The following is a 65320-nucleotide window of genomic DNA, read 5'->3' as shown; positions in this document are numbered from 1 at the left end:
GTGTGTGTGTGTATGTGTATTAGTGTGTGTGTGTACTGTATGTAAGTGTATTTGTGTGTGCGTGTGGTACGTATGTCTGTAAATGAGTGTGTGAAGTGTGTGTGTATGTGTATTAGTGTGTGTGTACTGTATGTATGTGTATTTGTGTGTGCGTGGGGTACGTATGTGTGTAAATGTGAGTGTGTGGAGTGTGTGTGTATGTGATGGGTGACAACACAGCACAGGGACAGAGTGGGTGGGTTTGGGAGAGTCAAACTGACTTAATTTGACATTAGTCAGTTATTGCTCCCTTACTTTCTGTGTGGCCTGGTTTTCAAACCACTCTGTACCACACATTCCTCATTCATAAAACAGGTGTGATAGTATTACGTACCTCCTAGAGTTTCTGTGAAGGATAAATTAGATAACATACGTAAGCACCATAAATATTTGCACCATAAATATTAGCAATAACTGATAGCAATGACTGACATGAATGAACACTTCATATACCAGAACCTGCCCATTTCTCATGTAATCTATACAAAGGGACATGTCATGACACAGAATCTGAAAAATCTGTAAGAGAAGTAGAAAATTTCCAGAGGAGATGCTGATAGTGTTGAGATCATTCAGTTATTCTCCTTATTCTTTCCCCACCCAATGGAATATGTTCTTTGGCAAAGATAAGGTCATTTGCAAAGTCCAGATTTGTTTAAACATTGTCCTCTTTCCTTTCCTCCATTGCAGTCCATCTGCGTTTTGTTTACCTTGATTTATGATCTTTCAAATTAAGGAGCAGAATCACACTCGTGAGAATCGCACAAGGATGAGGAGAGAAGAAAGAAATTTGCATTTAAGGATCATGTACTATGTGCTCTTAGTTTGAGACCTAACCTTCCTGCTTACCCATTACATCAATGCCGTGAGTAAACTATTACAACATCCACTTTGACTTGAAGAAACAGAGGATCAGAGGGGAAATGACTGGACCAAAGGCTGTAGATAGCAAAGCCAAGATTTGAACCCAGGTCTAAGTAGCTCAAAATTATGCTCCTTCCACTACGTGTGTCCCCTTATAGTTGTTGGTGCATAATTAAGGCTAAATGTTTCCTTGATATGTCTCAGGAGTATTCATTAGTGGGTAAATATTTTCCTACCGCTTTTCTTTCAGTTGTCAAATAAAAGTCATTTACCCAAATGATGAGCACTTCCCAGGATAAATTGCACTTTCTTATACAGAGCCAAATAGGAATAAAGAAGACAGTTCACTTCAAGCAAACAATAATTGCAATTAGTCTTGAAAATGTTACTCTTTTCCTCAAGAGGAGGAAAAGACCACCTCCACCTCTGAGACTTCTGTGATACCCTTTCTTTCTCCCTCCTGTATGTCAGTCCTCAAGTTTCAGAGCACTTGGACTTTCCTTGCTGGTACTTTCTTTGTTTATTCTGCCACATATAGGCTAATTGAGATTCAAGTCTAAATCTCAGGGAGATTTGAATTTATTGAGGGCAGTATAATGTCTAATTTATCTTTATATCTTTTACTCTCTAGTGTAATACCATGCACATTGTAGGCTCTGAATAAATGTTTGTTAAATTATAGTTATTAGTATGTCTTCTTTATGACTCTAGGACTTACGTGTTCATTCAATAAATCCTGCAGATATATTAGCATTAGCCCTGAAGACATTATTTCAACCTCTGGCCATTTTTCTTTCTTACTTCATAGTTAGGTAAACCTCCCCTGACCTCTATACCAGATCAGAATTTTAATAGGTAGAAAAGAGAAGAAAGGATTTCCCAGGAGAAAAGAGCCTATATAAGATGATTTTGAGTTTATGTAGGAAACCTAAGGAAGTGAGCTCATTTTCGTATTCATCACCTGTCTCTCTAATTCAAGCCTGCTTTACCTCCAAGAGTGGTACCATTATCCACCCACACCTCGGTGCCTCCACATCTGTTGCTTGAAGACATTTTACGAAAGAACATATTAGAGTGACCCAAATAAGCACAGGGGAAGAAAAAAAGCTCAACATGGTTACTCATCAGGAAAATGCAAATGAAAAGCACCATGAGTTACTACTAAACACCCACTAGAATCACTAACATTTTAAAGAGACTACAAAAATCTAGGTGTTGGTAAGGATACAGGACAACTGAAATGACTCTCATTCCTTGCTGATGAGAATATAAGATGATACAACCATTTTTGGAAAACACTTTGGTGACTTCTTATAAAATTAAACAGATACCTTATGACCCAACAATTCCATTTCTGAGTGTTGAGCCAGGGGAGTAAGAACATGTCTACAAAAGACTTGCACATAAATGTTTATAGCAGCTTTATTCATAATAGCCACAAGTGAAAACAATTCACATGCCCATCAACAGCTGAAACGATAAACCAGTTGTTGTACTTCCATACAAATTAGTGATATACAAAATATGGACAGATCTCAAAAACATCCTGAGCAAGAGATGCTAGATCCATGAGGATATATACTATATGATTCCATTTATGTGATTTTCTAGAACATACAAAACTAATTTACAGTGGCAGAAATCAAATTAGTGACTGTTTAGAGTAGGGAGTGCAAAAGGGTAGGAAGACTGACTACAAAAGGGCAAGAGGGAACTTTGGGGGGCAACAAAAATATTCTTTCTATATATTGATTGAGGTTAGGTTACATTACATATCTATACATTTATCAAACCTCATCAAACTGAATAAACATCCATCCATAGATGAATGGATAAAGAAGATGTGGTACCTATATACAATGGAATATTATGCAGCCATCAAAAGGAATGAGATCTTGCCTTTGCAATGACGTGGATAGAACTGGAGGGTATTATGTTAAGTGAAATAAGTCAGACTGAGAAATACCAATACCACATGATTTCACTTATATGTGGAATCTAAAAAAATGAGTAAACACAGTCTGCTCTTACCACACCATACGAGTGGTAATGTTTTCAGAGCTAGTGAGGAGAGTTTCTGGCTCTTTTGCAAATGACCTCTCCCTTGCTCAGTGAATCCCCACTAAATCTTGTGCCAGGGTAATGCAGAGGGCAGAAGTGATGACAGCAACAATTAAGATATGTGAGAAACTTTATGGCTTCTGGGGAGTTTTTCATTGACATCCCAGTTAATCTGCAGATCCAGTCTATGAGGTAGATCTTCAACCATCTCTCAAGTGAATTTCAAGCATTACCTAACTAGTCCAAAGTCATACATCTGGTAATGATCAGGGCAAAACTTGAACCCAAATCATCCGACCTCAGATTTGGTGTTTTGTGCATCAGGCCACTCATACTTCATAACACACTGAAAAATGAAAAGCTGACCCCTGTAGGCACCAGTGCTCACTTGGCAGCAGAATTTTCACTACCGGTGAAGTTAGGGGCTACTAACTGGCTCAGATATCTCTTCTTAATAATGTCTACTGTTTCTATTAATTCAGAATTTTAAAACAACAATATGATGAACTAAGAATAATTGCACCTATACTTCAGAATGTTCTACGTCCACACTCCTAGTTAACTTAAATGTAGAGACACATAAATAAATTTAAATGCAACATAAAAACACACAAATATAGGTATTGCTATAGTGTGCTTTTGATGTTAATTATCAACCCTAATTTACTTCCTTAGATGTTTTCTATGCTCTGTTTAATTTCCCGAGTGTTATTATCAGTCGTTCTTCAGGGGTAGCAGTGTGGTTAAAAAAACAGTTGTTTTGTTGCCTCACTAAGGTTTGCTGTTTAACTGTTTCATCCCCACATAAGTAGAAGTTATGTTTAAACTGGTCATTTATTTCATTGTCCATTGTTTTTCTCAAAGATTTTTATCTAGGAAACTAGCCTAAGGAGGTAATTCACAATACAGAAAAAAGATCTTAAGCAGAAATTACACTATGTAAAAAGAAAATTTAGAACATACTTAAATACCATTATATTTGGGGGGCACCTGGCTTGGTTAGATGGTTAAGATGGTTAAGCCCCCGACTCTTGATTTTGGCTCAGGTCATGATTTCTGGGTCCTGGGATCAAGCCCCAAGTCGGGTCCACGCTCAGCACGGAATCTGCTTGACTTTTTCTCCCTCTGCCCCTCCCAGCCCCCGTCATAAATAAATAAATCTTTTTAAAAAAATACCATTATATTTGGTTAAAATACTTTTAGGACATATGCTCACATTATTGAATGTTAATTATTTAGAGTTATGTATACAAATAAATTTGTAGCAGATTATGAAATGTTTTCTTTTCTTTTCCTTCTTTTTTTTTTTCTATTTCTGTATTGAGCATATATTACTATTCATTCTAGAAATCTTTATTTCATTTTAAAAAGAAATCCTATCAGCTGATTCAAGATCATAATTGCGAAGTATTTGATTATTCTAGGGTGTAAGTTGTTTGAATCTAGTAATGTGAACTGATTTTTTAAAAAGCAGATACTCTACTTGAACTTCTTACAACTTAGCTGCATTTTAATAGTATCTGTTCCATACTTTCTGGTTTGAAAATCTTTCTCCTTGGTATCCTAGAGTTTGAGAATTACTCTGATTTGATTTTTCCATTTAACACCCCTTGCCTCCTACGGGGTAGTCACCTGGATGCTCTGTGTTTGAGAAGGGTCCTTGGGGTCCAACTGCTTTACATAGCTTTTCAACCTGTTCTCCCATTTTCAGTCCAAACCCTCATTCTCCATCTTCAGAGGTTCTTGGTGCCTCCAACTTCTCAGTGTTTTGAGGTTCTTCAGCATAAAAGATGGGCTTTTCCTTATGCAGGCAGTTAGGTTTCTCCTCTCTGCTAAATCAGTAACCATTCAAACACCTTCCTGCATCTCCTTACCCATTGTCATTCTCTTGTGTTCTTATGCCTTTGGAAAAATTACTGTCATTTTAGTGGAATTTGTGGAAAGAGTAGAAGTAAACATGAATATTCATTTTTTATCATTTTAAACCAGAAGTCCCTGTCAATAGATAGATAGATAGATAGATTTACAGCTTATCCATCTCATGTGATGCTATTATCACCTAAAAAACAGAGACCAATTTACCAGCCAATATTTATTTAGCATCTGGCTAGGAACTTTGAAAAAACTGGATGTCAATTTAAAATGCAGAACAGAGGCATAAGTTGGAAAATCTTTGTTCCTAGGGAAAAAAACCATATCTGGCAAGTAAGGCAAACTGCAAATCAGCTCTTCCCTTTTAAATGGTTGGAGAATGGGCTGTTCTTATCCCCAAATGCAAATCAGAGAGGGAGACAAACCATAAGAGACTCTTAACTCTAGGAAACAAACTGAGTGTTGTTGGAGGAGAGGTGGAGGGGGGATGGGGTAACTGGGTGACGGGCATTAAGGAGGGCACGTGATGTAATGAGCACTGGGTGTTATATGCAACTGATGAATCACTGAACTCTACCTCTGAAACTAATAATACACTATATGTTAATTGATTTTAAATTTAAAAAATAAAAATAATAAAAATAAATAAAATGCAACAAATTGCATCAATATTTGTCCTCTACAAGCCCACTAACTTGTGAGTTATAAAAGAAAACCATGATGGGCACAGGGTGATGTATGGAAGTGTCAAATGACTATATTGTGCACCTGAAACTAATATAATTCTGTATGTTAATTAACTGGAATTAAGATAAAAACTTAAATTAAGTAAAAAAAAAAGAAAAAAATCTTTGAGGTCTGGCTGTGTTTCTCAATAAAATCACATGAAAAAATGTTAATTCAAAGTTCAGGGTCTAATGGATATAGCAGTGCTTCAGGGAGTAGACAGGACTAATTTTTATGCATTAATTTAGCAACTATTCATCATGCCCCCACTTTGTGCCAGGACCTGGGTTGGCTGGACTTTGATGGGAGTATTTCCTGTGGATAAAGTAATAGGGCTCCATGGGGATCCTTCCTTCTCTAAAGCAGCCAATCCAGAAGGGTTGCCAGGGATCACAGGTGCTTGATCTGGGCACAGAGCACTAAAGTTTTTACTTCTATTTGAAGTTTACACCATTCTAAATATGTGATGAGTCTAGGCTTCCAAAAGGGGGGTTCCAAATTAAGAGTTTTTCTGGGATGATAACAGCATGTACTTAACAAACAAATCAAGTTCTTCGAGAAATGCCAGTAGTTTTAATCTAGTAACTCAAATGATGTAGCTAGCTATTCCTCATGGACCAAGACCCAAAATGTTTAAAAGAAATGTGAGTTCTAGTGGGGATGATGCAATTTGAAGTCAATTTTGTCTTTATTTCTTGGAGCCAAATTCCAACTGACCATTTCCCAAGCAGGAGTCCCTCAAAGTCCCACCAGTTGTGGGTAGCAGCTTTAGTTTGGCAACGTTTAGATTGAAGAAAATCTGAATATGGGTATTTCCAAAGGAAGTCTTTTCTGCTGTGAAGGATCCATAATGTCCAGTGTATTTTCAGGATGAGCAGGTAAAATATGCAGATGTGGCAAACTGGAGGCCTGCAGGCTGGACCCAATGCTCTGTGTGCACTCTTGCCTCCACTCGAGCCCCGGACCCATCCTACCTCTCCTGCTCTAGAACATTCTTCCAGTAGTTGTCTCCCCTCCCGCGGGCATCCTTAGCTTTTTCTCTCCGTTGGATCTTTCTAGCAGCAGATACTGTTGTCTCTACCTCCAAATACATCGCAAATCTGACTCTATGTCCGCCTACCAGTCTTGTCATTTCTAGCTAGAGTTACTGCAGTAGTGTGGTCTTGGGTCTCCTCTCTCCTTCCCTGACTGTAGAAGTATGATTTCAACATAGCGAGCACAGAGTCCCTCCTCAGCTCCATCAGACCAGTGGCTCCCCAGCTCACCTAGGATAACTGCCCAGACCCTCACTGTGGCCGTCAAAGACCCAGGAGGATCCTATCGTCCTTACATTTCCCCTCATCTTTCCAGACTCTTCCTCGAGGTCTCATTGCATCTGCTGCACTGGCCTCTTTGAACTCACTGGGCAAAGTACTACCTCGGAGACATTTGTTGTTCTCTTTCACATGAATATGAAAGTAATTATCCAGGTGGGTGGCTCCTTCGCTTCCCTAAGGCTTTTACTCAGACCTTCCTTTCTCAGGAAGGCTTTTTTCTGCTACCCTTTTTAATATTGCAGCCCACTTCAACATTATCCATCCCGCACTCTTGCTTCCTATGTCTTTCGCGCTTGCGTCTCCAACTAACATACTATATATTTTCCTCATTTCCTTTGTTTATTTTATGTGTCTCCATTCTTGAATGTAAACTTCATCCAAACATTCACCCAGACAAAAAGGGATTTTTGCTCCTCTACTCACTGCAAAGTCTGCAGATCCTAGAATAGTGCCTGGCGCATAGGGGGTGCTCAACACATATTGGTGAATAAATGAATTCACGCACAAGGTTTTTTAAATCTGGAAATTTCCCATAAAACACCATGTTTATAGTTCTTCCGGACCTGCCAGAGATTAGGCAGCACGGAGACTGCCTGGAGTGGCACGGGGCTGTTTCCTTTGGATGATACATACTCTTGATCACTCCCATTGTCTTTCATCTGGTGATGAGTGTGTCTTATCTGACTCTGCAGCAGCACCCACTTCTATTCTACTCATGTGATAAGGGAACAATACTTTCTCTTTTTCTTTCTTTCTTTTCAACAAAGACAATTTTCGAAGTAGCAAGAGGAAAATTAAAGGGAAAAAATAATTTCATTTGTGTCTGTTTCATGGATGCTCTAAAGTTCATCTCAGGTCTCTCAGGCTGAGCATCTATGTGCTCTGTGCATTCTGTTGAGGATCTTCTTTCATGGCCTTGAGAACCCACAAACTGCCCTTTATCCCATGTTTTCAGTCTGGACTCTCTCCTGAGTTCCAGACTCGCAGAACCACTACTTACAGAGACCACTGCTGGGAATTTTCAGAATCATCTCAAATCTATCCTGTGAAAGTGTTGTTTGCACCTCCCTCCCTAACCAGCAACTCTCACTTCTTCTTCATCCTGCAACCAAAATTGTGTCTCTTCCAGTGTTTCTAATCATAATTAATGGCCCCCACAGAACACCAAGTAAACATGGGCCAGACTCCTGCAGTCATCATGGAATTCCTGTACTTTTCTCTTAATTTCAATGCACATTTCAGCCACCAAGTCCTAGGAGTTCTACCTTCTAAACGTCTTCTATTCTCCTCTCTCTCTTTTCCTTTCCCACACAAGTGTTTTTTTTGTTTTGTTTTGTTTTTTAATAATCTCTTAACTGATCTTCTGGCCTTGAGTTCTCCCAACCCTCATCCCTACTCTTCTCAGTCCATGTGGCCAGTGTTGCCATCTAAAAAAATTATGTAAAATCTTACATAGCCTTGACTTTCTTTGGATTAGAATCCAAACTCCTTAGCATGGCATTCAAGGCCCTTCCTGATCGGATCCTTCCATACCTTCCCATTGATACAACCTGCTTCTTCCCTCCACATACCCTATGCTAAAGCCCAGCAGAACTCCTGGTTCTTTTCTGTATGCTGTGCTCTTTCTCCACCTCAACTACTAGACCCTTACCTAAGATTTTCTTACTTCAAGATGCAAGCTAACTGTTGTCAGCTTCAGGAAATTCTCCAAGGCCTTCCCATGAAGACATTCATAATGCTTTGTACAATATTCTATCACACCCTTAACAAAGATCTGTAATTATTTCTGCCTCTAGACCATGGCCTCTCAAGGAGAAAGATCAGGAGTTAATCACCTTTATGTCCCTAGCAACTAACTTAACTAGCAGTGCATGATATATAATATATAATCAATAAACATATAAGTGGGTGAATCTGTCAAGGACAGAGATTTGCTTCCATTCTCTCTCCTTTCATTAGAACTTTGTTTCAGGGCTTGTGTACATAGTAGCCATCAACTCTCAGGCTTATAATCATAATATATCAGATTACTGAGCCATAAATGAATGATTTAATGGCTCTCAATCTTTCCTAAGAATTGTGAGTCACAAAGACCTAGGTTTAGTACATTATATATTTCGTCATAATACATTACAGGGCTGTACAAACAAGTAAACCAGTCTACCAGGCACAGAGCAGAACAAGAGAGAGCCTCAAACTAGGGTGAACTCAACAGGCAGAAAACACGACTTAAAGAAAATATACAAGCAAGGGAACCATATCATTTACAAGATGCTAATCCGTTTTCTATTTAAATTTTTCTTCTTAAAGAAAAAGTTAAAAATATCAACCCAACCTCACCAATTCTCTGGTTTCTATTAGTAAATAACATGTTTGTTCCACACTGTAGTTTCAGATAATTTCTCTTCCACCCACACGTGAGAACGTTCCCCTGCCCTGATTCAGATTGTCCCATTTAGCAATGCTGTCCCATGCCTTCTGCTCAATGTCAGCTGCAGACCTCTCTTCACCACAGCTCTTGATTTATTGAAGACTTTGGCATCCTCACAGGCTTCTTCTCCATCCAACATCCACCCATTTTTCTAGATGACATCATATCCATGTTTGAAATTCTGGATATTTATTTCCTTGACATATTCATTTCCAGTGACTTCTTCTATTGCAGGCACCCTTTCCCATAGACACACCCTGGGACTTGTCATCACCTGGAATTGCTCCAGCTGCAAAAACATTTTTTCAGACATCAGACTCTGAACATCAACTTGAATCAATCACTCTCAATCTACAGTTGTTTGTCCTCACTGAGACCTCCAACTCACTGATCCCTCTCCTTTCTACCCCCTCTCAGCTTCTGTCTGTCTTTATTCCTTCCTTTCCTGAGAGATAGTCTCTGGCCCATTACTTCTCCATTTTCTTTCCAACACCCTTAACTTTCGTACCCTGTTGTTCTTCCACTGTACCTGCCTGGCCAAGTACCGAAGCTCCACAGACCCCCTTGTTGCCTGTATCTATCTCTTTGGATGATCTGCTGGAGAAAATAAGACACCCAAAGGACATCAAACCATCCGAACTAAAGAACCAGTACTGTGTTTCTTCATCAACTCCCTGCCATCCTCGACCTCACCTATTTCCTACTTCTTCCACTTTTCTCAAATAGTTATCCTTCTCCCTAACAGGTTGCCCCCTCACTTTCAGTAGAGGATTTTTCCCTTCTAATTAGCAGCTATAAGGCAGGCATCAGCCTCCCCCAACAAACACACCCTCCACAGTTCACTTTGCCAGTGTTTTAGAAAAGGCAAGGCTCTGTCTCTTGAGGCCCTGGAGGCTGCTTCACTGCATTGCTGCTTCTTCTCTTCTCTCCCAACAACACCCAGAGAAAGCGTCTCTTAGCTGATGGTAAGTGCCTGGATCACATAGACACGGCCTCCTCAAAGTCATGCTAGGTTTCAGCAGAGGGGTGAATGTGGGGCAGGCCACACTTTCCTTATTTCTTTCTAAAAAATTTCTCCATCCATTTATTCCCTGCAACATTATCATGTAAAGTTATCCCCATACAGGGGCGCCTGGCTGGCTCAGTGGGTAGAGCATGTGACTCTTGATCTCAGGGTTTTGATTTTGAGCCCCACATTGAGCATGGAGCCTACTTACAAAAAACAAAATATAAAAATGTAGACAAAGCTATCCTGATACATCAAATTTTTATGAAGCGTTGGGGGTACATATAGAGATCCTATGATATAAGAGGAAATTAAAAAGACAAGCAAACACAAAATTAGCAACAACAACAAAAACTCTTGGCTAAACATAACTGTAACTATTGTCCAAGAAAAAAGAAGAAAAAGGTCAAATTATTCATAAGAAGTGCCCTCGTGGATGGACCCCATTGAATAACATTGGCCCCTTGTCCTCGAAAGCTGCAGATCAGTCTTATCCATGAGAGGTCCTGCTTCTTTAAACCTCTGCAGTGTGAATACCCATCCCAATTTAAGGAAACTCCATGCCCTCCCTTTGGGGCTTGATCTGGCGCTGGGACCCAGCCCTCCAACTTCCAGGCAATGCATGTGAGGAAATGACTAGAAAGAGCAATTGTCAGGTCCAGGAGGGAAGAGCCATGTCTGCCTGCTCCTGAAATATAAGACCTACCACAGAGCTTGAACAAGTGTTAAGATTTCAATAAATATTGCAGGTAACAGAGGAGAGAATAGAGGAGGAAGGCAGAAACTATCTTGATGTTGACTTTGCGTAGGTTGTGCATTGTGTATTCTTGTATTTTCTTCTGACAAACACAGGTAATCTTTGACTTCATCTCCTTTTCCTTAGCCTCTCATCTTCGTCTTTGGAGTTTAGGTGGGCCTTCTACAATGTCCATTTATTCTTGGGCCTGAAGCTTTTGGTCCACCTATGACTAGCAGAATTAAGTGCAGATTATATCATGTATCCATCATCCCTGTAGGATGCTATGTTCCTGACACTTACCCATGAGCCTGTATTTAATGGCAAGTTAATACTTATTTTAGCAACAGGAACTAACTTAATGAACCAACTTAATGTTAATATCCCTCATAATTTATGTGGGCCACTCCTTCCCTATTATCATGTAAAAGCACATCCTCATTAAAGAAGCTTACAATACTGAGAGGCAGCAGTTTTTACCCATGTCTTGCCAACAGGTAAGCTGTCAGGGAAAGGAAAGAAGGAATTGGAAAGAAATGAAAATAGAACCCAAACATTTTGACTCCTGACCACCTGTTCTAACTGCAAGACCAGAACCACCCCCCTCCCAACTGTGGCTTGCCAGGACCTATGTGAAAACAAGCAAACAACTTTTTAGCTTAAAGCTAGCTTAGTCCAGCTCTGTAAGAGTCAGAGACATAGAGAATCATTCCCTTTGAAGAGGGATTTCCCTTCAGGACTTTGGACTTTCCAATATCTCTATTTCCTGTTGATATTACTCTCTCCATCCGGTTTGTCTACAGTTTCAGGAACTCTCCTCCAAACTCAAAGACCATTTTTGGCCTCAATTCCACGTGGGGCTCTGTGTGTGCGTGGTAAAACGTATAATAATTGATTTGGCACCATTTTCACGTCATCAACAGGGGGCAGTTTTAATATTTCATATGTAAATATGTAAAACTAACACATAATTTGTGCATGCTCTCATGAAAGTGTGCTATTGGATCTATTGGAGAATGCACACAGTGGCATAACTTGAACCAGGGAGTTTCTTGGGCCAGCGTGTGAGACCTTATATGAGGTGTTACAGTCCTTCAGTTACTAACAGTCTGAACAAGTGGTTTCCGACCCAGTGCTGTAACTCTTTTTGAATGTCAGAGTCTAGATCCTTATATAATAGTGGTTTTACTTTTTAGAATCTTTTGATTAAAAAATATATAATGATAAAAAAGCTACCATGAATTCAGAAATACTTTAAAATTCATTTTAGCTTATTAATTAATAGCATCTGTATACTTTTATAAATATCATTTTATTAATTTGTCAGAAAATGGCTTTACCAAGCACAAAGACCCAAAGACATCCTTACCATATCCACAGCATGTCATCTGGACTCACTTTTTCTTCCTGCCATGCTGGAGCTTTTCTTTTCTTCTTCTTTCTGGCCTGGCTTATCTCTGAGATCCATCCTTCCACCCCAATTACTAATGTACTCTGTCTCTCATTTCTTTTCATTGTGCCCGTCCTTCAGTATGTTCTTTGAAATTCAGTTAGTTCAGATTTAACAAACTTTATTGAGCATTTATTATGTGCAAGGCACTGTGTTAGGCACATGCCTTAATTACATGTAATCTTTACATACGTCTTCTCAATAACACTTTGAAGATGCTATTATTACCACCACTTTACATAGAAGAATATTGATGACTTGGTCAAGTTGCAAAGTTTTTAATTAGAAGATCCCAAATGCATCTCAAGGCCTCTAGTTTTTCTGCTGTATAGTATCTGTTATGATACATATGTCCTGTTGCTCTTAGCATTTATGTGGATGACACGTCATGTAGCATTTGTTCTATACCAATATCTATTTTAGGTGCTCGGTGAAGGCAATAAGAACAGGTTCCACACGTCATCAAATGAGTAAAATAAAGTAACGGATTTTTTCAACATGACTAAGCATACCCAAAAGTAATTTTTTTACCTTGAATGCAAATGTAATTTCTCCATTTAAAAATGTTAGTCAAGTGTATTTCCCCTTCTCCACATAATAAGGATTTACTACATACATCCTTATTAACAGATTCATTGAATAAAAGCAGTCAGAACCAAATTACAGAGATGAGATAGTTATTTCAAATTCAGTGCCTGCTAAACCTTGCCGGGAATATACTGGCCTCTCTGGAAGTCTTTGTAACCAGGCAAACATGACATTGCTATGGCATTGTCTCTTGGAACAAAATAAGGCCCTAAGGGCTTTGGGGAGCTGAGGCCACTTTGGACTTCAGATCAAATTGGACTCTAAAGAAGCCAACCATGAAGTACACCACAGGCAGAGTGTACATTCATACATGTACTTACGCACCCACGAGTATAAATGCTTGGTCTCCTCTGTTACTCTTCTAAGCGTGTGACAGGCTCTTCTGTTGGTGTGCCTATTTTGTCTTTTGACAGAAGAGTAGAACTTCAGCTTTGAATATTTATTTTGGAAAGCAAGATTGACTTCTTTTAATAGAATAAACAACTAAAAAGAAAGGAAATAAGACTAAGAGGTAAAAAGATTTGTGTCTTCTGGCATGGAGGGAAGCTTGCGTGTGGAGAAGTCTGACAGAACTGAGCAAACACCAGAAGCATGTAAGAACTGGGTGTAATTACAACAGAGTGAAAGGACTTTGTTGTTGGAAGTTGGAAATCATTATTTAGGCATGAGCACATTTGGAGACACATTGGTAGGGCCATGGTACTGAGAATTTTTAAGCCCATGTGAAAACGGTGCCGGGAGAAAAGGTTATTTCTGAACAGCTGAAATTTTCATTTTCCTTTGAAGCAAGATTCTCCTAGTTCCCAAGCCCTTCTGGCCTCAGCACAAAGTCTTGGGTTGAGAATCAAGACATGTGAGTTCTAGTATCAAATCTCATAGACGAGTAGGCTTACTTTATGGAAGTCAAAGAATAATGAAATTACAGCCTTGAAAGAAACTTCAGAATTTTCTAAATACATCACTTTATTTTCTAGCAGCTGAAATGGAGCTGGGACCTTTCTGGGCTTTGGTTTTTCCACCCTGTCAAATGCATTCATCATTCTCATATCTCCATCACAGAATTGTGGTGAGAGTCCGATGAGCTAGGTATGAGAGTGGCTCATCCCTGTGATCTCCTCCTTCCCTGGATTCGTTTATTTACTGTGATTCCCATCCTCCCAACCTCTCTCCTCCTTCCCTCCTTCCCTTCTCTCCTTCCTTCTTTTTTCTAATGGTCTTGTCTTATTCCTTACACTATATTTGTCTACCTTTGATCTTACCTTGATTCTGAAGGCAAGGAGTTATATATTAAATAGTAGAGAGCCTGAAACAGATTTGTTGAGCATATACTAACAACTGAAATCCACTACGTGATTACAGTGCACCAGGCACTGGGCTGCTGTACACAACAAATCCTTGGAAGTGGATAGCACTGATCTTCCTTTTCCATCCAAGGAGACTGAGAACTAGAGAGGTTAAGTGGCTGCCCAAGAACACACAATTAGCAAGTAGTGGAGAAGGGACCAGATTCAAATTTCCCTGGCTCCAAAACCCTTATTTCTGTCCATGCAAATAGGCTTGATTAAATTAAACATGATTTTGAAATGTTAGGCATAATTATGATAACCCTTGAATTTCCCTCAGGGACAAGGGAGATAAAGTGCAGGAAAAATCAGGAGGAAGCAAAGAAAAAAAAGATCCTTTTGATGTTATTGAAACCAACAGTCCGAGAACTGGAAAACCATTCATACATCTCATACCCCCAAGGATACTGAACAGGAAATTTCGATCAGCCTCATCTCCTACCCCTTCCTTCAGCCTAGCTACAGGCCTATAATATATGTTCTCTGGCTCTTTTTTTTTTTTTCATACCCAAATGAGGGATGAATTAAAAATTTTTAGATCCTTTAAATTTAATCACTGTCCAAATGTCTTCCATTTTACATTCTTCAGATCCTCTTACCTCTTCTCTCTCTCTGGTGGGGCAGTGCAATGGGCTCAGTCTGGGCACTGTTTTTCAGGCTGGATTCCATAATGAGTGGAAAGCTACAAGCCATGCCCTCAGGGAGCACTTGAACCCTGTTCTCTGCAGCTTCTATGCTTTCATGAGGCACTGGCCACCAAGGATACCTGGCATTAAAAACAGCTGCAGTTTTAAATGGCAAATCCTCCAGGAAAAGACTGTGTTTATCAGATTTTTCTACAATTTTTAACTCTTTTTTAGCCCTTACTCTTTAAATTACACCTTGTTAGAAAAAGGCAAATTTCACCAGAAGAAAACTCTAAAGAACAAATGGTCCGAGTAGGTGAAATATGAACCCCCTCTGTTTTTAATTCATTTAATACGTATTGATTGTCTACTCCCTGCAAAGATTTGTGCAGAGAACTTTGAATTGATAGGAATTCAGGGTCCCAAAGAGATTGCTAGGGCTACAACATCACCTGCACAATTACATCCGGACTTCCCCAAGCTTTCCTTTCTCCCCTTTGCCATTGTTTTTTTTCTTTTACTCTATGTCCTACACAAATACTGACCATTTTTTAAAAATCTGCTTGTCAGAAAGCAGCCCAAGATTCATCACAGGGAGGTATGAAGATGCAAGACTTATGCTGGAAGATGAGGCTTTACATTATGATAAAAATATACCCATCATCTAATCCCATTGTTTTTATTGGCTTTAGTTTTCCTAAGAGGGCTTTTCTTCTATTTATTATTTTACAAAGCCCTTTTTTTTTTTGAGAGAGAGAGAGAGAGAGTACATGTGGGGGGTGGGAGGGAAGAGGAAGAGAGCTAGAGAGAATCTCAGGCAGGTTTCATGTCTAGCCCAGAGCCTGATGCAGGGCTCGATCCCACAACCATGAGATCATGACGTGAGCCAAAAACAAGAATCAGACGCTAACCGACTGGCCACCCAAGCACCCTACAAAACCCATTTAAAAAAAATCAGTATGTATTAACATTGAGATATATTTTTGTGTTAATATTTTTGTCACTATTCAGTTTGGAACTCACTACTGACCATTTCTCACTTATCTGGCCACAAAAGTATTAAGCATTTAAGCCTATTGTTCAAAATCAAGACGCTAGATTAAAACATGGCGAGCCATCTACCTTCCTCTCTCCACAGAAAAGAAACAAACAAGTAAAACACAAAATCTTTGAGTACTTGACTTTCTAGAAGTTTGTTGTCCTAAGTCTCTGTTAGTCAGGATTATCTCTAAAAAAGAGGAAATATTTAATGTCAAATCACATATTACATGCTCATAAATATTTAATATCAATGACATTAAGTAAAATATATAGGATTAAAGGGGGTAAACATCTAAGTGAACCCATCAAAAGTGATTATTCAGTATCTTGGTGAATTCCCCCTTGACTTTTTTTCTTATATTATTTTTACTTAATATTATATTGTGAACATTCCAATATCAATAAAAACTTCTAAAATAGTTTCACAATGGTACATTTATAACTGGTCAGTAATTTATTAATCATTTTCCTATTGTTGAATGCTTAGGTGGTTTGCAGTTTTTCACCATTACAAATAAGGCAGAAATGAAGATCCTCTATATACATTTTCCCAGTATTTAAATTATTTCATTGGTGGACCCTTATACCATACACAAAAATCAACTCAAAATGGATTAAAGAATTAAATGTAAGACCTAAAACCATAAAACTATTGGAAGAAAACACAGGGAAAAACCTCTTGACATTGACCTTGGCAATGATTTTTTCTGGATATGTCACCAAAAGCAAAGGCAACACAAGCAAAAATAGACAAGTGGGATTATATCAAACTAAAAACCTTCTGCACAGTAAAGGAAACAACAGAATGAAAAGGCAACCTATGAAATGGGAGGAAATATTTGTAAACTATACATCTGATAAAGGATTCATCCCAAAATATATAAAGAATTCCTACAAATCAATAGCAAAAAACCCCAAATAACTCCAATTTAAAAATGAACAAAGGACCTGAATGGAAATTTCTCTAAAGAAGACGTACAAATGGCCAACATGTATATGAAAAGGTGCTCCACATTACTAGTGGTCAGAGAAATGCAAATGAAAACCACAGTGGGATAGCACCTCATCCCTGTTAGGATGACTATTCTCAACAAAACGAAAGGTAACATGTTGGTGGGGGTGGTGAGAAAAGGGAGCCTTTGTGCACTGCAGGGAATGTGAATTTGTATGGCCACCATGTAAAACAGTACAGAAGCTCCTCAAGTATTAAAAATATAGCTACCAGGGTGCCTGGGTGGCTCAGTCAGTTAAGCCTCTGCCTTCGGCTCAGATCATGATCTCAGGGTCCTGGGATTGAGCCCCGTGTCAGACTCTCTGCTCAGCGGGGAGTCTGCTTCTCCCTCTTTGCTCTCCCTCCCCCCACAATAAATAGATAAAAAATCTAAAAAAAAGTTTGAAAACATAGCTACCATAAGATCCAGCGATTCTGCTTCTGGGTTTATATACAAAGGAAATGAAATCATAATCCTGAAGAGTTCTGATCTCAATGTTCATTGCAACATTATTCACAATAGCCAAGACATGGGAGCAACATAAAGGTCCACTGATAGATGAATGGATAAAGAAGAAGTATATACATACAATAGGATATTATTCAATCTTAAAAAAAGAAGGAAATCCTGTCATTTGCAACAATAAGAATGAAACTTGAGGACATTATAAGTGAAATAAGTGAAATAAGCTGACACAGAAGACAAATAATACCCTTTTCTGAGGAGTCTAAAAATCATCAAACTCATAGAAATAGAGAGTAGAATGGTGATTGCCAAGGCCTGGGAGGAGAGGAAAGCAGGGAGGTAGTAATCAAAGGGAGCAAAGTTTTAATGATGCAAGATGAAAGTCTTAGAGATCTACTGTACAGCATAGTAAATAATAATACTGTATTGTATGCCTGAACATTTGGTAAGGGGGTGGATCTTATGACAGGTGATCTGATTACACACACGCAAACTAATAATAAGTAAAAAAAAATGGGAGGAGACATTTAGAGATGTTGGAGGTGTTTATGGCATAGATTGTGTGATGATTTCATGGGTGTATACTTACCTCCAAATTGAACAAGCTGCATATATTAGTTATGTACAGCTCTGGTATATCAATCACACCTCAGTAAAGTGGTTTAAAAATTATTCCATTGAGAATAATCTCTTTAAGAAACAAAACAAATAAACAAATAAAAAAAGATACAAACAAAAAAGCAGACTCTTTTTTTTTTTTTTAATTTTAGTAATATATTTTATTTAACTCAATATACCCCAAATATTATGATTTCAAAATATAATAGATATAAAAGTTATTTAGGAGTTATTTAACACCATTTTTCCCCCAAAATCAAGTCTTCACAACCTAGTGTGTATGTTTTCCCCATAGAGCACATTTCAAAAAAGCAGACTCTTAAATACAGAGAACAAAACCGGTGATTACCAGAGGGGAAGAGGGGGATGGGTGAAATAGACAAAGGAAATTAAGAGTACACTTATCACGATGAGCATTGAATAATGAATAGAATTGTTGAATCATTATACTGTACACCTGCAACGAATATAATACTGTATGTTAATTATACTTCAATTTTTAAAGAGATACCAACTTCCTGTTGTAAAATAAATTAAAAAAAGAGAACGAATCTCAACTACAAAATTATTATATCAAAGGCTTTTGGTAGAAATTTCCATATTACTTTTCAAAAGATTTGTATCAGCTTGCTATTTTAAGAGAAAATCAGTCCTGGGGCACTTGGGTGGCTCAGTCAGTTAAGTGACTGACTCTTGATTTTGGCTCAGGTCATGATTTCGGGGTCGTGAGATCAAGGCCCGAGTTGGGCTCCATACTGAGAATGGAGTCTGCTTGGGATTCTTTTTCCCCCCCCCCCCCCCCCCCCCCCCCCCCCCGGCTAATATGCTCTCTCTCTCTCTCTCAAAAGAAAAAAAAGAGAGAGAAAAACATCAGTCTACCGCACTCTAAAATTTATATTCAGTTATGATACCTGCATTACTGATCTCTGAGGCACTACAATTGGGAGGGACTCATGAGTTCCTATGACTCCCTGACAGTAGGCTTGCTGTCAAAGTTAGGAATTTACCTTATCTCATTTCATGTTCTGGAAACTTGATTTTTACAAAATATGAGTTATCTATAAAGAAAAAAATTCTAAAGGAACTAACAAATATTTCCTAACAAACTTACTATTCATGAAAAAACCATACCTAATGCTAGGGAATATACAGTGCTTGCCCTCAAAGTACTTACTATCCAGTAGGAGAGGTAATATGATGAACCTGCCTTCCATGGCATCCATTTCTCACTGTTTTGTATTAGTTACACAGCCAACACAAAACAGAAAGTAGTAAGAGCCACAGAGGAGATTCAAAGAGCTTAAGACAGAAGAGAGGGATACATTTGATGAGATTGGGAAATCTAATATCAATTGCTTTGAGCCTTCTTTTCTTTTATTGAGAAGAATAAAACGCCAGAGAGAGGGTTTTGGGGCCTTAAGATACTGTTATAGAAGGCTCTGGCAGAAATAGGACTTTCTTGAGAAATTTTGCATTTCTTTAAAGCATTGTATAGGATGGGATGAGGAAGTTCTTGTTCATGTTCACCATCTTTTCCACTAGTATAAACTCTTTCCACAGTGTTTCAAGTAGAATGGACATGCAAATAAGTGCTCTGTGCCACAAATACTCTTGATATCTGTATATTTTAAGGTCTTTCTTTTTCTTATATTTAATAGAGATGAAATTGATTCTCAAAAGGAAAGGCTGAGACTTTGCCCTCCTAGGATCCTGGTGGTGTGTGCACACACTGGACAAGAAAATGAAAGACGTTCTGTTTTTATCTTAGTACCATTCACATGTCATCTTTTTTACTCCCAGCAGTCTAGAGATGCATTATGTAATATGGTAGCTGCTAGCCATATTAGCTGTTTGAATTTACTTTTCAATTAATGATAATTAAAATTTAAAACATAGTTTCTCCATCACAGTTGCCATATTTCAACTCCTCGATAGTCCATGTCGTTAGTGGCTACTACACTGGAGCGTGTACATAGAAAACATTCCATCACTGCAGAAAGTTCTATTGGATGATGCTGATCTAGAGTGTTAGGTAGTTCTGGAGGCTCACTGTTTGGTAAAAACTCTGTTTTCCTCTGCTCATACAACACTTCTGACAGTAGATGTGTGTGTTTTCCACACCAAGCCATTCTGACACTGTGTGGAGTTTAAATAGTCTCCACAGGTGAAGACCTCAATCATACAAGACTGCCCCCCTACTTTAGACGCCCATCGTAAGTAACGGTTCTCCAGGTTACTCATATCTTCTATTTGACTTGGCTACAAATCTGAGGTTCCTATAACATTCTCCTTGAGTTTGATAATTTGCTTGGGGGGGGGGGTCCACAGAACTCAAGAAAACAATTTAATTACTATTGTTGATTTATTACATAAGATATTTTAAAGGATACAAATGAATAGCCAGATGAAGAGATATATAAGGCAAGGTTTGTAAGGCTCCTAAGCACAGGAACTTCTGGATACACCACTCTCCCTGCATGTGGATGTATTCACCAATCTGGAAACTCCCTGAACCTCATACTTTAGGCATTTTTATGGAAGCTTCATCATGTAGGCATGATCAATTATTAACTTAATTTCTAGCCCCCTCTCTTCTCTGGAGAATGAGGGGTGGGGTGGGGCTAAAGTTTCAAGCTTCTAATCATGGCTTGGTCTTTCTGGTGACCAGCCTCCATTCAAGAGCCAACAAAGAGTTGCCTCATTAGAACAAAAGACACTCTTACCACCTAGAAAATTCCAAGGGATTTAGGAGCCCTGTGTCAGATGTTCCCATCACTCAGGAAATTACAAGGGTTTGGGGGGCTCTGTGTCATAGGAACTGGAGTCAAAGACCAACTCTTAGCAGGAATCAGGGGAAGAGATCAACATATATACTGCTTATTATTTCATACTCATAAATATTGACTACGCAGTTGGGCAATTTTTAGAGATTTTGTAATTAGAGATGAAAGACCCAATTTGCTATGGATGAGGGAAGGAGATGTGATTCTCCTGTTTTTAGGATATAGTTAAGAACATTCTTTGAACATCAACTATTTTCGGAGTGTCTTCTGTAAAATGTGGTCTAGAATGAAAGCAAAGAGAGAGAAACTGTGCTCATGAAGATGTCTAAATCTGCGAATTTTTTAGTTATAGATAGAATGATTATATGTCCCAGTTTATGTGGGTGGTCCCAGTTTGTCCCTGTTTCTTGACACAAAGCTGTTTTGTGTTCTCCATTTGACTCTGAAGGTGTCCCAGTTGGGATGACAACTTATATGGTCAGTCTATTTATAGTTCCATTTCCTCTTTCCCTGTTGAAACTGTAGATCCGCAGAACAAAAACCCTCTCGATGTTGGTTTCCTGAAACCAACTTTGCCAGGTCACATTCAGGTCGATGTGCTCACGGACTGTAAAAATGTTCCAAGAAATGTCTCTTGCACTAGGGTGGAGAACAGTGAAGCAAAGCCCTTCAGCTGTGAGGATTAAAGAACTTCTTGGAACTTGCCTTTGTTTCTTTTGTTGCTTGGTAACCCTCGTTCTGGCTCAGGAGATGGCCACCGCTGGGAACAATTTTTTTAAAAGCTAAACTGTAAATCCCCCATTTACACATAGACCACACTTGTAAAACTCTCCTCCAGATAATTGTATATTTGGGCAATGACCTTGGCCAGGTTAAGAGCGTTTCACCCAAATTTTGCCTTCCCTTGGTGTCTGCCTATCCTTATGGGGTAATCGCTGGACTATTCTAACTTCGGTAACTCCTAGGGACATTTTGAGCTGATTTCTTCCAAAGGGAGTTGTGACTGGCTAGAATGTACTTCAGGTGAGATCTGTTTATTTCCCCTTTCCCTCTTGGACTCTCACTTTGGAATTATAGGCTGTGCTGCTCTACAGAGTCCCCGTGGTTTATGTGCTAAATGGCGTGCCTAGCCCAGCTGGCTGCTTCTGCCCCTGGGATGCTCCAAGGTTGCTCAGCAGCAGCCTGAGGGGGAGAGAAGTGGGTTTTTGTTGTTGTTGTTGTTGTTTGTCTTCAGTTAACATGAAGCTTATACGTGGATTCTAACTCCTACCATAGACTCAAACGTACAGTGTTTGTGTGAGTGTCCAGGGGGATTGGAGCACCAATGTCAAGTGCAAATGCTGACACAAATTTGAGCAACCCTTGAGTCATCAGCATTATGGCATTTAGCTAATGACCTCTATTATAGACCACTGGAAGACATAACACCAGTATTAACTAACATCTTCTAAAAAGTCTTTGGATAAATCAAGGCCTATAAACTTCTGTAGTTTATCAAATTCCCTCCACCCCCAAATATTCCTGGAAAGATGGGAAAGTTGGCAGTGAACTTATTTTTTCTTGGGAGGGGGTGTCATCTGGACAGAAGGAACACTGTTAAATGACTCGTTGATCTAGGACTACAGAATAGTATAATGTGATGATGAAATCATCTCTAAATATGCAAATACATCTAGTCCTAATCAAGGAGAGAAATGCAATTTATACAAACAGCAGGTGATGGCCATCTACCCAAGCTATCAGCACCAAATGACTTTGCAACCTCTCCCCATTCCACAACAAAGTCTCTGCTTTGCAACTGAATTTTTTGCAAAGTCTGGAATCATTATTAGTTTAAAGCAGGGAAGAAACTACAGGCCCTAAAGACAGTAAAACATTCATTTTCTTATTAATTTAAGCATAGCTGATGCAGGGTCTAAGTACAAAATATTTCAAGACATAAACCCATGATTATATGGTCAATTAAACTTTGACAAAGGAGGTAAGAATATGCAGTGGGAAAAAGACAATCTCTTCAACAAATGGTGTTGGGAAAACTGGACAGCTACATACAGAAGAATGAAACTAGACCACTTTCTCACACCATACACAAAAATTAACTCAAAATGGATGAAAGACCTAAATGCGAGACCTGAAACCAGAAAAATCCTTGAAGAGAGCACAGGTGGTAATTTCTCCAACAATGGCCATAGCAACATTTTTGTAGATATGTCTCCTGAGACAAGGGAAACAGAAGCAAAAATAAACTATTGGGACTACATCAAAATAAAAAGTTTGTGTACAACAAAGGAAACAATCAACGAAACTAAAAGACAACCTACGGAATGGAAGAAGATACATGCAAATGACATATCACGTAAAGGGTTAGTATCCAAATTATATAAAGAACTTACACAACTTGACACCAAAAAACAAAAAAACCAAATAATCCAATTAAAAAGTGGACAGAAGACATGAACAGACATTTCTCCAAAGACTACAGATGGCCAACAGACACATGAAAAGATGTTCAACATCACTCATCATCAGAGAAATGCAAATCAGAACGACAATGAGATATCACTTCACACCTGTCAGAATGGCTAAAATCAGCAACACAAGAAACAAGTGTTGGCGAGGATGTGGAGAAAAAGGAACCCTCGCGCACTGTTGGTGGGAATGCAAACTGGTGAAGCCACTGTGGAAAACAATATAAAGGTTCCTCAAAAAATTAAAAATAGAGCTACATTATGATCCAGTAATTCCACAACCAGGTATGTATGAAAGAACACAAAAACACTAATCAAAAAGATATATGCATTCCTATGTTCAAGCAGCATTATTTACGATAGCCGAACTGGGTGAGTGAAATAGGTGAAGGAGATGAAGAGTACACTTGCCATGCTGAGCACTGAATAATGTATAAAGTTGTTGCATCATTATGTTGTACCCCTAAAACTAATATAACACTCTATGTTAATTATACTGGAATTAAATTTGTTAAAAAATGAAAAAAAGTACAAAATATTTCAGAGCAGAAATAATATCTTCCTCCTGTCTCTGGCATCCCTGAGTATGACCACCCTACCCAAAGACAATTATGCTAAGCAAGTCCTTTGTCATTTGTAAACCAGACAAAAGTCTCTGGGGAAAAAACATCTTTCCCATAAAAAGAAAAAAGAAAAAAAAATCTCTGACTTTTATGGCTAATTCTTGGGGAGGATTTGGTTTTTTATTTATAGTTCTTTAAACAGATACAGTAGTATCCAAAAGAGGGTGAGTAAGGAAAAATAAACTCTCTGTAGGAGGGAATTTAAAGAAAGAGACACACACCCATATGGTGTCTGTTATAAACATTTTATGAAACTATTCTTTGGAATCAGCAGTCTTACTGCCAAAGAAAGTCGAAAATCTTGTTGCTATTGACTCTGAGCCACAAAGAAACTACTGACCAACTGCCACATCCTTCCATTTTGTCGATTCAATTACCATTTTCTTGCAAGTGGAAACATCTCACTGTGTGTCCGAGAAATCTCTTACCGCAATATTTGAAGTGCAGAGCTCTGGGGAGGGCAGATTCCAGCCAGACACAGACATGTCCCTTTAAAGCAGGTGTCTCACACTGGCTCAGTGGATGCTAACCCTAGCGTGTTCTGGGCACACCCGTGCCTCTGGGACTTGCAATAATATCACAGGGAAAATACGATTTGCTGGTGAAGGTGAGGAGGGAGCACGAAGCTACCTATTGTTCCAGCAAAGTGCTTACAGAGTGTACCATGCAGGATGCATATCACCCCCTTTTGAATACCTCAAACCTCTATGTGGTTTCTTTATTAGAGCCGAGAGAGAAATAAAAGGGGAAGATAGGAGACTCATGCATAGACGAGAACTAAGACACCACTGAAACCGTTACCAAGATCATTGCTCTAGGAGGAAGAGAGAATTCGCAAGCGCCCCAATTGTCCAAGTCATTCTTGCGTGTTTTCAAGTTCCTTCCGTGCTCAGCATCCTCAGAATTCCCATTCCCTGTGCTTATGACATGTTGAAATCTCACACGTTGAAATGTTCCTTTTTTGTTTATTTCTTTCCAGCCCCCGAAGAGCATGGCTTTTGGTGGGCTTGTGCCTGCGACAGCTTCACACGGGGACAGGCTTCTGTAAAGAATGGAGAGAAACATCTGGATCAGAATCCCCAACCATGGAGTGACACATTGCTGGGTGTTGTAAAAAGGCTTTGGCTGAGCTCCAGGAAGAGCTGGGTGAAGCAGACATGGGAAAGCTCCAGCTGTCCATAAATACATTCCCAGAGTCACAAAGACGGGTGTTTGCTTTGTTCTGAAAAAAAGCTGTTTTTCTTCTGAGGTTGGAGTATCAGCAGAACTCAGTAAATGTAAGCTCATCCTGTCAGCTACGGGTAATCCTCTTCTACCAGTCCTGTTGACCCAGAGGGGATCGTGTCACTTCTGTTCCATCCCTAATAGGACTACCAGGGGTCTTGAAAAATTACATTATTCAAAATTCTCAGCTATGCTCAATGGAAAGAGGCAATTACTAGGTGTAAATTTGGAAACCAAAATCCCACCTCCTCTACAAGACTTTCAGCTAAAATGCCCTCTCTTGGCCCCGAATTCCTGTACATGGTCCTGAGGTTTGACCAAAACAGCTCTGACCTTCCACTCAGTTATTTTGCTACGGACATTTTGTGTCCCCACATGGATTTTGGATTGTTAGAGGGAGGAGGCCTTGTTTTAGCTTTCCCTTTATTTCCTAGTAACACCTCCTTCAATAAGCCTCTATTAAGTGCTTGTGAAATACTTGCTTAATTAATGAATGATTCTTCCTTCTCTTCCATCAGTCCCCTCAGACTAAATCGATGCCCTCAATCTTTGACACTCTAGAGTCCCCCTGGTAAACTGCTTTTGTGGTTCTGCTATTAATCTTCACAACTGCAGCAAAATCAGACACGAATCATCTGGAAAGAGCCACCCAGTGATCATCTCAACATGAGACACTCGATAAGCTCTTGAGCTCTCACTCTCCACCCTGGCAACAACCTTCAGAGGAAGGGAGGGGACAGAACACATTTCCCAATGACAGAGTCACTGAAAACAAAGTAAAGCAGATAATATGGTCAAGTTACATAAATTATAATTAATGTTGGGAATGGCCAGCCTTGTTAAATGATGCTCTTCCTATGTCATTTGGATTGCAATCCTAAAGGTCATTACCATTGAGAAACTAAAAAAAAATCTGGTCAAAAAAACAACTATCGCCAATTCTAAGCAACCTGGACGTAGGTAAAGTTTGTCCTACACGGGCCTCCTACCCACTGTTCCGTATTCTGCCTCCAAGCCAACTGCTTTCTCAGTCACAAATTGTTCCGTTTTCTACTATTGTTCCTGCCATCAAAAAAAGTCTGTTACAGGGCACCTGGATGGCTCAGTCAGTTAAGCAGCTGCCTTCGGCTCAGGTCATGATCTCAGGGTCCTGGGCTCGAACCTTGCATGGGGGGGGGGTCCCTGCTCAGCGGGAAGTCTGCTTCTCCCTCTCCCTCTGCCCCTCTCCCCATTCCTGCTCTGTCTCTCTCTCTCCCAAATAAAGTCTTTGAAAGAATCTGTTACAAACATACAGAACTTGCTAACTTTTCCCCTGTGAGAAAAAATGCTTTAAAGAAGATGCAGTAAAACAGGGTGCCTGGGTGGCTCAGTCGTTAAGCGTCTGGCTTCAGCTCAGGTCGTGATCCCGGGGTCCTGGGATCGAGTCCCACATCGGGCTCCCTCCTCGAGGGGAAGCCTGCTTCTCCGTCCCCCACCCCCCCTGCTTGTGTTCCTGCTCTCGCTATCTCTGTCTCTGTCAAATAAATAAATAAAATCTTTAAAAAAAAAAAAAAAAGAAGATGCAGTAAAACAGTGATAATGAATACAAATACATTGTTAATGACAGAAATTCAAGCATTAGCCACTCCAGATGAAAGAAATATACGTATTTTTTAAAAAATTTAAGGGTAAGTAACTACTAACAGTGAGTATTAACGAGGCCAGCTGTAACTGTAATAAACATCTCTTGCAGAAATAAGTTGTCAGATATCGTTGCACAAATCACTTAATGTTATTTTATTTATTTATTTTTTAATTTTATTTTATTATGTGTTGTTTTATTTGTAAAGGGAGAGATCATCTCACCCAGCTGTTTGGTGATCCAGTATCCTGGAATAAAAACAGATAAGGTCAGCAATGAATCTTTCCTGAGACTGTGATGATATTTTCACTTTAGAGGTCTGGGTTTGCCCGGAAAGGAACAGCCAAATGTATTAGCAAAAGGAAAGAAATCACTTCCAAGCTTTTATTTTGTAAGAGAATCTCCAAACGGGTCCAACTGCTAGCTAGTGGCTCTTCACCCCACCTACCTGCTCTCACGTTTTCGTTGTTTCTGCCACCTGACACTGACGTGTATTTGAATTCTGTGCCATTTAATTTTGGTCCAAGCGTGGACACAAACTCATTTCTTTGTTTCCTCCTTAGCACAGCTAAGACAGATTGGAACTTTCACAAAAGATTTTTTAAAATACCAATTAAAACAAAACAAAAAAAGAAAAGAAAAGGAACATAAAATATATAAGTGCATGAAAACTATGGCATATAAACTACAGTTTCCTAATTTTATTTGTGCTGGTGTGCACCAAGGGCTTGTAGACCTTGTCCTATTTTACACCCTGAGATGGTTTACTTAACCTCAAATGGCTGACACAAATTTACAGCCTTCTCCCTCTCAAGGAGGAAGAATTTTCCTGACCCTCTTAGGGTCCCTGGCTGGGTCTGAAAATTAAACTGACAAAGATAGAGTCACAGGAGAAAAGCATGCAAATTTATTAAATTGGTTACATAGACATGGGAGCCTTCCCAAGACAATGAAGACGCAAGTGAGCGGAGCAGGAAGCTTTTATACCTTTCAAAGACACGATAAATATGTGATAAGTTGACAACACAAGGGGGTTTGGGCTAGGGGTAGTAAATGGTGAAGAGGTAAGAAGGTGTATTTATACACCCTTCTAGGCTCTGAATTCCCATTCTCTAGGGTTAAGGATGTTTTCCCTTCCCCTCATGTAGGGAGGATACCTTTCACATGGGAGATTTTGCTCCTACTTTCAGGGAACAAACACAAGAGGTTGGGGAGGAGGGAACAATCAGAGTGACCTTCCTCTTTCAGCCATTTTCTCAAATTCTTTCAGTGTAAGATATTCAACAGGATAAAAGTGCCATATTTGGGAGTGGTGTGTCCTGAACCCCATTTATTTTGCCTGTGTTCTGACTTCCAAAATCTGGCTTGGCTTCCTATGGGGGAAATCATTTGAGCATCCTCAGTTTCTTTCTACACATCTTACCCACAAGGTGGTCCAGATCAAGAGAGAGAGATTTCCACTCAACCACCCGGGCTTCCCTCTTCCCTTCCCCACCAGTACAGAGCCTCTTCCTATGTTCTGACAGGAAAAACACATATTTTAGTCAACTGATTGATGCCATGAATGACCCCACTCTTGAGGTGAGATTCTCCCACCTGCACACACCAGATCCTTTAGAGGTCCAATGATCTAAAATACCATAAATGACTAATTAACATAACATGCCCAGGTCCATACAGTGAGAGTGGGTAAGGCAAGATGGCAGTTCAGGAGCTGTACCTGCTCCCATAAAAATCAGGATATGTTCTCCCCCACACCCAACTTAACATTGGAAAGTACCACATTTGTCCTTACCCACCAGCCCATCAGCCCAGTGGGCTTATGTCATAAAATGCTTATTAAAGCAAAAAGGCTTGATGACCCTTCCACCACTATACTTTTTACCTAAAATGACTCCTACTGATTTATTTGTATATATTATTTCCATCACTAAAATCTTTCCTTTATTCTGTTCTCATGAGATCAGTTTGCTCAAACCTACATAGGACCCTGAATTTATTAGATAAGGTTGGATGAGCCTTTGCAAAGAGAATCCATGTGGAAATTGTGGAGAAACTGGGCACAATTGCCACCCAAAATGTGTCTCTTTGGCATGAGGATTATTTTAGGCTGATTATTTTTAAGAAACAGAAGACTCCAGAAGTTTTTCTTTTTACCTTCCCCTTAACTGCCCCAAATAATTTAGACAAGGAGCCTTCATGAACCAAAAAGAGAGCTATTAGCAAAGCTAACTTTGTTTTAGGTGAGAAAGACTTCACAAATCTTGGCAAACATTTGTTTACCAAATATTTGCTCTTCCCACCTGCTAGTGAATTGTCTTTCTCCCTTTTGAAGTTCCAGACCCCTGCTTCTCCTTAGCTCAAGGTAGCGTGTAAGCCTCAGCTGCCTGTCTGTGGGTCTCATATTCCTCTGTGGCCCCTTTGTATAGATAATTAAATTCATTTCTCTCCTGTTAATCTGTTTCATATCAATTTGTTTTGTTTCAAGTTTTTATTTAAATTCTTGTTAGTTAACATAGAGTGTAATATAGTTTCAGGAGTAGAATTTAGTGATTCATCACTTACATATAACACCCAGTGCTCATCTCAAGTGCCCTCCTTAATACCCATCATCCTTTTAGCCCATCCCCTGCCCTCCTCCTCTCCAGCAACCCTCCATTTTTTCTCCATAGATAAGAGTCTATATCTTTTGCCTCTCTCTCTCTCTTTTTTCTTTCCCCTATGTTCATCTGTTTTGTTTCTTAAATTCCACATGAGTGAAATCATATAGTATTTGTCTTTCTCTGACTGCCTTATTTTGCTTAGCATAATACCCTCTAGCTCCATCCACATCATTACAAATGGCAAGATTTCATTCTTTTTTATGGCTGAGTAATATTCCATTGCATATATTATATATACCACATCTTCTTTAACCATTCATTAGTCAATGGACATTTGGGCTCCATAATTTGGCTAATGCTAATAATGCTGCTATAAACATTGGGGTGCATGTGTCCCTTCTAATCAGTATTTTTGTATCTTTTGGGTAAATACCTAGTAGTGTAATTGCTGGATCATAGGGTAGTTCTATTTTTAACTTTTTGAGGATCCTCCATACTGTTTTCCAGAGTGGCTGCACATGTTTGCGTTCCCACTAATAGTGCATGAGGGTTCCCCTTTCTCCGAATCCTCACCAACATCTGTTGTTTCCTGTGTTGTTAATTTTAGCCATTCTGACAGGTGTGAGGTGGTATCTCATTGGGGTTTTGATTTGTATTTCCCTGATGATGAGTGATGTTGAGCATATCTTTTCATGTGTCTGTTAGCCATCTGGATGTCTTCTTTGGAAAAGTGTGTATTTATGTCTTCTGCCCATTTCTTAACTAGATTATTTATTTTTGGGGGTGTTGAGTTTGGTAAGTTCTTTACAGATTTTGGATACTAACCTTTCATCAGATATGTCATTTGTAAATATCTTCTCCCATTCCATTGGTTGTCTTTTAGTTTTGTCAGTTGTTTCCTTTGTTGTGCAGAGACTTTATATCTTAAGTCCCAATAGTTCATTTTTGTTTTTGTTTCCCTTGCCTCCAGAGACATGTCTAGTAAGAAGTTTCTATGGCCGATGTCAAAGAGGTTGCTGCTTGTCTTCTTCTCTAGGCTTTTGATGGTTTCCTGCCTCACATTTAGATCTTTCATTCATTTTGAATTTATTTTTGTGTATGGTATAAGAAAGTTTCACTCTGCATGTTGCAGTCCAGTTTTCCTAACACTATATGTTAAAGAGACTGCCTTTTTTCCGTTGGATATTCTTTCCTGCTTTGTCAAAGATTAATTGACCATATAGTTTTGGGTCCATTTCTGGATTTTCTATTCTGTTCCATTGATATATGTGTCTGTTTTTGTGCCAGTACCATACTGTCTTGATGACTACAGCTCTGTAATATAGCTGGTGTCTGGATTTGTGATGCCTCCAGCTTTGCTTTTCTTTTTCAAGATTTCTTTGGCTATTTGGGGTCTTTCATGGTTCCACACAAATTTTAGGATTGATTGTTCTAGTTCTGTGAAAAATGCTATTGGTATTTTGATAGGGATTACATTAAATGTGTAGATTGCTCTGGATGGTATAGACATTTTAACAATATTTGTTCTTCCCGTCCATGAGCGTTGAATGTTTTTCCATTTCTTTGTGTCATCTTCAATTTCTTTCGTAAGTGTTCTATAGTTTTCAAAGTACAGGTCTTTTACGTCTTTGGTTAGGTTTATTCCTAGATATCTTATGGTTTTTGGTGCAATTGTAAAAGGGATTGATTCCTTGATTTCTCTTTCTGCTGCTTCATTATCAGTGTATAGAAATGCAACAAATTTCTGTACATTGATTTTGTAGCATGAGACTTTACTGAATTCATTTATTAGTTCTAGCAATATTCTGATGGAGTCTTTCTAGTTGTCTACATAGAGTATCATGTCATCTCTGAAACTTTGACTTCCTTCTTGTTGATTTGGATGCCTTTTATTTCTTTTTGTTGTCTGATTGCTGAGGCTAGGACTTCCAGTACTATGTTAAATAACAATGGTGAGAGTGGACATCCCTATCTTGTTCCTCAGTCTTTCCCCATTGAGGATGATATTAGCTGTGGGTCTTTCGTATATGGCCTCTAAATGAAATAGAGGTATGTTCCCTCCTTTCCTCCTTTGTTGAGGGTTTTTATCAAGAATGGATGCTATACTTTGTCAAAGGCTTTTTTTGTATCTATTGAGAGGATTATATGGTTCTTATCCTTTCTTTTATTAATGTGGTGTATCACGTCAATTGATTTGTAAATATTGAACCACCCTTGCAGACCAGGAATAAATCCCACTTGATCATGGTGAATGATTCTTTGAATGTACTGTTGGATTCAATTTGTTAGTATTTTGATGAGAATTTTTGCACCCCTGTTCATCAGGGATATTGGCCTGTAATTCTCCTTTTTGGTGGGGTGTTTGTCTGGTCTTGGAACCAAGGTAATTCTGGCCTCATAGAATGAGTTTGGAAGTCTTCCTTCCATTTCTATTTTTTGGAACAGTTTGAGAAGAATCGATATTAACTCTTCTATAAATGTTTGGTAGAATTCCCCTGGGAGCCATTTGGCCCTGGACTTTTGTTTTTTGGGAGATTTTTGATTACTGACTCAATTTCTTTCCTGTTTATGGGTCTGTTTAAATTTTCTATTTCTTCCTGTTTCAGTTTTGCTAGTTTTCGTGTTTTTGGGAATTTATCCATTTCTTCCAAGTTGCCCAATTTGTTGGCATGTCACTTTTCATACTATTCTCTTATAATTGTTTGTGTTTCTGTGGTGTTTGTTGTGAAGAGATCACATTCCTCTCCCATTCAGAATTTTATTTATTTGAGTCCTTTCTTTTTTCTTTTTCATAAATCTGTCTAGGGGCTTATCAATTTTATTAATTCTTTTGAAATACCAACTCCTAGTTTCATTGATCTGTTCTACTGGGGTTTTTTGTTTGTTTGTCTCTATATCATTTATTTCTGCTCTAATTTTCATCATTTCCCTTCTTCTTCTAGCTTTAGGCTTCATTTGTTGTTCCTTTTCTTACTCCTTTAGGTGTAAAGTTTGGTTGTGTATTTGAGATTTTTCTTGCTTCTTGAAGTGGGCCTGTATTGCTATATAATTCCCTCTTAGGACCACTTTTGTTGCATCCCAAAGGTTTTGGACTGTTGTGTTTTCATTTTCATTTGCTTCCAAGTATTTTTTAATTTCTTCTTTAATTTCCTTGTTAACCCATTCATTCTTCAGTAGGATGTTCTTTAACCTCCATGTATTTGTGGTCCTTCCAAATTTTTTCTTGTGGTTTACTTCAACTTTCATAATGTTGTGGTCAGAAAATATGCATGGTATGATCTTAATCTTTTTGTATTTGTTAGAGTCTGATTTGTAACCTAGTATGTGATCTATCCTGGAGAATGTCCCATGTGCACTCAAAAAGAATGTGTATTCTGAGCATGGAGGGCATTAGGAGAAGGAAGGGAAAAACGAAGGGGGGAAAATCAGAGGGAGAGATGAACCATGAGAGACTGTGGACTCTGAAAAACAAACTGAGGGTTTTAGAGGGGAGGGGGGTGGGGGGATGGTTTAGCCCAGTGATGGGTATTAAGGAGGGCATGTACTGCATGGAGCACTGGGTGTTATATGAAACAATGAATCGTGGATCACTACATCAAAAACTAATGATGTATTGTATGGTGACTAACATAACATAATAAAATTAAATTAAAAAAAAAGAATGTGTATTCTGCTGCTTTAAGGTGAAATGTTCTGAATAGATCTGTTAAGTCCATCAGGTCCAGTGTGTCATTCAAAGCCATTGTTTCCTTGTTGGTTTTCTGCTTAGATGATCTGTCCATTGCTGTAAGTGGGGTGTTAAAGTTCCCTACTATTATTGTATTATTATCAATGAGTTTATGTTAGCTATTAATTATTTTATGTATTTGAGTGCTCCCAAGTTGGGGGCATAAATATTTACAATTGTTAGACCTTCTTGTTCGATAGACCCCTTTATTATGATATAGTGCCCTTCTTCATCTCTTGCTACAGTCTTTGGTTTAAAATCTAGTTTGTCTGTTATAAGTATGACTACTCGGGCTTTCCTTTGACATCCCTTAGCATGATAAATGGTTCTCCATCCCCTCACTTTCAATTTGGTGGTGTCTTTAGGTCTAAAGTGAGTCTCTTGTAGGCAGCATATAGATGGGTCTTATTTTTTTGTCCATTTTGACACACTATGTCTTTTGATTAGAGCATATAGTCCATTTACATTCAGAGTGATTATTGATTGTTATGAATTTAGTGCCCTTGTATTACTTGTTAAGTCATTGTTTCTGGATATTTTCTCCGTTCCTTTCTAGTCTTTGTTGCTTTTGGTCTTTCTTTCCCACTCAAAGAGTCCCCTTTAGGGGCGCCTGGGTGGCTCAGTTGGTTAAGCAACTGCCTTTGGCTCAGGTCATGATCCTGGAGTCCCGGGATCGAGTCCCGCATCAGGCTCCCTGCTCGGCAGGGAGTCTGCTTCTCCCTCTGACCCTCCTCCCTCTCATGCTCTCTGTCTCCCATTCTCTCTCTCAGATAAATAAATAAAAAATCTTTAAAAAAAAAAAAGAGTCCCCTTTAATATTTCTTGCAGAGCTGGTTTAGCGGCCACGAACTCCTTTAGTTTTTGTTTGTCTGGGAAACTCTTTATCTCTCCTTCTATTCTGAATGACAGCCTTGCCAGATAGAATATTCTTGGTTGCTTATTTTTCCCATTCCACATTTTGAATATATCACGCTACTGTCTTCTAGCCTGCTAAGTTTCTGCAGACAGATCTGATGCGACCCTTATTTGTCTTCCCTTGTAAGTTAGGGATTTCTTTTCCCTTGCTGCTTTTAGGATTTTTTCCTTATCTCTATATTTTGCAAATTTTACTATGATATGTCTTGGTGTTGGCCTGCTTTTGTTAATTTTGATGGGCGTTCTCTGTGCCTCCTGGATTTGGATGTCTGTTTCCTTCCACAGATTAAGGAAGCTTTCAGCTATAATTTCCTCAGGTAAACCTTCTTCTCCTTTTTTCCTCTCTTCTTCTGGGACTCCTATGATACAAATGTTATTATACTTAATGGAGTTGCTGAGTTCCCTAAGTCTACATTCGTGATTCAGTATTTTTCTTTCCCTCTTCAACTTTATTATTTTTCATAGTTTTATCTTCTATATCATTTATTCATTCCTTTGTTTTTTCCATCCTGTGGTCATTACATCCAGTTAGTTTTGCATCGCAGTTATAGTATTTTTTATTTCAGGCTGATTAGTTTTTAGGTCTTTTATCTCTGCAGTAAGGGACTCCCTGGTGTCTTCTATGCTTTTCTCAAGCCCAGCTAGTATCCTTATGATTGTTTTAAATTTTGGGTTAAGCATATTAACTTATATTTGTTTCAATTAGATCCCTGGCCATGACCTTTTCTCGTTCTTTTTTTGGGATGAATTCCTCCATCTTGGCATTTTGTCTAGGTCTTTGTCTTCTGTGTTCTAGGAAAGCCTGTTTTCTGTGTATTAGGAAAGACTGTGTATTAGGACAGTTTCCTCTCCTGAGAGTAATGGCTTTATTAAGAAGAGTGTCCAGTGCCTCATGCTTCAGAAAGTGTTTCTGGTATATGGTGTGTGCACTCTCCTGCTGTGTTTTGGTTGCTCTATCCCTCAGGTCCATCCTCTGCAGAGTTTCTCCTTGCCTGCAGTGGGGAGTGTTTGAACCTTGTACAGAGTGTGGTGAGTTTTAACTAGGTGTACTCTGGTTTTGCTTGTTAAAAGAGACCGGCTGATATTTCCAGTAGAACTGAAACTTTGCACACTCTATGTTCGGTAGACATGGTGTGTGGCGGGGGCTGGGGCAGGTGGGGTTGTGCTGGTGTTCTGGGGGAAGGGCCTGCTGCTCTGATTCTCAGGCACTTGCCTTAGTAAAGAAGCACCTGCAGAGCACAGAGGGGTGGGGCTTGGTGTAAGCAGCTCTGGCCTCCACTGTTGGCACTGTGCTGCTCACTGAAGTCAGTCTGTGCTGATGGGTGGGGGAGAAAAAATGGCACCAGCCCTCTTCTTCATCCCCGGAGAGGGGAGATTGCACCTCCCTCCCCCTCCCTGCTGTCTGGGAAGCCCTCCCAGAAGAATGAACAATCTCCCTTCGTGTATCTCAGGCATCCCTCATATTCCTGCCTTCACCCTGCCTATGCCTGGGCCATCTGCCTGCCTGGCAGCGCAGTGCACCTGTGTATTACCCCAAGCAGTCCAGGTGAATTTCACAACTCCAAACTTTGGGTACCTGGCATGGTATGGACCCATGCACATCCTTTGGGGGAGGGTCTCACCTCACTGGGGCTGGTGCTGGTTTGTCCCAGGGCAGTTGCACCAATGTGCAGGAGCTTAAAGCTTAGAGTAAAGCACAACAAAAAGCTGATGTCCAGGTTAGCCATCCTCAGCAGGTGTATCTGCCCCTAATGCTAAGGAATGGGACAGTGCAACGGCACCTGCCAGCTCTTTTGTCCCCTGAGAGGCAATGCTACCTCTCCCAGATGCACTCTAAGAAGGGAGAACCATCTCTCCCCGTCCATACCAGGGGATCCTCAGATTGCAACCTCCACTCCCACGCCTCTGATTTCCTTCTCCACAGGAGCACTGCAGTGCCTGCTGGGCTCAATACTAGCCAAGTCACTGACCTCTAACACTCCACTCTTTGAGCTCTGCTGGTTGTAAAAACTCATGAGAATCAGTCCCTCTTGTTTTCCTAGTCGAACCTGTTTACCTTGTGCAATCCCCTGTGTGTTGCTCTCTCTCTCTCTCTCTCTCTCTCTCGCCCTCGCCTCTCTCCATGATCAGGGATCATGTCAGTTTGATTATTAGATCAGTTAGAAGAACATAGAAGAGTAAAAGAAACTCCCCATGCCCTCCCCCCCCCACACACACAAATTCCCAAAAAGGAAGATTAGATATTTGGTCATTATTGAGGGTGTGTGCTTGTCATTCTAAGTTCAGCCATTCTAACTGAATGACAAATGTCTGAAAGCTAATGAGTGGGAAAAAGGAGCCTGCTAAATTATGGCAACAGCTTCCTCCTCTTTATTTTTTAATGTATTTTTTAAGTTTTTATTTTTAAATAATCTCTACACCCAATGTGGGGCTTGAACTCATAACCCTGAGATCAAGAGTCACAGCTTCCACCAATTAAGCCAGTCAGGCACCCCATACTTCCTGCTTTTTAAAAACAATGATGAATGAGTTGAAATAAAAAGCTGCATTTCTCACTTCTGGCCTCTGAAGCCTGAGAAAAGCAGGATATGGACTTCTGACCTATTAATCTTACCAACTTCATAAACATGAATTCAGACAAAAACAAAGTGTTTTCTATTCACTGGAGAAGGAAACAGCTCTAGAAGACATTTGTTGCCCAACTCAGAAATATCTAATCAAATTCAGGAGTGATTATTTGGAATAAACTCTAAATAAGTGAGCTAAAAAATAAACAAATACATCTATCAGCTTGGAATCTTTCTGCCACCCACCTCAAGCCCCCTTAACCAATAGGATTTGCTCTTGCTTATTCTTCCTGGCCCTACTGCCTAATTTTATTCCCAGCCTGCTACTTAAGCCTTCAGTTTCCTTCATCCTTGCTATTTACTCCTAAAACCTAAAAGAGAAAAAAAAAAAAAAAACAGGCCCAAACCATCACCTCTGCTTTCCCTTCAAAATAATCCAAGTGACTCCAATCCTGCCATCCACCACCTGACTTTCCTGCTAGGTCCACACCCCCCACACCCACAGCTAGCCTGTTGAACAGGTTTACCTTTATTCCCTCCTATCTGAACAGAAACCAGGCTATCTTTTTTTTTTTTTTAATTTTTTTTATTCTTATGTTAATCCCCATACATTACATTAGTTTTAGATGAAGTGTTCCATGATTCATTGTTTGTGCATAACACCCAGTGCTCCATGCAGAATGTGCCCTCCTCAATACCCACCACCAGGCTAACCCATCCTCCCACCCCCCTCCCCTCTAGAACCCTGTTTGTTTTTCAGAGTCCATCGTCTCTCATGGTTCGTCTACCCCTCCGATTTCCCCCGCTTCATTCTTCCCCTCCCGCTAGAAACCAGGCTATCTTGATAATACTTCATGCCCAGCTGCCTTTTCTTATGAAATCCCTATTGTCTACTCCTACTTATTTTATGATAGAAATTTCTATCCTGCTGTGCCTTTAAGCCCATCAATCCATTTTCATTAAAAGTCTTTCCAGCCCTTGATTTAATTACTTCCAGAATGTAAACGCACAGTCCATGTGGCTCTTATGATGACATTTACTCTCCCGTTTTTTTGTCTCAAGGAATCCATCTTCTCATCAGGAGCTGGAATAATCTTTCTAAATTGCATATCTGTTTATATTCTTTCCCACTATTAAATTGTTTAATGATTCTCTATAACCTATTGGGTAAATTCCAAGCCTCTCACATGCTTGGAAATCTATTATTATGGCATCGTTCTAATTTTACTTTCTGACATGCCCCACCCCCCAAATTTCATATCTCTCATTCCAGCCATGCCAAACTGCTATACATCCATATATACATACAGGGTGCTTACTTCTGCCCACCATTTTCCAGGGTAATTGACAAACCCCTACATTTCCACAGACACACCCAGGAAACCTGCTTCTCACTTTTTAGGAGGTATAAGTATTTTCTACTATGTGTGTCACATCACGAAAATTCCAAGAACAGAGTATACCTGGGGATGGACAGCTGGTTCACTGCTTTTCAACTCTATGTGATCTGACCAAGGTGATAGCCAGAACTCTCTCAGAGCCACGAGTTCTCTGAGATTCCTGGACGAGAGTGTGACACGTGGGTGTTTTAATAACTGGCGTCCCCTTAAGTCGGTGTTATTTAAACTCTGGTTCAGTATTTATTTAGTAAGATGGGAAGAAGGTGACCTTTAGTAATAAAAAATGTGTGTTACATTATGTTAAAACTTATAATGCAAGATTCATGATCTCATCATCACAGCTAATATTGTTTGCAATATATCACATACTGTGATAAGTATGTTATATCCATTTTTTCATTTGTTCCTCAAACTATTTAGTCCTACTCTTATCATCTTACTTCAGTCACACCCTCACCGACTTCTGCTATTTCTAGTTACCCCAACCTGCTATACTTCTTCTTTTCCATAGCGATGTTCACATTCTAAAGTACTATTTACCTGTTTATTATGTTTACTGCTCCTTTTCTGTTTTTTCTTTACAGAATATACATTCCACAAGACATCAGCCTTTTAAAAAAAATTCTACCTGATTATAGACGTACATAGTAGGTGTTCTATAAATATTTGTTTCATGAGTAGCCAAAGCTCTATGAAATAAATAGTATTTTTAAATCCTCATTTCACAAATAAGGAAATTGAGACACAAAGAGGTTAGCACATACAGCAGGTAGATGGAGGACCCAGAATTTGAATGGCCAGTGGATTCCAGAGTTTCTTAACATTACACAGCAGGTAGCATAGCAATTTATTTGGAATTTTCTTTCACTTAAAAGTTATCATCAGTCTTGATCACAAAGGCTAGCAGTCCCTTTTACAGACACAGACATTGAATATTGTTTGAAAACTCATGAAAACTTCAAATGTTGTTTAGGAAACTTTATTTCTGGTTTTTATGTTCCAAAAAGTGTTTCCTTCTTGGACATTGTTTATATTCTCCCTTTAGGTTTTATTTGTTTCTGTTGTTGTGGTAATTTTCCAAACCAGGAAACTACTTTGGAACTATACTTAGGATGTTTAAATTTAGATAATAAGCTAAATTGCTTCTTCCAGGCAACAGCGTCATGCTTTCTATGGTTTCAGAATTCTAACTGCCCAAAATACAAGGTATTGTCAGCCAGATGGTTCTTTCTAATGGCTGGAGTCATGGCTTTTAGCAGCATGCTTTCCCATCTCATGAATATCTCCACAGAGACATGACGCAACCGGCAAGGGCTGGTGAGTTCATTTTTTCTAAAGCACGTCAGCATACACATGCACAGGGATGAAACTAATATGCATTTTTTTCTACTAAAGAAAAACACACTCCTCCTGTGTCTCCTCTATTCTCAACACTTCACTACAACACCATTCACTTCTGACACCAGATGTGTGGCATTTCCACACACCAGGCAATTCTGAGACATCAGCTGGATACCTGACAATTCAGTTCAATCCTGACACTATCTACCTGGTGATGGTTCTGCTCCCACACATTAAGGGGTCGGTCCTACCAGACTGTTCCCCACCCCCGCTTAGATGTAAATCACAAATCCAGGTTGTCACCCGTCCTTCTGACCCATGGGTATAAACTGAAGGTTCCTAGGACATGCTCCTCGGGTTCCACTAATTTGCTAGATTGGCGTGTAGAACTCAGGAGAATGTTTTACTTAGGAGATTTCCAGTTTATTATAAATAGATGCAACTCACAAACAGCCAAATGGAAGGTATGTAGGAAAGGGTGAGGAGGGGCCATGACTTCTCTGGCACCAATCTCCCTGCATCTCCACATGTTCACCACCCAGGATGCTCTTGAACCCAGTCCTTTGTTTGTTTTTTATGGCTGCTTCATTACAGAGGCACAATTGATTAAATCATTGACCATTGGTGATTGAACTCGATCTCTAACCCCACTCTTCTCCCCCGAGGTCAGGGGTGGGGCTGAAAGTTCCAACCCCATAGTAGAAAAAAACCACTTGCTGGCCAATCAATACCAAATTATTGTCTTCTTTCTTGGTGACCACAAAGAATTATTCCAGCACTAATTTGATATATTGTGTCTGACCCTGTTCAGGGAACACAGATGTGCAGAACCCTGAGGAGAGCTTTTAGAAGGGTTCATCATATAAATGTTGAGCCTTGGGACGTGAAACCATGGAAGTGGCAAGGTGGCCCCTGGAAGCAGAATGAGCTGTGTCTGAGAAAGCTTGAAGTTTGGCTTTAAGGTTAGAAGTGAACCACTCCAGAGAGGGCATCTTCAAGGGCGTATCAAATACACATTTTGGCCTCCTGCCAAAAGGCCAAGTACAGGAATATAGTTGATCAAAGTAGAGGCCAAAGCTTATTATGAGGATCATGGAATGCATTTGGATGCTGGAGGGAGAAAAATTAGATATTTTGGGTAAACCAAGACAGTTGAACAATTATTGCAAATGTATTATGAAAGTTTAATAGTCGGACATTTTAATGTTTCTATTCTCATGCAGGAACAAGAATTTATCAAGAATTTCTCAGCACTGTCTGCTGCTGGGTTGTTCCCGTGGTTATTTTACTGCTTTGTGATACTTCCCAGACCTTCATTTTCCAATGAAGTCAGAAGAGCAAGATATTTGGGAACTATGGCATTTTTTCTTCACAATTTCTTCCTTTTTTCCTATATCTTATAATAGTTTATTACATTATAATTGATGATACTTTATCATGAATGTCACATGTGATTTGGAAGTTTTTTCTCTTTTTTTATCACATTTGAAGTGGCGGCATTGACACTTTTTCTGTTCTGCTTTGGTGAGTTCCTAGAGGACTTGTGTAAAAACACAGTGGCCTAAAGGAACTAAAATAACTCAATACAGCTATGAAAGATCATTTTGTTTAACACAACGAGTGCTATCATATCAAGCAATTCCATAAAAATTATCACTTTGATGGAAACTCTTGTTTTGCCTTGTGCAATTATTCAATTTTATTAGATGTTTGTTGGCTAAAAATTTATGTTTTCCCTAAAGTTGTCCTTATAATTCACTGTCAATATTTAATATTAACGGTAAAACTATTTCCCCATTTATTTAAATATTTAAACGTTTTTTGTACATACAGTCAATAGGTTTAACAGTGATTTATCACAGTAATACATATTAGGGATATTTGTTTTTTTGTTTTTTTAAAGATTTTATTTATTTATTTGAGACAGAGAGAATGAGAGAGACAGAGAGCACATGAGAGGGGGGAGGGTCAGAGGGAGAAGCAGGCTCCCTGCCGAGCAGGGAGCCCGATGCGGGACTCGATCCAGGGACTCCAGGATCATGACCTGAGCCGAAGGCAGTCGCTTAACCAACTGAGCCACCCAGGTGCCCATATTAGGGATATTTGTAATAAGACATGTGTAGTATATATCCTTCAACTGACTGATGGAATCCTAATATAAAGCACATAAGGAGACTTTTCACCAAGTTGGATCTAGAATACCTGCTGCCCATATTTAAAAGAGGAAATTCAGTAGTGACTATACATTTCAATAACATTCTTTTTATACATGACCATCACTGTTACTCGGATTAGATGTGATTAGATATGGCTTTGTGGGATGCCAGAAATGATGCTGTAAGGGGCATCAGCTATTTGGCCTTCCACAGGACAAAGCTGAATTGCAAATTGTAGTCAAGCACTGAGGCTACTAGTACTACTACAAGTACTGAGGTCAAGTACAGGAGCATCTCTGGTCTCTGTACCACTAAAATGGTATTATGGGGTTGGAGGGGAGGTGCTCTATTGTGAAATCGAATGTGATAGTTTTTCTGAGACACATGGGCAGGGGTAGGTGCATGCATTCTTGGTCTGGGTGCATTGTCACGGGTAGTGATGAACTGAGGGACGTCAGTTGTAGGCACATCACCAGAGACCTGCTGCACCCAGCTCAACATTTCGGAAATGCACCCTAATTCCTTGGATTATCCGTTGACAGGTTCTGGGTAAGCAGTCGTGTGCCCAAATAGTGTTCAGAACCACCTGTGACCTCTGGGAGCAGAATGTTAGGTTCCATGTGCATAACCACTGATTTCTTCCACCTTCCCCTTCAGTCAGAATGCTAAAGATACCATCTCTTCCAATCATCCCAAGAACCCATATTACTCATAAAAGATAGAAATTGCATAAGAAGCTATACAATGACTTTAGATTTCCCTCCTGTATAAACTCTGAAATTTGGACTAGGGGCAGCCCTAGGAGGGTTGGGAGGCTGTAGAGGCAGGACTCATGAGAGGGAAAACATCTCCAGCAGAACCTCGCCTAATTAGCCCTCAAGGGTTGCTACCTCCCGGAGCCAGTAGGCTTGATCCTCTCTTGGGAACTATATTTTGGGTGGGTGTGGGGTGGGCTGGGAATAGAATGTGGCCACAAACTAGACCTAGTAAATGGCATGGTAAAGGAAACATAGATTTACAGCAAAATATCTGAGCTCCCCTCCACCCCCTTTGGAGGACCTGGTGCACTTATCAATCAGACCAGTGATGGAATTTCAGGTCCCAGGAGACAGGAGGGAAGGCAGAGAGTCTTGATTTCCAGAGGGCCAGGGATGTCATTATTAGAGACCACACGGGGATTTAGATGGCAATAAATAGCCGTATGCCCAAGGGACTCAGGAATACCTGAATTATGCCTTGCCAAATACACTCCACCTTCTCTGTCATCCCTCTATCCCCTCCCCTGCTCCCTTGGCCTGGGTCCCTAACAGGGAGGTGTAGGGTCAGGATATTACCCCAGCTCGGGTCTGGCCTCTCATTTCCTTAAGCCCCGTATCTCCAGTGACATTCTCCTCACTCAGCACCCTTTCCAATGGCTATCCTAGACTTGGTTGCTGTTAAGACTTTCTATGATATTTTCAACCCTTCTCTTCCTTTCTTGAAATGCAGACCTCTTTACTTCTTCCCTCTCTTTGAGGAAATGTTCTTACCTCCTACTTAAGTGGGAAAACAGAAGCCAGATCATATACCTCATATACAACCAAACAGTCCCCACACTTGTTCTTTCCTTTTCCCCCTGTAAAGTGGAGATGCCCATCCTCCCATCTGAGGTCATTTTCCGCAGCTGAGTTCCAAATCTTATCCACTATGGCTTTATCAGGAAACTTGTGTGGCTCTCCTGTGTCAGGCTCCTCTATGCACCACCCTACCCCGCCCCCCCCATCTACTGCAGCCAATCTACCCTTTACCCTGAGGTGCCACTCCAGCTACTGCCCTCTGTCTTTACTCTCTTTAGCAGCCAAATACAATTTTTGTTAGTCTTTAAAATCACACTAGTGCTTTCTATTATATATACATATAAAGTTATAGTTATTATATATAAAAACACACTCATATTACATGCATATAAAATGCCAAATAAATAGTTTCTCTTCCTAGACATCCCACAAATACAAATCCCAGAGATAATCACTGTGAAATTGTGTATATACGTATGTAATGTACATAGGTGCATAAGAATTTCTTACACGGGGTACGCCCAGGTGGCTGAGTTGGTTGAGTGTCCAACACTTGGTTTTGGATCAGGTCATGATCTCATGGGTCCTGGGATCGAACCCCATGTCAGGCTCTGCAGTCAGTGGGAAGTCTGCTTGAAGATTCTCTCCCTCTGCTCCCACCCAACTCGCCTGCACGCACATGCGTGTATGCTCCCTCTCTCTCAAACAAATAAATAATTTCTTTTTTTTTTAAGTTTTTATTTATTTATTTGGCAGAGAGAGACACAGCGAGAGCAGGAACACAAGCAGCAGGAGTGGGAGAGGGAGAAGCAGGCTTCCCCTTGAGGAGGGAGCCCGATGCGGGGCTCAATCCCAGGACCCTGGGATCACGACCTGAGCCGAACGCAGACGCTTAACGACTGAGCCAACCAGGCGCCCCCAAATAAATAATTTCTTACACGAATGGAATCATATGATACATGCTGTTCTGCAACATGCTTTTTTCATTTTATATATTTTAGATATCTTTTCACATCAGTACATATAAATACACCTCATTCTTGTTAATATCTGCATGAAATTTTAATGGTTTTTTAATATTCATGACTCTCTCTTCAATGACTAGAATAGTGCCCAGCACATAGTAGGCACTTTATGAATATTGATGAATGAGTAAATTCCACTGTTTATAAGCACATCATATTTGAAAACAGTCCTCTGTTGATAACCTGCAGGGTGAGGAAAGACAGGTGCCCCTTCTTTGCTCAGCTGATAGCCAACCAGTTGCCAGACATGTGAGTGAGGCCCCTGGGACTAGTCGGTCCCCAGCTAACTCACCAACTGACCACAGATACATGAGCTAGTTTAACCCAGTCCAGTAGAGTCTGAGCCATACCAGAAAGACTACTCAGAAGAATCCTTGTTTATAAATAGTTGTTTTAGGGAACTAAATTTTAGGATTGCTTTGCCACAGAGGCCCTTCAAAATACCTTTGTCATTTGCTAGCAGTTTGTTAAGCTAAAGCACAGACAGGATTGTAGTTATCAACTTGGCAGTTATCAAGTATCAACCCCAGGCATCTCATGGGGCTCATTATATATGGGACACATTCAGCTTACAAAAAACTGATCGGGGTTTTGACACATGAAATAATTTGCTTTTTGTTGTTTTGTTGAGGTGATGGTTGGTGTGGCCTTTGTGCGAAACTACTCAGGCAAAATTGACAGATCTTGAAGAGGTACTCACCCAACACATTCTTTCCAGTCACATGGAGGTAAACCTGGACTCAGGATGTGAGTGGGGATGGAAAGGAAGTGTGATGGAAGGTTTGTTCTCCTAATGCTGCTACAGAACCTCTGATACCAAGAGGCTTCTCTCTGTACTGGGCATGACAAGAGTACCCCACTGACAGGGTGGATTTACCCATGGTTGTAACAAACCAGGCCAAGTGTTGAAACAGGAAATGGGGGGTTTCAGAGACATTACATGCCATTCCCCTGGCGGAACCATTGTTGAGGGTGAGGGAGATGAGGGAGATAAGAATAGGCTTCAAAACAACCATTATATTTTGTCTTTTTGCAATTTTTCTGAGAGAGAAATGTGTAAGAGACTTGTTGAGGTAGCAATGTTTTGAAGGGAAGTAGCCATGGAGAGAGAAAATTTTTAGAACATGGGGTTCTAAGAGCAGCAGTGGGGCAAGTCCTAATGCACAATGATTTGCGAGACTGCCTGCATCTTATTTGCTATTTTTGTCCCATTGGCCAAATCAAATCAAAGGTAGCCCAAACCCTCAAGGGATGAAGAAAGACCCTACCTCTGATGAGAGAGATTATTAAGGATGTGAATACAGGAACAGAAAGCATCCATGGCCTTTTTTTTTTTTTTTTTTTGGGCCATCTGCCATAAGACGGTGGTCTCTATCCCAGGCTGGTCTCCATCCCAGGCCTCAGGCTTGCTCTGAAGAGTTTCCTGATCAGAGATGGTGAATCCACTCCATATACTCATTCCACTCCCACTACTACCCTTCAGAGGCCTAAGTCACTCCTGCCCCATATCTAGTTCCACAAATCTGCACTGGTGTTCATAGCACTAAACAGCTGTTCTGTATGACTCGGGATAAAAGTCTGTCACTCACAGTTATCAACATTCTGAATCAGGAACTCGATATTTAAAGTTTGGTAACTCATCATTACTATGTGCATTTTCAAGAGCTTGGAGGAATTAGAGCAGTGAGTAATTTTCATTTCTATTACCTCTTCACTTACAGTCCTGGCATTCCTGTAATATTTTATATCCTACTTGTAGATAAATATGTTCCTCTCTTGTACCTGGCATTGCATTCTTTGCATATGTCTCCTTTATGTCTTCCAGATTCCAAGGTACACTTAAAAAAGTCAAATATACCCCTAGAAATATGAAAATATTAACACTTTTTTAAATATTTGTTAACATTTACATTGTAGAAAACCTAGAATTGCATCATGTAATACAGCAGCTATTAGCCGTATGTAGTTATTGAACACTTGAAATGTGGCTAGTTCAAATGTAGATGTTTTATAAATAAAAAAATATACACTGAATTTTGAAGATAGGAAGAAAAGAATGTTAAATATCACATTAATAGCTTTTATATTGATTACATGTTAAGATGAGAATATTTTTCAAATCTTGGGTTAAGAAAATACACTATTAAAATTAATTTCACTGGTTTATTTTTACTTTTCTCAATGTAACAACTAAAAAATTATACAAAGTGGCTCACTTTGGTTCTCAGAATTTATTTTAGAATTTAATCTAGGAAAAAGAAAGGTGAAGTGGTTATATTAATATCAGACAAATTATGTTTGGGAACAAAACATCAAAGATAAAGGTTTTAGATAATGATAGGGGGTCAATTCATCAAGAAAACATACAAATTCTAAACATGGATGCCCCTAATAATAGAGCTTCAGAATACATGAAGCAAAAACTGAAAGTGGCATGGAAAAATAGATGAATCCACAATTAGAGTTGGGAATTTTGATATCCCTCTATCAATAATTGATAGAACATGTAGACAGAAAATTAGCAAGGACAGAGAAGACTGGAACAATACTGGCAGCCAACTTGACCTAACTGACATATATAGGAAATGGCCACTCAACAGCAGCAAAATACACAAGTATTTTTCAAGTGTACATGGAACATTTAGCAAGATACCACATTCTGAACTACAAAATATGTATACATCTTGAAAGGATTCAAATCACACAGAGCATGTTGTCTGTTCACACTGGAATTAAGTTAGACATCTATAACAAAAGTATACTTGGAAAAGACCTTCAAATACTTGGAAATTAAGTAACACACTTCTAAATAACCCATGGATAAAAGAAGAGCTTGAAAAGGAAATTAGGAAGTATTTTGTGCTGAATGAAATTGTAGCACAACATACTGAAATTTGTGGAATGCTTGTATTGGGGTTCTCATAGAGAAATCTGTAGTACTGACTGCTTATATTAGAAAAGAAGAGGGGCGCCTGGATGGCTCAGTCAGTTAAACGCCAACTCTCAATTTTGGCTTAGGTCATGATCTCAGGGTCATGAGATAGAGCTCCATGTTGGGCTCTATGCTGGGTGTGGAGCCTGCTTAAGAGTCTCTTTCTCCCTCTCCCCCTGCCCCCCCCATCTCTGTCTCTCTCAAAAAAATAAAGAAAGACACATCTATCTCAATGACTTCAGTTTCTACCTTAAGAAACTAGAATCAGAAGACCCAAATAAGGGGTGTCTGGCTGCCTCAGTTAGGAAAACACACAACTCTTGATCTTGGGGTTGTAAGTTCAAGCCTCATGTTGGGCATAGAGATTGCTTAAGGATAAAATCTTTAAAAAAAATAGAATAAGACCCAATTAAACCCCAAGTAAGCAGAAGAAATAAAGATCAAAGCAGAAACCAATGAAAACGTAAAGAGAAGAATAAATTGATGAAGGGGTGCCTGGGTGGCTCAGTCAGTTAAGCGGCTGCCTTAGCTCAGGTCATGGTCCCGGGGTCCTGGGATCGAGCCCCGCATCGGGCTCCCTGCCCCGCGGGAAGCCTGCTTCTCCCTCTCCCACTCCCCCTGCTTGTGTTCCCTCTCTCGCTGTGTCTCTCTCTGTCAAATAAATAAATAAAATCTTAAAGAAAAAAAGAATAAATTGATGAAACCAAAAGCTAGTTCTTTGAGATCAACAAAATTGATAAACCTATAGCCAGACTGGTCAGAAAGAAAAAAGAGAGAGAAGCTATGAATTATCAACATCAGGAATGAGCATCACTATACATCCTGCAGCTAATAAAAGGATAAGAAAATCACGATTATGAAAATTAGTAAGGTAAGTACTACTGTATGTTCTGTGAGTGTGGACAGAAAAGAACTCTCCCGCACAGTGAAGTAAATTGATCTGCAACTCCTTTGCTGAGCATATATCCAAGAGAAAGCCTCAAGCAAATCAGGGATGTATACAAGGATATTCACTACAGAGTTGTATGGGGTAAAGGAGAGTTGGAGGCAACCTGTGTTCACCACAAAGAAAATGAATAGGCAAATGTAGGAGATACATGTTATGGAATATTATGCAGCACTCAGGAGCAAGGAACGTGAGGAACATATTCATATCCCAAACCTGCATGCATAGTTAAGGGTATCTATCTTGAATTAAAGTGGATTACCGGAAGGTGGAGAGCGGGGAAATGGGGAATGGCAATCAAGAGATAAGAAAAGACAGAGGGATGTTTACGATGACCACAGATAACAGTCTCTTATGAACTAAGGAATATGTACCTGGTGTCCAGAAAGAGAGAAATAACCACATGAACACTACTATGTAAACTCATTGCCCTTCACGACCATTGGGATTTAATAAAATGAAAAAGAAACAACTCACTTTAGGAAGTGGCCTTGTGCAGGGCACTTAAGTTGTATGACATAGATAGTCAAATGAAAATTGGGCAGAAAAAAAAGAGAATTAGGACAAACTGATTTTTAACAGGTAATTGTTTATTTCAGTCAGCCTGCCACATCCAGAGAAGTACAAATCTAAGCTGAGTGATAGAAAGTATCCATAGTTCCACGGTCGCTATGTGTATGAGCAAGTTTTACCAAAGTTATATATTACAATAAACGATGATGTTTCAGTGGAGTTGATAAACTAAGGTTTTCTTTCTAGAGCTGTAGACAAAAGCAAATCTTTTCTCCATCTTCTTGGAGAAAGAGGTATAGTATTATTTAAATGATTTTCTCTCTCTTGCTCCAGTTTTTCAATCTTCAGAGATAGTTTATGTAACTCCAGGATCACCTTTGGGTGCTGGAGACTTGAGATATATATATATATATATATATATATATATATATATATATATATATATGTATATCCCAAATATGTATATATTTACAGTGTCTGGCTATTTATATACTGGCTATTACTGGCTATATAGTATATATAAATATAAATATATATACATATATATATAGCCAGTAATAGCCAGTATATAATATACACATATTTATATACTGTAAATAGCCATATTTTTTATGTGTGTGTGTGTTTCTGTTTTTGTTTTTGCCTTTCAGGACTATCCCACTGTCTTTTTTCTTGAACAAGAAAATCAAAAGCGTGTAAAAGGTTGTGCTTCCTCAGGAAGTCTTGTGGTAAGAGGAAGACTGGAAGATGAAGAAAGACCACAGTACTGATTCATGGGCAGGACACCCCAGAAAAATACTTTGGATCCTAACAAAAGATTTCCCTAAGAGCTGAAGCCATATCTGTTCTTAGGTAATAATCAGAATCAGCTCAAGCAGAGAGGGAATTTAAGCGGTGAGAGAATCCCCCAAAAACATCTGAAACAATAACCAGCATGTCAACTGACCAACCAAAAATGGAACAAAAGCACATCATATATTGGAGAAAATGGTGAGAGCTAGGGCCAGGATATCTGGTCAGGAGACTTTCCTGTTCACAGACCCAGGCTGACTTGTGATAAGATCCGTGCAATAAACTTTGCTACCACTACAGACTCATCATAATGCTTCAAGGTGGAAAGAGCCAGTAAACCCCCTAAAACTAACCCCAACAACTGAGATAGTCCTTTAGGACATATCATTACTATTCTTCTTTTCTTTCTTTTTTTTTTTTTACTATTCTTATTTTCTGAACCATCCTATTTTCATGTAAATTATTTCAATGTGTCATATGACATGAAATTCACTGAATGAGTATAATTCACCCTCTCAGCCTCCAAGATTTGTTCTCCGAGCAAAAGACACTCTGGGAGCCAACCATCCCATAGCCAGGATCACACTGGATGGTGACAGTTTCTGATCTTTCTCCACAGACAGATTTCCATTTGCTATTTCTGGTTTTAGGCACAAAGATCTAAGCAAAACACATTTCCTTAGCATCTTGAGTATCTCAGAGAAAACACATTTTTTTAACACTGATAATATCATAGTAAAAGGAATATTGCTGGCTTCTACTTCTTTTTCTGCCCCACTGATCCACCACTCCTTCCCCCAACAATACCACCTCTAACAACACTAGCACTGACTAGTATTTACTGAGCACTATGTGCTTTGCACATTACATGCATTATTTCATGAAAGCCTTCAGCGACTCCATGAGGGAGGCAAGGCACTAGGGTTATTTCCATTGTAGAGACTAGGAAACTGAGGCACAGGGAAGCTAAATGCCTTCCCCTTTTAAGTGGCAGAGCCAAAGTGTGAACCCAGGGGTGTTAATTAATTCCAGATTCTGAGCTCTTAGGCACTACAGGATCTCTCTTCTTGCCTCCGTTTTCCCCTGTGTAAAATGAAAGCAATGACAGTGACTCAGCTCCCGGAATCATTGTGAGTAAAATGACCTAAATAACCTGCTTAGGAACATTTTACATATTCTGCCATAACAGCTGTTTGAGAAGAGGAAGGGCAACCCCACAGGTCGACTCTCTCATGGGAGGCTCTGGAGTGCATCAGAAGCTGAGGGCGCTATTCCTCAGATATCTAGAATTAAACAGTGATGAACCTCGCTTAGGCTCAAGCATGTGCCCAAGGAGACCGCTCTGCCTCCAGCTGGGAGGGTCATTTCTCTCAGATTCGCTTCCAAACCACTCTACAGTGGTCCTACTGCTTAGCACCATTCTGCCCCAGGGAGCCGGGGTGATCTTTTCATCGAGGTGCTGGTGATGACCACTGTGAAAATGCAGAGGATGTTTTAGCTGCTCGGACCAGAGCACACACATCCTCCCTTGCACCCAGGCTCCATCACTGTAGTGAGCGACGGCAATCTACTATTATCTTAACAGCGTCCTTGAATTCTGGGTGGTGCTGCAACCTCGGATGATAAGAGAGAGAAAGAGGAAGAGAGAGTTGTTTGTTTTATGACTCATTAAAGAAAATAGCCCAGAAGTAAGGAGATTTTTTGGAAGATTTTTATCCTTCGTAATCAATGTCATTGCCCATAGGACAGCTTGGAGTCATTCACAGAGTAGGGGTGCACTCCATATTACCATGTGGCTGTGAATTAAGTGGGTTTACATGTGGATGGATGGATATCTGGGAAAAGGGGATGGACTCCTCACCTTGTACGAACAATTTTTTTCAATAAACTTAAGTGTTCAACAAAATGTGTGCGTGTTTACTATAGTGGGTGCATTTTAAGCATTTAACAAATATTAACTAATTTAATCCCCCCCCAAAAACCCTATGAGGCAAGCAGTATTATTATCCCCATTTTACAAATGGTGAAACAGAGACATGGAGGTGGCAGGAGCAGAGTCGGTGCCGTTTTGCCCCTGTGCTCTTGGAAAATATGCTGTCTCAGCTGAGAGAACAGCTACTTGGGGACAGAGAGGGACCTTAAGATAATAAGGCTTAGAGTCAGCCACTGAGGAGTCCCTTTTTTTTTTTTGCAACTGAAATTACTCAAGAAACATCTGTGACAGGGAGACATTGCTCTGTGAATACTTGTAAGGACTGTGCAAATCCAGAATCCCCGAGTACCTCCCTCCTTCCCCATCACCGCCAACCATACTCCCTGATTTTGAATCCTTGATAGAGAAGAATCTTGGGGGGGGGGGAGTTTTTTTAATTGCTTGAGTGGTGAAATAAGAATTCGTTCATATGAAAAGACATTGTATAAAATTTCATAAACCCTTGTTAGAGCATTTAATAGTATATTTTAGTGTATTGGTAAATACAGATAATTTTAAAGAAAGAGGTTTTAGGGAAGATGTTGTATGGGGATTGAGAAAGGTTTCATAATTGTGTATTTTCTGTAAATAAAAGGTTGAAACCATACAGCAATCCTGGAGTTTTCTAAAAAAGCTTTTTCCTGGTTTTGCTATTGAAAATGAATGCTCAGCATTCTGCCATCATGCTTTGGGTTCCTACATCCATATCTTTACTTACACAATCCTTTCTCCCTACCATTTCCTTGATCCTTTTCCCCCTTATCTAATTCAGTTCCCACCTTCCCTGTTCTTTTTGGTGTTCTTGGACCCAATTTCAACATGTGTGTAGAGCAGCGGGGGGTGGAGTGGGGGCTCGTTCTCCATGACCCCAACAGGCAATCCTCCAGACACCAGCTGGGTGTCCTACCACAGATGGTGTCAGATCCCACAAGTGAAGGGTTCAGTCCTACCAGACTGCATCTGCCCCCAACTTTATTTTTTTTTAATTTTTTTTTGTTAACATATAATGTATTATTTGTTTCAGGGGTACAGGTCTGTGATTCATCAGTCTTACACAATTCACAGTGCTCACCATAGTACATACCCTCTCCAATGTCTATCACCTAGCCACCCCATCCCTCCCACCCCATCCCCTCTAGCAACCCTCAGTTTGTTTCCTGAGATTAAGAGTCTCTTGTGGTTTGTCTCCCTCCCTGGTTTCATCTTGTTTCATTTTTCCCTCTGTTCCCCTATGATCCTCTGTCTTGTTTCTCAAATTCTTCATATCAGTGAGATCATATGATACTTGTCTTTCTCTGATTGACTTATTTCGCTTAGCAAAATACCCTCTAGTTCCATACACGTCATTACAAATGGCAAGATTTCATTTTTTGATGGCTACATAATATTCCATTGTACATATATATACCACATCTTCTTTATCCATTTATCTGTTGATGGACATCTAGGCTCTTTCCATAGTTTGGCTATTGTGGACATCGCTGCTGTAAACATTCGGGTGCATGTGCCCCTTCGGATCACTACATTTGTCTCTTTGGGGTAAATACCCAGTAGTGCAATGGCTGGGTCATAGGGTAGCTCTATTTTCAACTTTTTGAGGAACCTCCATACTGTTTTCCAGAGTACCAGTCTCAAGCCCAGATGGTTACCTGTACTTCTGACCGACCGGCTATATAAATCAGGTTTCCACAAACCCCCTCCTCAGGTTAATTAATTTGGTAGAGAAGCTCACAGAACTCAGAGAAACATTTTACTTACTACATCACCAGTTTACTGTAAAAGGAAATTACTCAGGAACAGCCAGATGGAAGAGATGCACAGGGCAAGGCATGTGGGAAGGGCGAGGAGCTTCCATGTTCTCTCCAGGCATGTAGAGTCCTCACCGTCTCTACATGTTTACCAACTCTCCGAACTCTGTCATGTAGGGTTTTTATGGCAGCTTCATTACTTAGGAGGATTGATTAAATCATTGGTCATTGACGATTGATTCAATCTCTAGCCCCTCTCCCTTCCCTGGAGGTCAGGGGAATGGGACTGAAAGTTCCAACCCTCTAATCGCAAGATTGGTTCCCCTGGCAACTATCCCTAGGTACTTTGCAAAAGTCATTACATAATAAAAGACACCTTTGATGTTCTCCTCGCTTAGGAAAGTCCCAGGGTTTACAGAGTGTGAGTCAGGAACAGTGGTCATCTGAACGACCAAATATGTTTTTCTTATAAAAAACAACCATAATGATGTATTGTATGGTGACTAACATAATAAAATAAAATTAAAAAAAAAAAAGAAAAGAAAAAAGAAGAGCAATACCACCTTTGCAATAAGACACTTGTTCTTGTGCAAAAAAAAAAAAAAAATCACAACCATAAGAGACTTTTAATCTCAGGAAACAAACTGAGGGTTGCTGGAGTGGAGGGGGGTGGGAGAGAGGGGGTGGCTGGGTGATGGACATTGGGGAGGGTATGTGCTATGGTGAGCGCTGCGAATTGTGTAAGACTGATGAATCACAGACCTGTACCCCTGAAACAAATAGTACATTATATGTTAATAAAAAAAATAAAATAAATCACAGTATCACATCTGTGAACCTCCTGGACTGCCCTTGGCACACAATAATCTTTGTTTTCTCTGAACTACATATCGCTTGTTAGTAAAAACAGGAATATTTACGTAGCAAGCACTGTGTTAAGCACTTCATTTATGATATTCCATTTAATCCTCAGAACAACCTTATTAAATATTATTATCATCCTCATTTGTAGATGAAGAAACAGACTAACAGAATAAATAAATTAGAAATAAAAAGAGTTAAGTAAATAAATCACCGAAGATCACTCAATGAATGGGGTACCTTTCGGGTCTATTTGCCTCCATAATCTGTGCTCTTAACAAGATTCTATTCTTTGTTCCACTGATTTGGCAGTTGTATTATGATGTATGTGTATGTGTGTGTGTGTGTGTGTGTGTATGTGTATGTGTATCTATGCCTATGGATAGATAGATAAAAGAACAGATTTTTATTAAAACTTTTGCATTTTGAGAGCAAGGAGCACAATTCATGCCTCTCCATGCCACAGGCACTTAGCATGTTCCTCTGAAAAGAGTAGTTCCCAAATATGTACTTGTACGAAGGTGATATTGTTACCTATATAGAAAGTCTAGAACTGAACTATGGCATTTTTTGAGCTTCATACAAAATAAATTTCTATTAACACAATGGACACAGATTGTTGCAGTAAGCTTCATGGCGAATATTAATGCCCATGCTTGCATCTTGTTGGGATCCTAAGGCATAACACATGAATAGTTAAGTCAAAATACCAGGCAGAGTCTGACAAATGTCAAAGAAAGCAGACAATAGGTAATGTAGGAAGAGAGGAAAATGCCTCCTTGTATCAGGAATTGGAATTAGATAGGTAGCTGCATTGGTGGAAGGCATTTTATATTAGGGGAGATTTATATTAGCAAGAGGGGGAAGGAATGAAATGCATGGAAATATTCATAGTGAGTTAGTAGACAAACTTGACTAGAGAATCATATGGGGCAGAAGTGACATAACTTGAGATCAGAGTACAGCAGGTTTTGAACAACACACTGAGTTAAAGACGTAATTCCATAAACAATGGAGGAATTTTTAAGGGAACAAAAAAGAAGGAATTTATTCAAAAAATAATTGAATAATTCACAAGACTTATTGACCAATGGTGTACGGCCTTCCTTTGTTGACTTAGTCAACATGGAATAAGAAAAAATGAACATGGAAGATTGGTAGAATAAATACACCACACACACACACACACACACACACACACACGTGTGCAAAAAAAGAAGAAAGAGAATCTATTTATTAAATCTGGTCAAAAATCACCAGATCCAATTCCCAGCTAAAAACTTGAAGATATTTGTGATCCCACACTGACTCTTTTGCCTAACGTTCAGCCTTCTCTTGATGATTTTCATCTTTTGCCGTAAAAGAAATTTTCAAAAGAAAGATGCCTCCATACCCTTCTTAGAAAAAACTGCCCCAATGTTACCAGGGTATTAAGGCATTTCAAAAGTCTAAAAAAGGATAGTTGCACTTTAATTTCTTTAGGCCCATAGAAATCAATCAGCACATCTTCCCTCATATTCAAACTCTTGTATTTTAATGTTCTAAGAGCTGGTATGGGAATCTCTGAATAAATATTTTAAAATTCAGGTTAAAAATTAACTCACAAAAAATCATATAAGAGAAAGGGAGGGATTTATAAGTTCAAAAGGACTTAAGAGATGTATCAACCAACTGAAATGTGCAGACACTATACGGATTCTAATTTGAACAAATAAACTGTTACAAAAACATTTATGAGACCATCAGAAAAATTTAAACACTAGATATTTGATCTTACAGAATTTTTATTTAACTTTAGGTATGATAATGGTTTGTGGTTATGTTTTTAAAGATAGAATGCTTATCTTTTAGAGACACCTATTGAAATATTTAGAACTGAGATACTATGTCTAAGATTTCCTTTTAAATAACTTAGAATAGGCAAAGTGGGTGTCGGTATGGATAAAACAAGATTGACCATGACTTGATATTTTTTAGGGGAGCAGAGGGAGATGGAGAGAGAGAATCCCAAGTAGGCTCCACACCCAGCAAGGAGCCCGAGGAGGGGCTCTGTCTCATGACCCTGAGATCATGACCTGAGCCGAAATCAAGAGTCGGTCACTCAACCAACTGAGCCACCCAGGCCCCCTGAGTTGATAATTTTTTAAGTCAGGTGACGAGTACATGGAGTTTTGTATATGTTTTAAGGGGGGAAAAAAGTAATCATTATCGCCTAATAAAAAAAAACCACCTTTAATGCATAGATATTCATTTATATAAAACTTAATGAAATGTTCCAGTCACCATATTTCCCCATAGAGTCCTACAGGTACTAACCTTTTAAATGTTGATTAATTTAACTTAAGTAATTAGCTTCCTTTGTGGGAGGTATAACTTGTTTTATTTAATTCTTACTAACAATGAAACTGTTTTATTTATGGTATAATACATGGTTTATTAATTTCCACTTTATTAATGGAAAGATTGAATTCCAAAATATTTTCAAAAAGTTTTAATAATTTTAGGCATATGCCATTACCATCACCAGAGAAAACAGTTTTTTGATATTCGTTCCTGGGGCTCTCCTCCTGTAAACAGATAAGAATAAATTGCAAGTAATTTCACTTTTATAAATACAAATTCACAAATGCTTAAAGTTCCTTTATTTTTTAAATGAGTTTTTTTATACCAGATATTTTTGTTTCTAATTGCTTGTCATATTTTTACCATCTATAAAGCAAAAGTGAAATTGTAATTATCACTAATTATGAGAAAATTCACTAAAGTCTAAATTCATGAGTTATGTGTATAAAAGTCCTGTGTAAACTATCAGACATTTTGTAAATGTGGTTTTATTTTTTGCAGTTTGGTAAGTAATTTTCATAAGTCAATCAACATCGAAAAAAGTTTGACATACTGCAATCTGATCATACTTTTAGAATTCCTAGTAAGGAATACATTTGCAATGAATTGGTCTAAACTACTTTCTCTTCACCAATTGAACAGTTCTCTCTTGTTTGCCTTGGGCTCTAAGCACCAGTAACTGCCTTACTCACCAGGTAGGTGGGCTGGGCATAGGAGCACAGGCAGAACCCCAAGGAGGCACAGAGCTGGGGAGTGGCTCCCTCAGAAAGGCCTCCTGGTTCCTGTTGATGCTGCACCAGCAGAAGCTCAAAGGTCTCAGATTTCACCTGGAAATTTCTGAAGAAAGAGAGTCAGCTCGCTGCATGCCAAACTGTTGAGCTGTGCAATGGTCAGCAAAACCCTAGGGGAAATGTCCAAGTCAAGACTGAGCTCTGAGTTAGGGAGAAGCTGAGCAGACGAGGGTGAAATTAGGGCTCCAGGAACCAAGGGAGTCAAAGGGCACTTGAAACCTCTCTTCCAGCGTCAGTGGTTGGATGCCAGGTGCAAGCAGAATTGTGCAACCCTGAGAGTATTTAGAAGTGTAACCCTAACCTTTTCTTTTCATGATAGGAATGGGAAATTGCTATCTAGAAATGTAAATAATTGACCCCTGTGTAACAAACAAGGGACAGTAAAGAGCACTTTGGTTCAGAGTGGGCAGCCTCAGCAACCCTCCAAGCAAAACTTGAGTAGGATAAAGCTGAGTGCTAAGTCCAATGGAGTTTGAAAATGAGTGTGCAAGAAAGCTATTCCTGAGAAGCATTAGCTATGAGGAAAAGTTGTGACCTTGGTGATGAGTTTGGTCTGGCAACAGCAGCATGAAATTAAAAAACAGACAAAACAACAAATGTTAGAGAAAGTTAAATCTCCTTCCTGAAGTTCTAAAGCCTATGGGGAGAGAGAAGTCAGAAAAGGCTCAGGAATAGAGACTGGCCTGAAAAAAATTCCTCAGAGTGGGACATTCATTTTTGTTATTCCTGAGTTACCTAAGACACCTAATAAATCACACTCTGGTGCCATTCTAGTCTGTTAGAGAAAGAAACTGTGGTGCCTGAAGCATCAAGGAAACAAGCCCCAGACATTGAAAGGGTTGGGAGTGGTGAACTATGCAGAGAGGAAAGTTCCATAAGACCTTAAGAATATTTGGAAAGTGTTCAATCAGCCAATAGATACATCCAGTCCTGTGTTATGTCTCTGGCTAAAGCAGCAAATGACAAGTGTTCACATGCACTATTCTTATCTTTCATGGGAAGTAATATTTGAAGATAGGCTGGTTTTTATTCAAAGACAATGAGTTTTGAGAAATGCCTGGAAACAATCTTCTTACCCAAGTCAGCTGCAGGCTGTTACAGGGTTCCAAATCCAAAGTGCTTAGCTCCCGCTAGAGATCAGTGGGTAAATTATGATGTAGTATTGATTACAGCACAATTAAATTTCAGTCTTCCTGAGACAAAGAAAGGCAAATAAATTCACCATGAATTTGCTTTACTTTAGCAAAAGAATCCAAGACAATACTAAACATTAGTTAGAAAAAGGCAAGCAATTAAAAATATTCACTAGAAGACTATTTTGAATTATTCCTTCTATTTAGCACCTACTATGTACTAAGCATTTTCCATAAATGCTTCCATTTAATCTTACAACAATCCTGTGATTTTTTTTTAAGTAGGCTCCACACCCAACGTGGAGCCCAATGTGGGGCTTGAACACACCACCCTGAGATCAAGACTTGAGCTGAGATTAAGAGTTAGATGCTTAACTGACTGAGCCACCCAGGCACCCCAATCCTGTGATTTTTTTTTTTTAATTCTCTTCTAAAAAAATGTTAAGGAACCCTTGCCAAAAAATTTACAAACAATAAGTGGCTGAGCCAGAATCTGAACTGGATCCATGCTTTCCACTATAACCTAGTATTTCTAAAATAATATAAATAATTGTCAAAAAATAGGTAACTATTTAGAGACAAGGTAGAGACAAGGAACATAAGAAAATGCAGTTATTATCCAGAGTGCAGAAACACTATCTCCCTCCTCCAAACCACAAAAGGACTTAATCAAGAGCTATTGAGTGAACAAACGTTGACATTGATACAATCTACTGATCTTATTCAAAGTTTTACACTTGTGTGTGAGTGTGTTCAGTTCTGTGCAGTTTTATCACAAGTGTAGGTTTGTGTCTTGACCATCACAGTCAAGATACAGAACAGTTCCATGACCACAAAGATCCTTCACTTTGCCTTTTTATGACCATGTCCACTTCCCTCCTGGTCATCTCCCCAGTCCTAACCCCAGGCAACCACTAATCTGGTTTCCTTCTCTAAAATTTTGTCATTTCAGAAGTGTATAGAAATAGAGGGATGCAGTACATAACCTTTTGGGATTAGATTCTTTTCACTTAGCATAATTCCTTTGACAGCCATTGAAGTTATTTTATGTATCAATAGTCCATTCCTTTTAACTGCTGAGTAGTATTCCACAGTATGGATGTACCACAGTGTGTTTAAGCATTCACCTATTGAAGGACATCTGGACTGTTTCTAGTTTTTTAACCAGTAGGAATAAAGATGATAAGAACATTCATGTACAGGTTTTGGTGTGAACATAAGTTTTCATTTCTCTGGGATAAATAAAAGGAATGCAACTGGCGGGTCATGTGGTAGTTGCATTTTTATGTTTTTAAGAAACTGTCAGACTGTTTCCAGAGTGGCTGTACCATTTTACATTACTGCCAGCATGTGCAAATGACCCAGTTTCTCCACATCCTTGCCAGCATTTGATGTTGTCACCATTTTTAATTTTAGCCATTCTAATAGGTGTGTAGTGGTGTCTTGGGGTCTTCATTTGCATGTCTTTAATGGTTAATAATGTGGGACATCTTTTCACATGCTTATTTGCCATTTATATATTTTCTTCGGCGAAATGTCTATTCATGATTTTTGCCCATTTTCTAATTGGATTTTTTTTTTACTGTTGAGTTTTGAGAGTTCTTTATCTATTCTAAATATTAGTCTTTAGTCAGATATATGGTTTGAGATTATTTTCTCCTAGACTGTAGCTTGTCTTTTACCACTTTCACATGGTATTTTGCAGATAAAAAGGTTTTCATTTTAAAGAGGTCCAGGTGATCAATTTTTCCATTTGTGAATTGTGGTTTTGGTGTCAAGTCTAAAAACTCTTTGCTTAGCCATATATCCTGATTGTCTCCTGTGTTTTTTTTCTAAAAGTGTTATAGTTTTGGGGCGCCTGGGTCGCTCAGTCAGTTAAGTGTCTGCCTTTGGCTCAAGTCATGATCTCCAGGCCCTGGTATCAATCCCTGGGATTGAGCCCAGGGATCGAGCTCCGTGTCAGGCTCTCTGCTCAGCAGAGAGTCTGCTTCTCTCTCTCTCTGTCTCCCTCTGCCCCTCCCCACTGCTCATTCTCTCTCTCTCTCAAATAAATAAATAAAATCTTTTAAAAAGCAATAAAAAATAAACATGTGTTATAGTTTTATAATTTCCATTTAAGTCTTAGATTCCATAATGTTTCTCCTGTGCTTTATTCTAAAAGTTTTTCTTTTTATTTTATGTTTTACATTTCAGTCCAAGATTCATTTTGAGTTAATTTTTATATGAGGTGTGAGGTTTAGACCAAGGTTTATTTTTTGCCCTAATATCCAGTTGCTAATACCATTATTTTCCAAAAAAGCTACCTTTTCTCCGTTGATTTGCTTTTACGTTTGTCAAAAATCAATTGAACATACTTGTGTGTACATTTATTTTTAACTGTCTAGCATGGGCTACTAATTTAATAAGTATTTATGGAGGCCCTACTATGAGCCAAAAATTCTAGGTGCTGAAGATGCAACACTACTCCAAGCAGACAAAAATTCCTATACTCATAGAGCTTATAGTCTAGTGAGAAAAATAAATCTAAACAAAAATATAAATTATTGTGTAACATAAAGTCAGAAAAAGAAATACTATGAAAATAACGGAAAGTGGTAGACAGTCATGTGTGAGGTGGCGTGGGTGGCCTATATGAAATAATATGGTCAAAGAAGACTTCTCTGAATAATTGACATCTGAGCAAAGACTTAATACGGGAGCAAACCATGCAAATATCCAGGGGAAATTTTTCCCTAAGAGAAACAACATGTCCTGCAAGCTTAAAAGACTACGTATGTGTAAGAGTGTGGAGAATATATCAGTGTGAGTTTCTATGGTTTTATCCTCCCACAGATAACTATTCTAGAAAACAAATTTTAGAAAAGATAGAAGGTGAAGGGGAAGCCTACCTGAAGGGACTAGAGAGTGAACCAAAGCAGAGTGTGTTTCCCATGTTATGGCTGCCAGCCTGAGAGAAGATCGTATTTGGCGTGGTTGGGGATGGCTAAAACCTAATGGAAGACCGGCAGTCTTTTTGTCCTGAAGAAACAGAAACAGAGTTTGGGACAACAGCCACTGCAAAATGAAGGGACATCTGGAAATTAAAGAGGCAGGTGTGTGTGTGTGTGCGTGTGTGTGTGAGTGTGTGTGTGTGTGTGTGTGTGGCAACCATACTGTGTAGGAACTCTGCCCAAATCTCTGCTGATTTCAGAATTGCTCATTAGCAGGACAGATTGAAAACAGCCCAGCTCTGAGGAAAAAGAACAGAACTCAGATTTGAGCTGCTATTAACAGAATTTTCAGTTTGGATCCAAATAAGTTAATTGTCTGCTTAAACAAACAAACAAACAAACCCTTTCCTTTTAGGGGGCTATAATAGAATCCATTCCCAATGTCCAGGATACATTCCAAAACTACTCAACATATAAAGAAACTACAAAACCTGAATCAAATAAACAAATAACAACCAATAAATCCATATTATAGAAAAATTCCCATAATCCTAACAAAAATATATTTTTTACATTCTCTCAAAAATAGTTCAAAGGAAGAAACAACTAAATCACATGGCTGGTGAGATGTAGAGGGCAAGAAAAAGAGAAGAGGTCAAGCAACCTGTAATCTCTGGTCATGGAGAGAATGATACTATTTAAGACAAATATAATGACTTGGCTGCAGAGAATACCAAGATAGGCCCTCATGGCCTCTTTGATTTCAAGAGGCCTCAGTAAGTAACCTTCATTCCCATTCAGGAATGTATTAGTCAGGGCTATGTTACCCAAGGAGGCTGTCTCCGTCTTTATACCTGTGGTCATGCTGTATATTGATGAGATACACCTGGCCCAGATGAGCAGGCTCAGCATTTATCAAAAGCAGCCAAAAGTGGGGATAACTGTTCCAATGTTATAAGGCTATGCTCTGAAAGGAACATTTGAATTTCCAGAAATTCTAATGAGACTCCTACTCAGATGAAATAGCCTCCATAGTACACTCACTGTGATGATTTTGAAGTTTGGAAACTTGACCTCTGTCGAACTTGGAAAATGTAACTGATCTCTCTGCCCTATGTCCTGACCTTGATGAATTCCTTCTGTATTTCTGTATCTTTTCTATAAGCACATGTTCTGATTATTAAAGCATTTGACCTTCTCATCAGTCTGGGCTTCCTCTCAACAGTTGTCAATACTGTAAATACTCTCACTGAGTAGATTAGTGGTAACAGTAGGGATGATGCAGAGTCGCCACCTCTATTATGTCTAATTCTCTGTGAAGAAAAAGTTGGGACAATGAAGTGGTATAATACTGTGCCCCCCGATTATTTTACCATCCATAGTTTGAGATACCTAAGGCCTTGAGATGTATAAAGGGAGGTAGAACTTACCAATGGGGCATAAAAACTATACCCTTAGCTCCTAAGGATCTGGTCTAGTGGAATAATCTGGAGAACACTAACAACAAAATCTAATGCCCTGGCTATTATTTACCGCACTAGTGAAAAATCAGTGAGCCAACAGGGGGAGCCAAAATGGCACAGAAGAAACTTCCAGTTACTGGGACTTTGGGTCCCACAAAACTGGTGGCATAGTAACCACGGATATCAGAGTGGCCATAAAGTGGCAAAGAGTGGCAGCCAATACACTACATCAAAAACTAATGATGTACGGTATGGTGACTAACATAACATAATAAAATTAAATTAAATTTTTAAAAAATTGAAAAAATGAACTCTATTGTGAGGAAAATGGCATTTTTTCCTGTATCAGAATGCACTATTAAGAATATTCTAAGTAAATGGGAAAACCTGCTATTACCTCCCAGATCACTAGGGTAGGGAAAATCCACTCTCTTCTCAATCTTTAATTTAATTTCTACTGAAATATATTTTCCATGCAAAAAAGTGCAATATCTTACGGAGCTAGTTGACTTTTTACACACTGAATCACACCCATGTATCACTACCCAGGTGAAGAAACAAAACATTACCAGAATCTTCATAGCCCTCCTCATGTCCCCTTCCCAAGAGGGATTTCTATTCTGACTTCGAACACTATGGATAACTTTTGCCTGCTTTTGCACATTACTTACATAAGTTAAATAAAGCAGTATGTACTATTCTGTGTCTGGCATCTTCCAGTAAACATTTTATATTTTGAAATTCATCCATATAACTATTCATTCCATTGTTGTATATTTCACCATGTGATGTACCACAATTAAATTATCCCCTCTACTGCAAGTGAGCAGTTTGGTGGTTTCTAGTTTGGAGCTATTACAGATAGGGCTACTATAAACATTCTGATACTTGTCTGTTGTTGAACAGATGCATGCATATCTGAGGGGCAGTACCTAGGAATGGAATTGCTAGATCACAGAGTAGGCACACGTTCAGCGTTAGTACGTACAGCCGAAGAATTTCCCAAGGCAGTTGGACAAATTTTACACTTTCACCAACAGTTTTTTTCAGAGCTGGGGTTGCCATACGTTTCTGCTAACATTTGGTGTTTTCTCATTTTAGCAATTCTTCTGGGTGTATACTGAATTTGCTCTGTGGTTGTTTATTTTTGGGAAGGGGTTCTTTTGTTTTGTTTTATATAGTTGCTCTTTTATTGTTTCTCAGTACATACCCTGCTTCTCCCTCTCCTTTTCCTGCTCTCCCTGCTTGTGCTCTCTCACTTTCTCTATCAAATAAATAAATAAAATCTTTAAAAAAAGTAAAAATTTATTCAATTTGTTTAAAATTTAAGAAAAAAGCAGTTTACCCATTTCTCTCACCCCCCCCCTTTGCCTCTGTCAACCATCAATCTCTTCTCTGCATCTATACGTATTAGATTCCACATATAAGAGAGATCATCTGGTATTTGTGTTTCTCTGTCTGACTTATTTCACTTGACCTAATGGCCTCGAGGTCCATCCATGTGGTAGTCCAACGGTTGTTTTAATTGTAACTTCCCTGATAATTGATGAAATTGATCATCTTTTTATATGTCTATAGGCCAGTAGAAAATCCTTTGTTGTGGAGGCTCTTCACATCTTTTTTCCATTCTTTTAGTGGGCTGATTATATTTTTCTTATTGATTTGTAAGAATTCTTTATATATTTTGGATATAAGTCCTTAATTGGACATAGGCACAAATACCACTTTCCAGCCTATGGCTTGCCTTTTCAATCCATTAACGGCATCTATACTGGCATGCTACTACTGTCATAACAGACTATCACAGATTGGGTGTCTTAAACAACAGAGACTTACTTTCTCACAGTTCTGAAGGCTAGAAGTCTGAGATCAAAGTGTTAGCAGGTTTGGTTTCTTAAGAGAGCTGGGAAGGAGAATTCTGTTCCAGAATATGGTCATTTCTCTGCATGCACACATGTCTAAGCTCTGTGTGTATGGGTCCAAATTCCTTCTTCTAATGAGAACACCAGTCATATTGGACTAGGGCCCACCCTAAAGACCTCATTTTAACTTAATCACCTACATGCAGTTACATCGTGAGGTACTAGAGTACCTCAGGCTTGAACATATGAATTTGTGTTGGGGAGAGGTGGGTGGGGAGACAATTTAACCCAATTCATTGGCTTTTTTTTTTTTGAGATATAAAATAACATTTCACAAATTCACCATTTTAAAGTGTATAATTCATATGACTGTGCGACCATCACCACTATCTAATCCCAGAACATTTTCATCACCCCCCAAAAAACCCCAGACTCTTTAGTAGTTACTCTTCATTCTCTCCCCCCACCCCTGGTAACAGCTATTCTCCTTTCTGTTTCTATAGATTTGCCTATTTTGGACATCTCAAATAAATGGAATCATCACCTTTGTGTCTGGCTTCTTTGACTTAGCATCATGTTTTCAAGGTTCATCCATGTTGTAGCAGGTGTCTGTACTTCATTCCTTTTTATGGCTGAATAGTATTCCATTGTATGAATAGATCACATTTTGTTTATCCGCTCATCAGGTGAGTTGTTTCCACTTTTTGGTTATTATGAATAATGTTGGTATGAACGTTCATGTGTTTATGTTTGTATGAAGATATGCTTTCAATTCTCTTGGGTGTATAGCTAGAAGTGAACTGCTCGATCATTACTAACTCTAATTTTTTTTTAAAGATTTTATTTATTTA

At 39.2% G+C, this 65320-nt stretch overlaps 1 long non-coding RNA gene across 1 annotated transcript; it reads left to right on the top strand.

Annotated features, from left to right (window-relative positions):
* The first annotated feature begins 25300 nt into the window (after positions 1-25300).
* Positions 25301-39302, top strand: LOC110573895. Its single transcript, XR_002479932.1, has 3 exons — positions 25301-25325; positions 27102-27161; positions 39288-39302. It is a non-coding gene; the product is annotated as an uncharacterized LOC110573895 (long non-coding RNA).
* The last annotated feature ends 26018 nt before the right edge of the window (positions 39303-65320 follow it).

This window comes from Neomonachus schauinslandi, chromosome 6, assembly GCF_002201575.2.
Source record: "Neomonachus schauinslandi chromosome 6, ASM220157v2, whole genome shotgun sequence".
Lineage (NCBI taxonomy): Eukaryota > Metazoa > Chordata > Mammalia > Carnivora > Phocidae > Neomonachus > Neomonachus schauinslandi.
Note: the sequence above shows the minus strand (reverse complement) of the source record. Positions and strands in the feature narration are given on the sequence as shown.